Raw genomic sequence first — 52,123 nt, 5'->3', positions numbered from 1 at the left:
TGTGTACATACATTACATTACTGATCCTGAGTTACATCCTGTATTATACTCCAGAGCTGCACTCACTATTCTGCTGGTGCAGTCACTGTGTACATACATTACATTACTGATCCTGAGTTACCTCCTGTATTATACTCCAGAGCTGCACTCACTATTCTGCTGGTGCAGTTACTGTGTACATACATTACATTACTGATCCTGAGTTACATCCTGTATTATACCCCAGAGCTGCACTCACTATTCTGCAGGTGCAGTCACTGTGTACATACGTTACATTACTGATCCTGAGTTACATCCGGTATTATACTCCAGAGCTGCACTCACTATTCTGCTGGTGCAGTCACTGTGTACATACATTACATTACTGATCCTGAGTTACCTCCTGTATTATACTCCAGAGCTGCACTCACTATTCTGCTGGTGCAGTTACTGTGTACATACATTACATTACTGATCCTGAGTTACATCCTGTATTATACTCCAGAGCTGCACTCACTATTCTGCTGGTGCAGTCACTGTGTACATACATTACATTACTGATCCTGAGTTACCTCCTGTATTATACTCCAGAGCTGCACTCACTATTCTGCTGGTGCAGTTACTGTGTACATACATTACATTACTGATCCTGAGTTACATCCTGTATTATACCCCAGAGCTGCACTCACTATTCTGCAGGTGCAGTCACTGTGTACATACGTTACATTACTGATCCTGAGTTACATCCTGTATTATACTCCAGAGCTGCACTCACTATTCTGCTGGTGCAGTCACTGTGTACATACATTACATTACTGATCCTGAGTTACATCCTGTATTATACTCCAGAGCTGCACTCACTATTCTGCTGGTGCAGTCACTGTGTACATACATTACATTACTGATCCTGAGTTACATCCTGTATTATACCCCAGAGCTGCACTCACTATTCTGCTGGTGCAGTCACTGTGTACATACATTACATTACTGATCCTGAGTTACATCCTGTATTATACCCCAGAGCTGCACTCACTATTCTGCTGGTGCAGTCACTGTGTACATACATTACATTACTGATCCTGAGTTACATCCTGTATTATACCCCAGAGCTGCACTCACTATTCTGCTGGTGCAGTCACTGTGTACATACATTACATTACTGATCCTGAGTTACATCCTGTATTATACCCCAGAGCTGCACTCACTATTCTGCTGGTGCAGTTACTGTGTACATACATTACATTACTGATCCTGAGTTACATCCTGTATTATTCCCCAAAGCTGCACTCACTATTCTGCTGGTGCAGTCACTGTGTACATACATTACATTACTGATCCTGAGTTACCTCCTGTATTATACTCCAGAGCTGCACTCACTATTCTGCTGGTGCAGTCACTGTGTACATACATTACATTACTGATCCTGAGTTACATCCTGTATTATACTCCAGAGCTGCACTCACTATTCTGCTGGTGCAGTCACTGTGTATATACATTACATTACTGATCCTGAGTTACATCCTGTATTATACTCCAGAGCTGCACTCACTATTCTGCTGGTGCAGTCACTGTGTACATACATTACATTACTGATCCTGAGTTACATCCTGTATTATACTCCAGAGCTGCACTCACTATTCTGCTGGTGCAGTCACTGTGTACATACATTACATTACTGGTCCTGAGTTACATCCTGTATTATAGCCCAGAGCTGCACTCACTATTCTGCTGGTGCAGTCACTGTGTACATAAATTACATTACCGATCCTGAGTTACATCCTGTGTTATTCTCCAGAGCTGCACTCACTATTCTGCTGGTGCAGTCACTGTGTACATAAATTACATTACTGATCCTGAGTTACATCCTGTATTATACTCCAGAGCTGCACTCACTATTCTGCTGGTGCAGTCACTGTCTACATACTGTACATTACATTACTGATCCTGAGTTACATCCTGTATTATACCCCAGAGCTGCACTCACTATGTCACTGTGTACATATATTACATTACTGATCCTGAGTTACATCCTGTATTATACCCCAGAGCTGCACTCACTATTCTGCTGGTGCAGTCACTGAGTACATACATTACATTACTGATCCTGAGTTACATCCTGTATTATACTCCAGAGCTGCACTCACTATTCTGCTGGTGCAGTCACTGTGTACATACATTACTGATCCTAAGGTACATCCTGTAACTCACTTTCAGCTACAATGACCAAAACTAGATAGTGACTCCACCAGCAGAATTGTGAGTGCAGCTCTGGAGTGTAATACAGAAAGGATTGTAAATCATGCTCTTGAGTTATTTACAAATTGACTGTGAAAATTATATCTTTATAAAACACAATATTATCACGTCATCAGACTTATAAGTGCAGCTCTGGAGGTGACTGGAGAATGAGTCACACTGTAACTGTACGGGAGGGTCAGTCGGTCGTATGTCACCTTCCTCAGACTCACCACTTTATGATTTTCCTCATAGATCATCAGATAGAGATCCGTTGTCTTCCACTCAAGACGGTGTCATCAGGGAGACGGCCAGTATGGCCTCGCCCGGAGAGGGCAGCAAGTCAGCGGAGAAGAAACTCCTCCATGCCACATCTAAGTCGTCCATTGTGCCAGCCTCCCATCACCGCTCTTCTCACTGCTTGGACAGACCTGGGCATACCTCTTCTAGCAGCGGGGCACTAGACCTTCAGTCTCTGGTGTCGCGATCTTCATCCTCATCATCCATCTCGGGGATCACCGTTCCCATACGTTTGGATGCTTTGTCCTATTTGCTGAATAATGCTGTTTTGGGGGCCTGCAAAATGCCCTCTCAGATGCCATACTACCCACCTGCGTACCCAGCATGTCCGTACATGGGATATCCCTATGGTCCATACATGAGTTCGCCCTCTTGCAACATGGCGTATATGAATCAGTTTCCTGCGTATCAGCCGGGTCTGATGCCCTCTAGTACCCAACAAGGCGTCCCAGTATACCAAAACCCAATGCCAAATTTTAGCCAAGGTATCGATGGCACTACTCCCAGCCAAAATATGAGTGTGTTTCCAGGTTTTCAACCCCAAAGTGGAACACCCTTTAATACTAACGTAACAAACCTGGCACCACCGGGAGGAATTTTACAGCCAGACGGTAACTCACTGGCCCAAAAAGCAAACAACGGGGTGGAATATAATAAAGGTAACCCGTTCTCTTCGAATTATGAAAAACAAAGCTCAACACCTTCACATGGGTCCGTGAGGTTTGCAGATAACCAGGGTGAAGACAGCTGGTCTGGTAGACCTCAAATCAGTTTTGGCAGGGGGTCTGGACGGGGCAGAGGCGACTTTGGAGGTCGATCCTGGCAAAGTAACTACACTGGTCAAGAAAGGCGATTCGGGGACAGATCGTGGAATGCGGATTCTGGCGGCAGAAGAAGGTTTCAGGAGAGCCCTGACCGAGGCCAAGATAGAGGCAGCTCCTTTAAGCGTGGCCGCTGGCAGGATGGTAGAGGAAGAGATGGAGAAAACAGAGAGAGCTGGCAGCAAAGAAACAGGCAAAGTTTTTCTCCACCTTGGTCCAAGGCAGGGACTTCTTGGGACAGGTCAAAATCAAGCGAAGGAGAAAAAGTAATTGCCAAGACTAAAGAATCGAGTGCCCAAGATGATGACTGGGAGATGGAATATGCTGGAGAACCTGAAGCCTCCAAGAGTTGTGCCCAGAACTCAAGTTCTTCATTGTCTCCATCCAAAATCTTTGGTTCTCCTCAAACCATTAAGCCAGCGGACAAACTGGTAAATGATAACGAAGACGTGGGAGGAAAGGGGATAGCCACAAAGCTCATTCAGGAGAAGGAGGAAGGAGAATTGGATTCCTGTTCTGACAATGCAAATTCAGAGACAACGACAATCAAACCTAGGGTCAAAGATGGAGATTCTGCTCAGGTGGAAATTAGTGAGGAGGAAAAAATTGAAAATGTCCACACCTTCATTATATCTGCTGATGGAAATGAAAGCAATGGAATATTGGTGGAGGTGGATGCTGTAGACCAGTGAGCACACTGCCACATAACCTGGATTAGTTCGTTGTTTCTGAAAATGTTGACGTTTCATTTTTTGATTTCCACTATTGCGTTTTAGAATTTTTATACCCTTTTTGTTCTCTGAAAGACTTTTTTCCAAGCGCTGAAGACCAAGACATGATCCTTCAGTGTCATCCTGTATCGTACCTATACAGGTTCATATAGTGGATCTACGAGCTAAAAGTGTAGTCTATAAACCGTGGGAAGTGGACCCACCGTAAAAGATAGAGCCATGCCGGAATGCCAGGTTCGATTTTTCTACTTGTTCAGACCTATTTTGAAGAAGGCTTATATAAATAAAGCTTAGTTGGCTGTAATTGGACACTTTGCAATCCTTATTTGTATGGGTTTCCCGTTGTTCACTTGGATCTCACATATTCAACTTCTGGAGTGCCAGTTATAGACCACTCGACATAATAATACATGGCGGGTGAATAATACCTGTGCTATCAGATCCTCCTCTGATGGACACAAAGAAGAATTAAAAAACATTTAAGTGCACTTGTAGTTTTAGAAAACTTAAGTTTTTATCGCTGACGTTCCGGGTGCTGAGACCTCTCCGATCTTGAGCAGATGCTGTGTATGGATTTATGTACTTTCTGTGATCTTCTCCAAGAAATCAACAAAGATCAATCAGCGAAGCTGAGCGTTTTTGCTCCTTCGTTCTAGTTATCTTTGGTTTCTCAGCACCTGGTCCCTCAACTATCAAAACTTCCTTTTGACACTACAGCTACAGATAATTTCTTAAGATTATTGCATAGATCGTTAATATAAATGTCAATGTACACTCTTCATCTTTTTATACTGATTTGAAGGCCATATTTATCTTTATTGGATGACAAGACGGGTTTATTTCTTGTGTAATTATTCTTACTCTAGCCTCTTACGTTAGTCAACTCTCCTCTAAGAGAAAAATACTTGCTCGATAGTACATCTAAGTTTTAGAGATATCAGGTCTATTAGAGGCTGAACCCTAAATAACATTTATTACCTGTCTACAGAATAGATTATATATGTATGATCGCTGGGGGTCAAGATGTTGAGACCCTCACTAATCCTGAGAAGAAGGGGCAAAAGTCTCTGATGGGTTTCTCCAGTTGGGGATAGAGGTAGGAGGACACTGCTCCTGAAGAAGATCCAAGTTTTCTAAGTTGTGTGACCCAAGTTTCAAGACCATAGCTGTTCACAAATGTGTGTTTTTATAGACCAGGCGTCTCGTCTGCTGACTTTTTTGATCCTTTTGTAAGAAGGTTCACTTATTCCAATGTCTATAAAAATTATATGAGCCCTTATTCATTATTTTCCAAATGGAAACAGAAGAGTTGAAACTTCTTTATTTTATCGTTTTCTGGAGGGGCTCAATTTTACCCAACACTCATAAAGTTTTCTTTTATTCTACAAAAGAAGAAAACAAAATATTTTTTCTATAATTCTCATCCTCTCGACTACATCTTGAAGAAAAAAAAACATGTTGCTGTTGATAAATCTCTTTGGATTTAATGATCTGACTTCTGTTGAGACAATCTGATACCGGTTATTTGTGTGAATATATTTTTTTACATGATTTTTCAAGTTTTCTAGATTCGAAGTAGAATGAGGCCACCATCGGGAGGTGAACATATCCCGGCTTCCTAACATGTTGGTGAAGAGTTACCAAACTTCTGTTTTGTTAAAAGTCTAATGTGTCATGTTTTTTTTACTAAATCTTTGTAATTTTTGTTTTTTTATGGCATAAGTTGTTCAAAAGTTAAACAGAAAATATACTTCACATTGCATTTTCACAAAACACTTGTCATCAAAACAAAATAAGAATTTTGATCTCTGGGAATCCGGCTTTTCAGATTCCATCAATTGGTTAAATGAATGGGCTAAAGCGTTGCCCAAAACCGAGGCCGAAGAAAAATTCATAGACTGTCTATTGCGCCCGTCGTAAGGTCTGTAGTAAATCCATTCTCTGAATATTCCCCTTCTGATCAAAACGTCATGTCTGTATTACATGTCAAAGGTTTTGTGAATGTGCAGTTACACTTTATAGGGGCTTTCTACTACTATTTTAAACCCAGGGAGGTGAGAAAAAAATTATACTTCGCAGACCGGGTCTGGTCTTCTTTTCTATGTGCAGTACTGCTTCACCTGCCGATTTACTGGCATCAACAACCGGCAGTGGTATCACGTGATAGGCAGCAGTGTTCACATTTCTTTAGAGTGGCTGCAGCGCTCTAATTCTGCCATGCCGGTCTTTTGGCATCGATGTGTAACAGGCATCCCTTGATGAATGTTGATGCCGGTGGACCAACGGGACACAACGCTGAATATGGAGGAGCAGAGCTGGTCTGGGAGGGGAGTATCTTTATTTTCCTCACCTCCTCACCCCAGTAGGGGACAATCATTATTCACTTTCTAGATCCATTGAAAGGCACCTGTCACCTGTTTTACACCCTGTCCATCAGCTGTTAAAGAATATTAATGGGATTCTTCCAACCCCTTAATAGATGCCATGGATATCTCCTAAAAAAGTCTTATTCATGCCCCTTGCAAATTGTTCCGTCCAGTACAATGGTTGCCTTTGACCCATGCTTGGTTCCTCCTCAGTCCCTCTTTCTTGATAGACGCAGATTACGTCTTCTAATTCAACCTCGTAATGCTCGAAGGAGCGAGTTGTGCCTGTGCGGGTCTTTGATTCAGCTGTGCAGGCGCAAGACTCCTACCAGTAGGAGATGTCATCCATGTTCTTCAAGAAAGAAGAGGCGGTGTTTGACGGGACTGAGGAGGTGCCCACCGTAACGTGAATAAAATACTTCTTTGGAGGTTGGCGAGGCACCTCTAAAAGTGTAAAGGGGTTGTAGGAATCCCATTTACACGCTTTATCAACAGGGGTTATAAGGTGTAAAACTAGTGATAGGTTTCCTATAATAGGGGGCTGTTCAGTAGTAGACAACCCCTTTAAGTCTAGTTGCCTTGATACTGAATGGACATGGTCATTGCCATGTTATATTTTAAGATGGGTCATTAGATAAGGTAACATCTCGTAAAATGACGATGGGAGAGCCTAGCCCACCACATTGTATGACCTCTTGTTGGCTTGTATGAAGTTTTTTGTTCCAGAGTTTTTGTATAAAAATAAATCAAGATTGGTTAAAACATCTTGTGTCCTGACGTGTCCCATACACAGCATCTTTGCCCTCACTTACCTTGTGTCGATGGTGTCTATACCAGGATGGGGCACCAGTAATTTACTCCTGTAAAATTCCTTTAAATGAAGCTCAACAGTGATGTAGCCGCGGTAAAAAATTATCTTCTCGATACTTTGCCAGGAGGGAGCTTATGGTAGAAATTAAAAGTATATCAAATGGCTTAGATAAAGCTGAAGAGGCCTTCAACCTACGGAAAATTATTGATTGCCCAAACCACAGTAAGTGACTGCGACGCTGATGTTCCTTAGGCTTTGGCCACAAGGGGCTCAGAAGCCACCACCGATGTGCCGAGGATGTCGCCAAACCCCTGATATGATTGGCCATCTTTTTGGAGAGAAACTGATGTAGGGAAATTGATTGAATGGATCTAGAATATGAAGATGAAACAAAATGTGAGATAGATAAAAACGGATAGAGATGAGTATTGGCTGAGTGTTCATTTGTTTTTAACAGAGATGTGAGGAAGAACATCGGGTGGCCACTTATCTCCCCTGCCAACATATTGTTGAAATTTGAAGTGCACAATGTTAAGTCTATCTTATATCCCCTATACAACATCAGAAGGCCCAATACGCCAGATCAGTGGTGAACTCGACTGATATCCAGTCCTGAAATTTCGCAGGACTTTATTCTTATTTGAATGGGGGGGTTAATTAATATAGGACAGATGCGAGTTATGAACTAGATGTGAGATAAATGAAAGACCGTCGTATAACATTGATATATCTGGGATAGTTATGAGATATTTGATAAACACACAGTTGTCAGTACCTTCTGTTAAAGTAAGAAAAACCCCTCTGTGGTCACTGAAATAACTTGAAATGGACAAAAGTAATTTCAATTTACTGAATATCAACAAACGAAAATCAGACTTTGCTTTTCCATTTTGGTTCAAAAGCAAAATTTAAAAAAACAAATTAATGAAAATGGCCTAGAGAAAAACAATGGTACCTCTAGAAAAGATTGAAAATAATTTGACCATAGTGACATGTGACACTAAGGAGTCTCCTGTAATTAGCATCACAGGTGTCTATAGACTTGTAATTGGACAGACTGAAAATTTAAAGAGTGAAAAGTAGTCATTGTGCTGTTTGGTATCATGGTGTGTACCATACTGAACATGGAGCAAAGAAAGCTAAGGAGAGTTCTCATGAGGTTAGAAAGAATATTATAGACAAACATGTTAAAGGTAAAGGCTCCAAGACATTTCCAATCAATTTGATGCTCCTGTTACTACAGCTGCATGTATTCATAAGTTTAAGGTATAGGGGACTGTAGCTGACCTCCCTGGATGTGGAGGAAAAGTGATGACAAATTGAAGAGATGGATAATATGAATAGTAACAGCCCAGGACAACTTCCAAAGAGATTAGAGGTGAACTCCAAGGTCAAGAAAATTTGGACAGGGAAGAAGTCTCACCGAGAGTTACAGAAATGTGGACGGGGAATAAGTCTCATCGAGAGCTACAAAAATGTGGACGAGGGAGAAGTCACACTGAGGGTTACAGAAATGTGGACGGGGAAGAAGTCACACTGAGAGTTATAGAAATGGGGAAGAAGTCTCACCGAGAGTTACAGAAATGTGGACAGAGAAGTCTCACTGAGAGTTACAGAAATGTGGATGGGGAAGAAGTCTCACCGAGAGTTACAGAAATGTGGACGGGGAAGAGTGTCTCATCGAGAGTTACAAAAATGTGGACGAGGGAGAAGTCACAATGAGAGTTACAGAAATGTGGACGGGGAAGGAGTCACACTCAGAGTTTTAGAAATGTGGACTGAGAAGAATGTGGACAGGGGAAGAAGTCTCGCCGAGAGTTACAGAAATGAAGAGGAAGAAGTCTCACTGACAGTTACAGAAATGTGGACAGGGAAGAAGTCTCACTGAGAGTTACCGAAATGTTGACAGGGAAGAAGTCACACCGAGAGTTACAGAAATGTTGACAGGGAAGAAGTCACACCGAGAGTTACAGAAATGTGGACAGGGAAGAAGTCACACCGAGAGTTACAGAAATGTGGACAGGGAAGAAGTCTCACTGAGAGAGAAATGTGGATGGGAAGAAGTCACACCGAGAGTTAGAGAAATGTGGATGGGAAGAAGTCACACCGAGAGTTACAGAAATGTGGACAGGGAAGAAGTCTCACTGAGAGTTAGAGAAATGTGGATGGGAAGAAGTCACACCGAGAGTTACAGAAATGTGGATGGGAAGAAGTCTCACTGAGAGTTAGAGAAATGTGGATGGGGAAGAAGTCACACCGAGAGTTACAGAAATGTGGATGGGGAAGAAGTCTGGCTGAGAGTTACAGCAATTTGGACAGGGATGAAGTCACACCGAGAGTTACCGAAATGTTGACAGGGAAGAAGTCACACCGAGAGTTTCAGAAATGTGGATGGGAAGAAGTCACACCGAGAGTTACAGAAATGTGGACAGGGAAGAAGTCTCACTGAGAGTTACAGAAATGTGGATGGGAAGAAGTCTCACTGAGAGTTAGAGAAATGTGGATGGGAAGAAGTCTCACTGAGAGTTAGAGAAATGTGGATGGGAAGAAGTCACACTGAGAGTTACAGAAATGTGGATGGGAAGAAGTCTCACTGAGAGTTAGAGAAATGTGGATGGGAAGAAGTCACACCGAGAGTTACAGAAATGTGGACAGGGAAGAAGTCTCACTGAGAGTTAGAGAAATGTGGATGGGAAGAAGTCACACCGAGAGTTACAGAAATGTGGATGGGAAGAAGTCTCACTGAGAGTTAGAGAAATGTGGATGGGGAAGAAGTCACACCGAGAGTTACAGAAATGTGGATGGGGAAGAAGTCTGGCTGAGAGTTACAGCAATTTGGACAGGGATGAAGTCACACCGAGAGTTACCGAAATGTTGACAGGGAAGAAGTCACACCGAGAGTTTCAGAAATGTGGATGGGAAGAAGTCACACCGAGAGTTACAGAAATGTGGACAGGGAAGAAGTCTCACTGAGAGTTACAGAAATGTGGATGGGAAGAAGTCTCACCGAGAGTTAGAGAAATGTGGATGGGAAGAAGTCACACCGAGAGTTAGAGAAATGTGGATGGGAAGAAGTCTCACTGAGAGTTACAGAAATGTGGATGGGAAGAAGTCACACCGAGAGTTACAGAAATGTGGATGGGAAGAAGTCACACTGAGAGTTACAGAAATGTTGATGGGGAAGAAGTCACACCGAGAGTTAGAGAAATGTGGATGGGAAGAAGTCTCACTGAGAGTTAGAGAAATGTGGATGGGAAGAAGTCACACTGAGAGTTACAGAAATGTGGATGGGAAGAAGTCTCACTGAGAGTTAGAGAAATGTGGATGGGGAAGAAGTCACACTGAGAGTTACAGAAATGTGGATGGGGAAGAAGTCTGGCCGAGAGTTACAGAAATTTGGACAGGGAAGAAGTCACACCGAGAGTTTCAGAAATGTGGACAGGGAAGAAGTCTGGCTGAGAGATACAGAAATGTGGATGGGGAAGAAGTCACACTGAGAGTTACAGAAATGTTGATGGGGAAGAAGTTACTCTGAGAGTTACAGAAATGTGGATGGTGAAGTATTCTTATCGAGAGTTACAGAAAGGTGGACGGGGAAGAAGTCTCACTAGGAGTTACAGAAATGTGGAAGGGGGAAGAAGTCTTACTGAGAGTTACTGAAATGTGGAAGGGGGAAGAAGTCTTACTGAGAGTTACAGAAATGTGGACAGGGAAGAAGTCACACCGAGAGTTACAGAAATGTGGACAGGGAAGAAGTCTCACTGAGACTTAGAGAAATGTGGATGGGAAGAAGTCACACCGAGAGTTACAGAAATGTGGATGGGAAGAAGTCTCACTGAGAGTTAGAGAAATGTGGATGGGGAAGAAGTCACACCGAGAGTTACAGAAATGTGGATGGGGAAGAAGTCTGGCTGAGAGTTACAGAAATTTGGACAGGGATGAAGTCACACCGAGAGTTACCGAAATGTTGACAGGGAAGAAGTCACACCGAGAGTTTCAGAAATGTGGATGGGAAGAAGTCACACCGAGAGTTACAGAAATGTGGACAGGGAAGAAGTCTCACTGAGAGTTACAGAAATGTGGATGGGAAGAAGTCTCACCGAGAGTTAGAGAAATGTGGATGGGAAGAAGTCACACCGAGAGTTAGAGAAATGTGGATGGGAAGAAGTCACACCGAGAGTTAGAGAAATTTGGACAGGGAAGAAGTCACACCGAGAGTTTCAGAAATGTGGACAGGGAAGAAGTCTGGCTGAGAGATACAGAAATGTGGATGGGGAAGAAGTCACACTGAGAGTTACAGAAATGTTGATGGGGAAGAAGTTACTCTGAGAGTTACAGAAATGTGGATGGTGAAGTATTCTTATCGAGAGTTACAGAAAGGTGGACGGGGAAGAAGTCTCACTAGGAGTTACAGAAATGTGGAAGGGGGAAGAAGTCTTACTGAGAGTTACTGAAATGTGGAAGGGGGAAGAAGTCTTACTGAGAGTTACAGAAATGTGGACAGGGAAGAAGTCACACCGAGAGTTACAGAAATGTGGACAGGGAAGAAGTCACACTGAGAGTTACAGAAATGTGGACAGGGAATAAGTCACACCGAGAGTTACAGAAATGTGGACAGGGAAGAAGTCACACTGAGAGTTACAGAAATGTGGACAGGGAAGAAGTCACACCGAGAGTTACAGAAATGTGGATGGGAAGAAGTCTCACTGAGAGTTACTGAAATGTGGACAGGGAAGAAGTCTTACTGAGAGTTCTAGAAATCGTTGTAATGACTGCCTAAACAGTCCTCCGACAAAGTATTAAGCTAAGGGAACCATCATTTTTGCTCTGGCCATTTTTATTAGTTATTTCTATTTTTCTGTTGAACCACAATCCAAAAGCAAAGTCTGATTCTCATTGATATTCAGTAAATTAAAAATTACTTTTATCAATTACAAGTTATTTCAGTGACCATTGTGGAGTTTTCTTATTTACCAGAAGGTCCCAACATTTATGTTCACGACTTTAAGTCATAGTAGGGGTTTGCCTTTTCTTTACATTTGGAATATGGAATAGCTTCACCGAACGTGTCTTTAGACCCGAAGTAGCGCCGTAGTTTCAGCAGAGATGATTGGCGGAACGTAGGTAAATCTATGTGACGATTCAGGTCATCCTATGTGCCACCTTAATAAGCCATGACTAATTTATAGCATGATCATGTGCAGACCCTGACACACAAAAAAACCATCTGTCAGCCATAAAGGGGTTAACCCTGGCCGTCATTGTTCCGTGGGGCCTGTGTCTCTGGAAAAAACTGTCATCCTCATCACATCCATTCATGGTGCCAGAGTGCCAGCTAAGCACATACCTTTATCAGGAACCCAACGAGCTCTCGGACTGGAGGGAACAGGGGGGCGATCTATTGACCCCATTCTATCTGCCCGGAGAGAGGGTGGTCTCCTGAGCTAAAAAGATTTCACCTGCGTCGACAGAAACCACGCACAACAGTTGGGAGCATGATGGGTTTTTTTGGACTGCAGCCTAGTGTGATTCCTTTCAGCGTTGCTCGGCGTCGGAGTGAGAACTTGGTGTCTGCTCACCTCTTCTAAGGACACGTCAAACAGGTAAGGGGCTTGTCCAGGACCCCATACACCCGGAGAAATCTGTGGTCTCCTGACTTACGTCTGCATCACGAGACCCTCAGAGGTTCCCCAACGGCAGCGAAACGAGGAAGATTGACGTAGGAGCAGGCTGCAAACAATGTTACAAAAATTTAGGATTTTTTTTTACGATGTTTCCGATACAATGTATCTTTTTCAAATTTTGTTTTTCAAAATTATTAAAATATGTAACAGAAACGCCATCGTTAAATCTAAAGGCTGAACATATATTTGATACAATTGTGGCCCCTCAAAAAACGTTACGGAACCTTTTACCGAGACACTAAATGGTTTCTATACGTTTGTTTTTTGCACTTTTCTTCTGGGAAAGTTTTGATTTTTATTTGAACAAACAAATCGATGGTTTTTATCTATCATTTCACATCTTTTAGGAAACGTTTAATAAGCAAAAAATACCCAATAGCGTTTGTAAAATCGAAAAACAACTTCTATAAGACGCTGAAAGTTTACGGTTTGCTTTCGTTGTATTTAAAAATAAATAAAATTAATTATAACTTTTTTAATTAAGTGCTCTTTTTTATTGTTTATTATTTATTTTGCTATTGTTTTTTAAGAACAACGAAAATAAGAATATTTTAATATTTTTTTTAGCTCATCTCTCTATCTATGTATTCTATTTTTTCTTAGATTTACTTTTTAACACTTGCAATAGACTTAGAGTTACAGATATTCCTCACTTTTGCCAATTCTTAAATGTTTTTATTGCCAAATTAAAGCAGTTATCCTCCGATTTTTATAATGGTCATATGTCTCGTTGAGAGCTTTTGTGCTGGATTATTAAATATTCTGGATTATCAGACAGTCCTATAAAGGTTTCCATATATCTCACCTGTCCTCTTTTCAGACATCTTAAGCCGTCAGGATGTACAGTTTCATGGGTGGAGGCCTCTTCTGCGCCTGCGTGGGTAACATCCTCTTAGTCGTTTCCACCGCCACGGACTACTGGATGCAGTATCGATTGTCCGGGACGTTCGCGCATCAAGGACTGTGGAGATATTGTGTGACCGGAAAATGTTACTTGCAAACGGAGACCATCGGTAGGTAGCCATGACCGTACTTTCTAAAATGACACCTCCAGAAAACGTGTCGGATTCATTAAAATCCTAGTAAATGTCAACGTCCTGCCTAATCAGAAAATCAGGTTGCTGCTTTTACTCTCCGCCATGCTTTACACTGCATCTCTTCATTGGCAGAAGCAGAGAAGTTCAACTGTTCTGGCCGACATACAATACAGGGCTTGTGTTTCTCTTGTAGCGTATTGGAACGCCACGCGAGCCTTCATGATCCTCTCCACATTGTCCTGCTTTGCTGGGATCATCGCCGGGATCTTGTCCTTTGCCCATTTCTCTACGTTCCAGAGGTTTAACAGGTCATTTGCTGCAGGAATCCTGTTCTTCATCTCCAGTGAGTAAAATGTGAACATAAAAAGTAACTTTACTAGATAAGGGCAGTATTATAGCAGTTATATTCTTGTACATAGGAGCAGTATTATAGTAGTTATATTCTTGTACATAGGGGCAGTATTATAGTAGTTATATTCTTGTACATAGGGGCAGTATTATAGTAGTTATATTCTTGTACATAGGGGCAGTATTATAGTAGCTATATTCTTGTACATAGGGGCAGTATTATAGTAGTTATATTCTTGTACATAGGAGCAGTATTATAGTAGTTATATTCTTGTACATAGGGGCAGTATTATACTAGCTATATTCTTGTACATATTAGCAGTATTATACTAGCTATATTCTTGTACATATTAGCAGTATTATAGTAGTTATATTCTTGTACATAGGGGCAGTATTATACTAGCTATATTCTTGTACATAGGAGCAGTATTATAGTAGTTATATTCTTGTATATAGGGGGCAGTATTATACTAGTTATATTCTTGTACATAGGGGCAGTATTATAGTAGTTATATTCTTGTACATAGGAGCAGTATTATAGTAGTTATATTCTTGTACATAGGAGCAGTATTATAGTAGTTATATTCTTGTATATAGGGGCAGTATTATAGTAGTTATATTCTTGTATATAGGAGCAGTATTATAGTAGTTATATTCTTGTACATAGGAGCAGTATTATAGTAGTTATATTCTTGTATATAGGGGCAGTATTATAGTAGTTATATTCTTGTATATAGGGGGCAGTATTATACTAGTTATATTCTTGTACATAGGGGCAGTATTATAGTAGTTATATTCTTGTACATAGGAGCAGTATTATAGTAGTTATATTCTTGTACATAGGAGCAGTATTATAGTAGTTATATTCTTGTATATAGGGGCAGTATTATAGTAGTTATATTCTTGTATATAGGGGGCAGTATTATACTAGTTATATTCTTGTACATAGGGGCAGTATTATAGTAGTTATATTCTTGTACATAGGAGCAGTATTATAGTAGTTATATTCTTGTACATAGGGGCAGTATTATAGTAGCTATATTCTTGTACATAGGGGCAGTATTATAGTAGTTATATTCTTGTATATAGGGGCAGTATTATAGTAGTTATATTCTTGTATATAGGAGCAGTATTATAGTAGTTATATTCTTGTACATAGGAGCAGTATTATAGTAGTTATATTCTTGTATATAGGGGCAGTATTATAGTAGTTATATTCTTGTATATAGGGGGCAGTATTATACTAGTTATATTCTTGTACATAGGGGCAGTATTATAGTAGTTATATTCTTGTACATAGGAGCAGTATTATAGTAGTTATATTCTTGTACATAGGGGCAGTATTATAGTAGCTATATTCTTGTACATAGGGGCAGTATTATAGTAGTTATATTCTTGTACATAGGAGCAGTATTATAGTAGTTATATTCTTGTACATAGGGGCAGTATTATACTAGCTATATTCTTGTACATATTAGCAGTATTATACTAGCTATATTCTTGTACATATTAGCAGTATTATAGTAGTTATATTCTTGTACATAGGGGCAGTATTATACTAGCTATATTCTTGTACATAGGAGCAGTATTATAGTAGTTATATTCTTGTATATAGGGGGCAGTATTATACTAGTTATATTCTTGTACATAGGGGCAGTATTATAGTAGTTATATTCTTGTACATAGGAGCAGTATTATAGTAGTTATATTCTTGTACATAGGAGCAGTATTATAGTAGTTATATTCTTGTATATAGGGGCAGTATTATAGTAGTTATATTCTTGTACATAGGGGCAGTATTATAGTAGTAATATTCTTGTACATAGGGGCAGTATTATAGTAGTTATATTCTTGTACATAGGGGCAGTATTATAGTAGTTATATTCTTGTACATAGGGGCAGTATTATAGTAGTTATATTCTTGTACATAGGGGCAGTATTATAGTAGTTATATTCTTGTACATAGGGGCAGTATTATAGTAGTTATATTCTTGTACATAGGGGCAGTATTATAGTAGTTATATTCTTGTACATAGGGGCAGTATTATAGTAGCTATATTCTTGTACATAGGGGCAGTATTATAGTAGTTATATTCTTGTACATAGGGGCAGTATTATAGTAGCTATATTCTTGTACATAGGGGCAGTATTATAGTAGTTATATTCTTGTACATAGGGGCAGTATTATAGCAGCTATATTCTTGTACATAGGGGACAGTATTATAGTAGTTATATTCTTGTACATAGGGGCAGTATTATAGTAGTTATATTCTTATACATAGGAGCGGTATTATAGTAGTTATATTCTTGTATATAGGGGGCAGTATTATAGTAGTTATATTCTTGTACATAGAGGCAGTATTATAGTAGTTATATTCTTGTACATAGGGGCAGTATTATAGTAGTTATATTCTTGTACATAGGGGCAGTATTATAGTAGTTATATTCTTGTACATAGGGGCAGTATTATAGTAGTTATATTCTTGTACATAGGGGCAGTATTATAGTAGTTATATTCTTGTACATAGGGGCAGTATTATAGTAGTTATATTCTTGTACATAGGGGCAGTATTATAGTAGTTATATTCTTGTACATAGGGGCAGTATTATAGTAGCTATATTCTTGTACATAGGGGACAGTATTATAGTAGTTATATTCTTGTACATAGGAGCAGTATTATAGTAGTTATATTCTTGTACATAGGGGCAGTATTTTAGTAGTTATATTCTTGTACATAGGGGCAGTATTATAGTAGTTATATTCTTGTACATAGGGGCAGTATTATAGTAGTTATATTCTTGTACATAGGGGCAGTATTATAGTAGTTATATTCTTGTACATAGGGGCAGTATTATAGTAGTTATATTCTTGTACATAGAGGCAGTATTATAGTAGTTATATTCTTGTACATAGAGGCAGTATTATAGTAGTTATATTCTTGTACATAGGGGCAGTATTATAATAGTTATATTCTTGTACATAGGGGCAGTATTATAGTAGTTATATTCTTGTACATAGGGGCAGTATTATAGTAGTTATATTCTTGTACATAGGGGCAGTATTATAGTAGTTATATTCTTGTACATAGGGGCAGTATTATAGTAGCTATATTCTTGTACATAGGGGACAGTATTATAGTAGTTATATTCTTGTACATAGGAGCAGTATTATAGTAGTTATATTCTTGTACATAGGGGCAGTATTATAGTAGTTATATTCTTGTACATAGGGGCAGTATTATAGTAGTTATATTCTTATACATAGGAGCAGTATTATAGTAGTTATATTCTTGTATATAGGGGGCAGTATTATAGTAGTTATATTCTTATACATAGGAGCAGTATTATAGTAGTTATATTCTTGTACATAGGGGGCAGTATTATAGTAGTTATATTCCTGTACATAGGAGCAGTATTATAGTAGTTATATTCTTGTACATAGAGGCAGTATTATAGTAGTTATATTCTTGTACATAGGGGCAGTATTATAGTAGCTATATTCTTGTACATAGGGGACAGTATTATAGTAGTTATATTCTTGTACATAGGAGCAGTATTATAGTAGTTATATTCTTGTACATAGGGGCATTATTATAATAGTTATATTCTTGTACATAGGGGCAGTATTATAGTAGTTATATTCTTGTACATAGGGGCAGTATTATAGTAGTTATATTCTTGTATATAGGGGCAGTATTATAGTAGTTATATTCTTGTACATAGGGAGCAGTATTATAGTAGTTATATTCTTGTACATAGAGGCAGTATTATAGTAGTTATATTCTTGTACATAGGAGCAGTATTATAGTAATTATATTCTTGTACATAGGGGCAGTATTATAGTAGTTATATTCTTGTACATAGGGGCAGTATTATAGTAGTTATATTCTTGTACATAGGGGCAGTATTATAGTAGTTATATTCTTGTACATAGGGGCAGTATTATAGTAGTTATATTCTTGTACATAGGGGCAGTATTATAGTAGTTATATTCTTGTACATAGAGGCAGTATTATAGTAGTTATATTCTTGTACATAGAGGCAGTATTATAGTAGTTATATTCTTGTACATAGGGGCAGTATTATAATAGTTATATTCTTGTACATAGGGGCAGTATTATAGTAGTTATATTCTTGTACATAGGGGCAGTATTATAGTAGTTATATTCTTGTACATAGGGGCAGTATTATAGTAGCTATATTCTTGTACATAGGGGCAGTATTATAGTAGTTATATTCTTGTACATAGGGGCAGTATTATAGTAGCTATATTCTTGTACATAGGGGCAGTATTATAGTAGTTATATTCTTGTACATAGGGGCAGTATTATAGTAGCTATATTCTTGTACATAGGGGCAGTATTATAGTAGTTATATTCTTGTACATAGGGGCAGTATTATAGTAGCTATATTCTTTTACATAGGGGACAGTATTATAGTAGTTATATTCTTGTACATAGGAGCAGTATTATAGTAGTTTTATTCTTGTACATAGGGGCAGTATTATAGTAGTTATATTCTTATACATAGGGAGCAGTATTATAGTAGTTATATTCTTGCACATAGGGGCAGTATTATAGTAGTTATATTCTTGTACATAGGAGCAGTGTTATGCTAGTTATATTCTTGTACATAGGGGCAGTATTATAGTAGTTATATTCTTGTACATAGGAGCAGTATTATAGTAGTTATATTCTTGTACATAGGGGACAGTATTATAGTAGTTATATTCTTGTACATAGGAGCAGTATTATAGTAGTTATATTCTTGTACATAGGGGCAGTATTATAGTAGTTATATTCTTATACATAGGGAGCAGTATTATAGTAGTTATATTCTTGTACATAGGAGCAGTATTATAGTAGTTATATTCTTATACATAGGGAGCAGTATTATAGTAGTTATATTCTTGCACATAGGGGCAGTATTATAGTAGTTATATTCTTGTACATAGGGGCAGTATTATAGTAGTTATATTCTTATACATAGGGAGCAGTATTATAGTAGTTATATTCTTGCACATAGGGGCAGTATTATAGTAGTTATATTCTTGTACATAGGGGCAGTATTATAGTAGTTATATTCTTGTACATAGGAGCAGTATTATAGTAGTTATATTCTTGCACATAGGGGCAGTATTATAGTAGTTATATTCTTGTACATAGGAGCAGTGTTATGGTAGTTATATTCTTGTACATAGGGGCAGTATTATAGTAGTTATATTCTTGTACATAGGGACAGTATTATAGTAGTTATATTCTTGTACATAGGGGGCAGTATTATAGCAGTCATATTATTGCACATAGGGGTAGTATTATAGTAGTTATATTCTTGTACATAGGGGCAATATTATAGTAGCTATATTCTTGTACATAGGGGGCAGTATTATAGCAGTCATATTATTGCGCATAGGGGTAGTATTATAGTAATGTTCCTTATTGTTGAACTGATGCCTCCTTCATGTTCTCAGCCCTTTTTGTGTTACTGGCTATGGCAATTTACACTGGAGTAACGGTTAATTTCCTGGGCAAGCGGTTTGGCGACTGGCGTTTCTCCTGGTCCTATATCTTGGGCTGGGTCGCTTTGCTGATGACTTTCTTCGCAGGTAAGACGTGATTTCAGGGCAGTAGAATCACTATGTGAGTGCAGTTCTCCCTTGTGTCTCTTTCCCTACCGCTCTCCTCTGATTGCAGGGATCTTTTACATGTGCGCCTATCGAATGCACGAATGTCGGAGAGGCACCGGACCTCGCTAACGTGTCTGGATTGGTCATAAAGACAGTTGTATGGGATGGTGTTCGGAAATCGTTTCTCCGCGTCTTCTGGATCGGTGACAGGAAGGCGACAAGACTCGGCGCGCTCTGGACTTCATACAGGCACATACTTATATATACAGCCCCGATCCGCAGCATTCATTGATTATAACAAATGTAACCTGTCCGTTTTTGTTTCCTTTGGTTTCTGGGAAAGCTGGGTGACAAGAACTACAGACTTTACAGCTCTCATGTGCTTGTCACCCAGCTTTACTTGCCTCCTGAATGGTAAACGTGTGACACTTCCATATTTTTAGTTCTCTGCAGGATTCTGGGAAAGCTGGGTGTCATACCTGTCACTTTGTTGTATACTCTTTTTAGCTGTTTTCTTTCAGTTATCTATGTTCCTGGGAAAGCTGGGTGACAACCAACACAGCTTTTATTTACAGACAATGTAAACATGCCTTTCAGAGTTCTAGAAAAGTTGGGTGATGCTCCCAAGTTGAAACAATGTGTGAAAAATTGTTGTCAGAAGTCACAACCAATAAATGCTGTCTTTTCATCCAGCTTTCCCAGGTTCCTGAATTCTATTCTGTTCATATGTAGGTGTATTTTCTCAAGGTTTAATTGCCATGCAGGAATCTGGGAGAGCTAGGTGACATCTCCCAATGGGAACCAAAAAATGCGGTCATGTTGCTTTCCACCCAGCTTTCCCAGAAACAGATCTTAATTAGAACACTGCTAAATATAAATTTTAAAAGCCTTCCGATGGGGATTTTTTTCGTATTTTTGGGGGAATAATCCTGATTATGGAATTTGGAATGTACGGAACATATCTGGTGTGAATCTTTTCTGTGTGACAAAACAGATCTTCAGTATAAAAATAAAACATTTCGAACCCGCGGCTTATTCTGTGGCAAGTTGCGGAAATTCATTTATAATATGGCACCTTCTCCAACATTTGCCCAAACCTGTTACTGGCCGACAGTTCTAACACTACAATTCCCATCAAAGTTATCGCCATCTTATAGGAATAGAAAGAAAAAAAAAGACGTGAAGTTTATGATAGTTAATTCTGATTATTGTAGCCCCTCCCCTGAGGATCATAATGGGTGGAGCATAGAGCAGAGATTTGAAAAAGCGAAAATCTTCGTGTTATGCTCGGCCTCCGTACTAACTCGGCTTATCAATTTTGATGGCAGAAATTATTTGATTTTTGCTCTCTATAAAACTAAATTGTGGATGTAGTAGCCCCACCCAGGAAGATCATAAGTGAGAGGAGAGTGGCGTAAAGATTTAAAGAGGCGGAAATAGTTGTGTCGTCCTTCATCCCTCCGCATAACACAATGACTCATATTCACGGAAAGTAATTTCTCAGACTTTTTGCCCTTAATAAAAATTAATTTTTTGTTGTAGTAGACCCACCCCTGAGGATCATATGTGGAGTTGAAGCGTGAAATAGGGATTTAAAATATTAGAATTTTATGTTTTACGCCAGACCTTTGACATGACAATGTATCAGTTTCACTGACAGTAATTTCTCTGATTTTTACACTCTATAAAACACAATTTTGGTATATTAGCCCCGCCCCTGAGGATCATACAGGGGTGAAAAATGACACAGGAATTTAATGTATTGGACATATTTATGTCACACAAGTCAGCTATCATGATACAGTGTATCAGTTTTACTTAGAGCAATTGCTGATACAGTGTATCAGTTTTACTTAGAGCAATTGCTGCAATTTTTGCCCCCTATAAAACTCAATTGTGGTTGTAGTAGTCCCGCCCCTGAGGATTATATGAGGGCTGAGAATGACAAAGGAATATAATGAATTGGAAATCTTCATGTTACACTAGGCAACCAACATGACCCAGTATATTATTATTTATTATTATAGCCCAGTTTCACTTTGAGTAATCTAATTTTTGCCACCTATAAAAACTCAATTGTGGCTGTAGTAGTCCCGCCCCTGAGGATTATATGAGGGCTGAGAATGACACAGGAATATAATGAATTGGAAATATTCATGTTACACTAGGCAACCAACATGACCCAGTATATTATTATTTATTATTATAGCCCAGTTTCACTTTGAGTAATCTCTCTAATTTTTGCCACCTATAAAACTCAATTGTGGTTGTAGTAGTCCCGCCCCTGAGGATTATATGAGGGCTGAGAATGGCACAGGAATACCGTATAATGAATCGGAAATTTTCATGTTACACTAGGCAACTGACATGGCACAGTACATCAGTTTCACTTAGAGTAATCTCTCTAATTTTTGCCCTCTATAAAGCACAGTTGTTGTGGTTGTGGTAGTCCCGCCCCTGAAGATTATATGAGGGCTGAGAATGAAACAGGAATTTAAAGATTTTAAAATCTTCATGTCACACTTGGCAACTAACATTACTTGCATCAGTTTAACTGACATTAATTTCTCTGATTCCTACTCTCTATAAAACTCAATTGTGGTTGTACTGGCCCCACCCCTGAGGATCATATAAGGGTGAAGAATGACACAGGAATTTAAAGAATGAAAAATCTTCGTGTCACATTAGGCCACTGACATCACACAGTGTATCAGTTTCACTAACAGTAATTTATCTTATTTTTGCCCTCTATGAAACTTAATTGTGGTTGTTCTGGCCCCACCCCTGAGGATCATATGAGTGTAAAGAATGACACAGGAATTTAAAGAATGTAAAATCTTCATGTCACGATAGGCCACTGACATCACGCACAGTGTCATTTTCACTAACAGTAATTTATCTTATTTTTGCCCTCTTTAAAACTTATTTGTGGTTGTTATAGCCCCACCCCTGAGGATCATATGAAGGTGTAGCATAGCACAGGGATTTAAAGAAGCAGAGATCCTTGTAGCATGTACTGTCTCCTGCAGTTTGTTAGTCTTTCTGACAGTAATTGCGTTGATTTTTGTGATTTCTTCTCGTATGGGAATATAATTAGCATTAAAGCAAAGTCTCTTCTCACAGATTGGGTAAGTCTGTTTCCCTTTTGCTTCCTAAATAATAAACTGGAAAATAAACACTCAAATTAAAAAAACTGGTTTATTTAAAAAAAAAAAGATAAGATGGAGGTTTACAGGTTTTTTCTCTAAAAAAATTATATTTTTATACTGGTAATTAGCATATTAATTAAATAGTAAATACTTAATTGCTGACTCAACATATATTTATGCATTGTGGTCAACATTTTACTGATACAGAGCTCCAACTCCTCTGCTTAGACGTAGAACTGAGAAAGAGAGAATTCTGATTACCAGCTGTCACCACTAGAGGGAGCTTAGGAGTAAAATGTATACGGTAAGCTCCTCGGCTCCCTCTAGTGGTGACAGCAGGTGCAACAGAATGTTATCCTTTTAAGTTCAGTATCTAGGCAGGGGATTTGGAGCTCTGTGTCAGAAAATAAGCAGAGCATTATATACACAGTATAATGCTGAACTAACGAAGGTACTGAACAGACTCTGAAAAATTAACTCTTCACACTCTCTGGGGGGTGGGTCAAAGGAAATTTTTTTTTTCATCAAACTTTTAAAATATATTTTAGACACTAAAATAATTTAAAAACCTGGGAGAAGTTTCCCTTTAAATGAGTGACATCTGCCCCAGCTGTTAGGATTCTACAATTGGTATTCCCCTTTAAGACACAATGATGCTGGTTGGTGTAGCAGTGGTTGGCGCAGCGGTGGTTGGCCCAGCCTCGGTGCCCGGATATGGCGGTGGGTCTTTGTTGCCCCTTATCAAGTCTTCTATGGTGGTGGAGGACTTGTCCGGCTCCAGAGCAGCGTGCACTAAACTCACGATACCTGCAGAGGGGAAGGATGGCATCGGTCATGTGCAACGTGGCAGGAGGGTCCCGCCCCCGAGGATCTCGCCCTGAAAGTTCATACCAACCCGTCACCCAGTGGCACCGCCCCTGTCCTCCGTCCATTGGCCCTGGAGAAAGTGATGGGTAGTTTCCGGAGAGCAGCCACCACCATCATCTCACCAGTCCCATGCCACGTGCAGCCGGAGGGAGGTCCCACAGAAAAGGGCAAATATGAAACTCACCAGCCGCGACCACCAGCCCCGTGCTCAGCCAGCCCAGCGGGAGGCCGTATAGGATGTGTCTGCGGTCCACGGCCAGCGCGAAGAAGACTGTGGCGGAAATCATCCCGGCAATCCCCAAGAAGGCTGGAAGGAGAGAAACGTCCGGTCACTACATACAGCGCTCATGTTATAGCTGTATACACACAGCGCTCATGTTATAGCTGTATACACACAGCGCTCATGTTACAGCTCTATATACACACAGTGTTCATGTTATAGCTCTATATACACACAGCACTCATGTTATAGCTGTATACACACAGAGCTCATGTTATAGCTCTATATACACACAGCGCTCATGTTATAGCTGTATACACACAGCGCTCATGTTATAGCTGTATACACACAGCACTCATGTTATAGCTCTATATACACATAGCGCTCATGTTATAGCTGTATACACACAGCGCTCATGTTATAGCTGTATACACACAGCGCTCATGTTATAGCTCTATATACACACAGCGCTCATGTTATAGCTCTATATACAGGTCCTTCTCAAAAAATTAGCATATAGTGTTAAATTTCATTATTTACCATAATGTAATGATTACAATTAAACTTTCATATATTATAGATTCATTATCCACCAACTGAAATTTGTCAGGTCTTTTATTGTTTTAATACTGATGATTTTGGCATACAACTCCTGATAACCCAAAAAACCTGTCTCAATAAATTAGCATATCAAGAAAAGGTTCTCTAAACGACCTATTACCCTAATCTTCTGAATCAACTAATTAACTCTAAACACATGCAAAAGATACCTGAGGCTTTTATAAACTCCCTGCCTGGTTCATTACTCAAAACCCCCATCATGGGTAAGACTAGCGACCTGACAGCATAGAACCAATCGAGAGAAAGACATGTTGTATGGGAGATCAACAGGACTCAATAGTGACTAGATATAAAAGATATATATTTTATTTTAATTGTAATTAAGCAGTCTAATAAGCACAAAACACAATTAAAAACAATTAAAAGCACAAAAACATGCCCATAATGACAAGGAATACAAACATAGCCCACAGAAAGAAATATATAATATATGGCACCTGAGGAGGCTGAGACAACAGTAAGGACGTACCCCCCAAAAAAAGGGGAATCAAAGTGGTACATACATATATCTAGAGAATATAAATATATAATACTTCAACCATACTAAATATCCGTCCTAGTAACAAGATAGACTAGCACCACATACAAAGATATGGGAGACTAATGACTGATAAACAATAAGGGCAAAGACTGCCAACATACTGTCCCCCAGAGAAAAAATAATAATTATTGTGTGTATATATAAGGACCACTGTAGGTTAGGTAAGGTAGCCAAACCCAAGATAAGGATAATCTCATAGCAAGAAAAGCATGTGTATGCATACCAAAAATGAGAAATATCCAAGGCCCAACAGGACAATGGCAAAAAAAGTAATCAGTCCAAGTCACAGGTCCAGTCCATGCTGTCAGTCAGGATACCAGTCTGCATGTCGGAGCCAATCTGTGGGGCTATGATGCCCTACGCGTGTCGCTGCATAGAAGCAGCTTCATCAGGGGCGAGTGTGTCGGCTTAGACCAAACTATACCTTATATAGTATTCCCGTAATGTCAGGATTTCTCTCAGCTGAGAGCGGAGCTTCGGGTCCGGGACCGGAAGTAATGGCGGCGTTATTGTGAATACACTGCGCAGGCGCCAGGGCTTAAACATGTGGGCGGATTAAACATGCAAAGGTTACCGTGACCATGACAACCCGATACAACGAGTCCAGGGGACAGAGTAGAGGCGGCGGTATAGCCAGGAAACTGCGCAAGCGCTAGGAGACACAATGCGTCACTGGTGTAGGCGGGCCATGTAGCCGAAGGTTTCCATGGTGAACCGAAACCATTTTTACCGGGTGCCAATGCACCTGTAAAGAAAAGAGTGGCAACCTGAAGTTCCCTTACAAGTGGAGAACAGTGGTAATAGCCATGGTAACCTGGTACAAGTATATACACAATAGTAATACACAAATAAAATGCTGAAACCCAAAATTACAGTATTGCCAAAGCTCAGCGCACGCGCCAGACAAGTGACTAACGTCACAGCTGCAGGCGGACCACACACACACAGGTTCCTGAAATAAACAGGAACCATGACGACCCGATGCAATAGATCAAAAATAGTGGTAATACAATTACAGATAGGCTGCGCAGATACTAAGGGGCAACAGACGTGCCTGTCGTAAGTGGGCCATACAGCAGCACAAAAACATTGGAAAGAGGAAGCCATAGTTATCAGGCAAAAATATTTAAATATTTAAATAAATAGACCAATGAAATATAGCGACCATCGATAATCTTAGATGGACCCTACATAAGGTTCTAATACAGCCTCTGACCCCCATAGGTATAACAGAAAAGAGAACAAAAGGAAAGTCGCTACAAAGATACAAGGTCAAGTTGTATAGTGCTGACGCATGCACAAAGAAGGCAGGACAGTCTTAATCCGAAGGGTACTGCAAGTCAGGCAATAATATACACACTCGAAAAGGGATATTTGGAGCCAAGAAAAGGAGCAGTAATATTATACACTAATAGAAAATAGTGGCCAAAGGAGGGCTATTTAGCCGGCTCCCTGGATAAGCATATGATTAGATAAAGTCCATATTATTGATTATTAAACACTGCGCCCCCATAGGGCACAGAGTCCGACAATCAAGATACACACAGTAACCAAAAGACTGGCAGCCGCCTGCGTCCTCAACAAGATAAGGGAGCATAAAGAAAAACACATAATACTGTTATAAAGTGTTATTACATACAGGCAACGAAAGTCTAAAACCTGGGTACAACAACACTACAAACGGCTATGGCATCAAAAAACATAGTCGGTCGAAGAGCAAGAAATCCATAAATAAATAAATAAACAGACCATGATGGACTATACAATAAACATAGCTTACTACAACCTGAACTAATCAGGTACAAAGTACCAAGAGAAAACATAGGTATTATACCGAGTCAATAAGATCACAATTGTTTGTAGAAACCCGTAAATGACAAGTCCTCGTTTAAACCACTTGGGGTACAGCTCTGAAGTTTGTAGATCCATTTGGACTCGCAGCGAAGGAGGGCATTAGTGATGTTTCCGCCCCTGATGTTGGTGGATACAGTCTCCAAACCCATGACCTTGAAGCCAGCAGGACGCCCCTGATGTTTCTCCAAGAAGTGGGCCGCCACCGAGGACAATGTCTTATCCCTCCTTAGATCCCTTGAGGCAGTGGCAATATTGGACAGATGTTGCTGCATCCTTCTTCTAAGTTCTTGTGATGTTTGACCCACATATATCTTGGGGCATCCACAGAAGATGGCATAAACCAAATTTCGTGAGCGACAATTGAAGTATTCCCTAGGCTGTATCTGAAAAGGCAGGCAGGAGACAGAGTAACCATCACTGGCTATTAGGAATTGACATATATTACAATTGCCACAGGGGTAGGAACCAAAAACCCTGATGCCACGGTTCAGCCTAGTCGAGGGCCTATAGTAGTGGCTATGGCATAAGTCATCTTTTAGATTTTTTGCCCTCCTGGCCACCAGGTTAGGGGTCTCCGAGATGAAGGGGACAATCTTCTTATCACTCAGAAGAATGTCCCAATTTCTTGATAAGATTCTTCTAATATCAGACCACTGATTATTAAATGTGGTAATTAGGGGTACAGTACGTAGAGGTTCACGTACCTTTTTCTCCAAGAGATTCGATCTATCCTGGCCACGGGCATGTTGGAAGGCTTTGGAGATCACTCCCTGTGGGTAGCCCCTCTGTTGGAACCGCTTTGTCAAATCCTTTGCTTGTCCGAGAAAATCAGTATTGGTACTGCAATTCCTCCTAAGGCGAAGGAATTGTCCCTTAGGGATGCCATTTTTTAGATGTTGCGGGTGAAAACTCCCATAATGTAGTAAGCTGTTAGCTAGCGACCTGACAGATGTCAAGAAGGCCATCATTGACACCCTCAAGCAAGAGGGTAAGACCCAGAAAGAAATTTCTCAACAAATAGGCTGTTCCCAGAGTGCTGTATCAAGGCACCTCAATGGTAAGTCTGTTGGAAGGAAACAATGTGGCCGAAAACGCTGTACAACGAGAAGAGGAGACCGGACCCTGAGGAAGATTGTGGAGAAGGACCGATTCCAGACCTTGGGGAACCTGAGGAAGCAGTGGACTGAGTCTGGTGTGGAAACATCCAGAGCCACCGTGCACAGGCGTGTGCAGGAAATGGGCTACAGGTGCCGCATTCCCCAGGTAAAGCCACTTTTGAACCATAAACAGCGGCAGAGGCGCCTGACCTGGGCTACAGAGAAGCAGCACTGGACTGTTGCTAAGTGGTCCCAAGTACTTTTTTCTGATGAAAGCAAATTTTGCATGTCATTCGGAAATCAAGGTGCCAGAGTCTGGAGGAAGACTGCGGAGAAGGAAATGCCAAAATGCCTGAAGTCCAGTGTCAAGTACCCACAGTCAGTGATGGTGTGGGGTGCCATGTCAGCTGCTGGTGTTGGTCCACTGTGTTTCATCAAGGGCAGGGTCAATGCAGCTAGCTATCAGGAGATTTTGGAGCACTTCATGCTTCCATCGGCTGAAATGCTTTATGGAGATGAAGATTTCATTTTTCAGCACGACCTGGCACCTGCTCACAGTGCCAAAACCACTGGTAAATGGTTTACTGACCATGGTATTACTGTGCTCAATTGGCCTGCCAACTCTCCTGACCTGAACCCCATAGAGAATCTGTGGGATATTGTGAAGAGAAAGTTGAGAGACGCAAGACCCAACACTCTGGATGAGCTTAAGGCCGCTATTGAAGCATCCTGGGCCTCCATAACATCTCAGCAGTGTCACAGGCTGATTGCCTCCATGCCACGCCGCATTGAAGCAGTCATTTCTGCCAAAGGATTCCCGACCAAATATTGAGTGCATAACTGAACATTATTATTTGATGGTTTTTTTGTTTGTTATTAAAAAACACTTTTATTTGATTGGATGGGTGAAATATGCTAATTTATTGAGACAGGTTTTTTGGGTTATCAGGAGTTGTATGCCAAAATCATCAGTATTAAAACAATAACAGACCTGACAAATTTCAGTTGGTGGATAATGAATCTATAATATATGAAAGTTTAATTGTAATCATTACATTATGGTAAATAATGAAATTTAACACTATATGCTAATTTTTTGAGAAGGACCTGTACACATAGCTCTCATGTTACAGCTCTATATACACACAGCACTCATGTTATAGCTCTATACACACAGCACTCATGTTATAGCTCTATATACACATAGCGCTCATGTTATAGCTGTATACACACAGCGCTCATGTTATAGCTGTATACACACAGCGCTCATGTTATAGCTCTATATACACACAGCGCTCATGTTATAGCTCTATATACACATAGCGCTCATGTTATAGCTCTATATACACACAGCGCTCATGTTACAGCTCTATATACACACAGCACTCATGTTATAGCTGTATACACGCAGCGCTCATGTTATAGCTGTATACACACAGCACTCATGTTACAGCTCTATATACACACAGCACTCATGTTATAGCTGTATACACACAGCACTCATGTTATAGCTCTATATACACACAGCGCTCATGTTATAGCTCTATACACACACAGCGCTCATGTTACAGCTCTATATACACACAGCGCTCATGTTATAGCTGTATACACAGAGCACTCAAGTTACAGCTCTATATACACACAGCGCTCATGTTATAGCTCTATATACACACAGCGCTCATGTTATAGCTCTATATACATACAGCGCTCATGTTATAGCTCTGTATACACACAGCTCTCATGTTATAGCTGTATACACACAGCGCTCATGTTATAGCTCTATATACACACAGCGCTCATGTTATAGCTCTGTATACACACAGCTCTCATGTTACAGATCTATATACACACAGCGCTCATGTTATAGCTGTATACACAGAGCACTCAAGTTACAGCTCTATATACACACAGCGCTCATGTTATAGCTCTATATACACACAGCGCTCATGTTATAGCTCTATATACACACAGCGCTCATGTTACAGCTCTATATACACACAGCGCTCATGTTATACCTCTATATACACAGCGCTCATGTTATAGCTCTATACACACAGCGCTCGTGTTATACCTCTATATACACACAGCGCTCATGTTATAGCTCTATATACATACAGCGTTCATGTAATAGCTCTATATACACACAGCACTCATGTTATAGCTCTATATACACACAGCGCCCCAAGTACCCTCACTTGTCTTCCCTTCCTTTGAGGTCCATGTGGTCAGACTCTACGTCCCCTTCTCCATGCGAGTGGCGGTGGTGTATCGTCCTCCCGACCCCTCTCATCAGTTCCTGGATCATTTTGCCACCTGGCTTCCACACTTTCTCTCCTGTGACACCCCCACCCTTATCATGGGTGATTTCAACATCCCCATTGCCTCTCCCCTCTCCCCATCTGCTTCTCACCTTTTATCTCTATCCTCCTCTTTCGGCCTCTCGCAGCATACTAACTCTCCAACACATGAAGATGGAAACTCCCTTGACTTGGTCTTCTCCCGACTTTGCTCAGTGGATGATTTCACAAACTCCCCTCTCCCGCTCTCTGACCACAACCTTCTTTCATTCTCTATCAAGAACTGCCATCCCGCTCAGGTCACCCCCACTTTCCACACTTATAGAAACATACAGGCCATTAACACCCAGAAACTTATGAAGAACTTGCAGTCCTCATTGGCCCCTATTTCCTCCATCTCATGTCCTGATTCTGCATTGAAGCATTACAATGAAACCCTGCAAAGTGCTCTGGATGAAGCTGCTCCTCCTATACATAAAACAACTCGGCACAGACGGCGACAACCGTGGCACACGCTGCAAACACGTTTCCTGCAGCGGTGCTCCAGGTGCGCAGAACGTCTGTGGAGAAAATCTAATCTACCCGAAGATTTCATCCATTATAAGTTCATGCTAAAGACATACAATTCTGCCCTTCACCTCTCCAAACAAACCTACTTCAACACCCTCATCACCTCCCTGTCCAATAACCCTAAACGTCTCTTTGACACGTTCCAGTCCCTACTCAACCCAAGAAAGCAGGCCCCAACCACGGATCTCCGTGCTGACGATCTGGCCAATTACTTCAAAGAAAAAATTGACCACATTCGACAGGAAATCATCTCCCAATCTCTTCATACCATGCACTGTCCTCCCTCCCCCACTGCATCTAGTTCACTCTCTGACTTTGAAGCAGTTACAGAAGAAGAAGTGATCAGGCTCCTTGCATCTTCTCGCCCGACCACTTGCACCAGTGACCCCATTCCGTCACATCTCCTCCAGTCCCTTTCCCCGGCTGTCACCTCTCACCTAACAAAAATATTCAACCTTTCCCTCACTTCCGGTATTTTTCCTTCCTCATTTAAGCATGCCATCATACATCCATTACTTAAAAAACCATCCCTCGATCAAAACTGTGCCGCTAATTATAGACCTGTCTCTAATCTTCCCTTCATCTCTAAACTCCTCGAACGCCTGGTCCACTCCCGTCTTACCCGCTATCTCTCAGATAACTCTCTTCTCGACCCTCTTCAATCTGGCTTCCGCTCTTTACACTCTACTGAAACTGCCCTCACTAAAGTCTCTAATGACCTACTAACAGCTAAATCTAATGGTCACTACTCCATGCCAATTCTCTTGGATCTCTCTGCAGCATTCGACACTGTGGATCATCAGCTCCTCCTCACTATGCTCCGCTCCATCGGCCTCAAGGACACCGTTCTCTCCTGGTTCTCCTCCTATCTCTCTGACCGATCCTTCACTGTATGTTTTGCTGGTTCCTCCTCCTCTCACCTTCCCCTTACTGTTGGGGTTCCTCAAGGATCAGTCCTAGGCCCCCTACTCTTCTCGTTGTATACTGCCCCTATTGGACAAACAATCAGTAGATTTGGTTTCCAGTACCATCTCTATGCTGACGACACCCAATTATATACTTCTTCTCCTGATATCACACCGACCTTTTTAGAAAACACCAGTGATTGTCTTACCGCTGTCTCTAACATCATGTCCTCCCTCTATCTGAAACTAAACCTGTCAAAAACTGAACTCCTCGTGTTCTCTCCCTCTACTAACCTACCTTTGCCTGACATTGCCATCTCCGTGTGCGGTTCCACCATTACTCCAAAGCAACATGCCCGCTGCCTTGGGGTCATCCTTGATTCTGACCTTTCATTCACCCCCTACATCCGATCACTGGCTCGCTCTTCTTACCTGCATCTCAAAAACATTTCTAGAATTCGCCCTTTTCTTACTTTCGACTCTGCAAAAACTCTGACTGTTTCACTTATTCATTCTCGTCTGGACTATTGTAACTCTCTGCTAATCGGCCTCCCTCTTACCAAACTTTCCCCGCTCCAATCTGTCCTGAATGCTGCTGCCAGGATCATATTCCTCACCAACCGTTACACCGATGCCTCTACCTTGTGCCAGTCATTACACTGGCTACCCATCCACTCCAGAATCCAGTACAAAACTACTACCCTCATCCACAAAGCACTCCATGGCTCAGCACCACCCTACATCTCCTCTCTGGTCTCAGTCTACCACCCTACCCGTGCCCTCCGCTCCGCTAATGACCTCAGGTTAGCATCCTCAATAATCAGAACCTCCCACTCCCGTCTCCAAGACTTTACACGTGCTGCGCCGATTCTTTGGAATTTACTACCCAGGTTAATACGATTAATCCCCAATCCCCACAGTTTTAAGTGTACCCTAAAAACTCATTTGTTCAGATTAGCCTACCGCCTCAACGCATTAACCTAACGATCCCTGTGTGGCCTATTTATAATAAAAAAAAAAAAAAAAGGTTCCTCGCATCATGTTCTCATACACTTTATGCAGTATTAGCCCTCTGTGTCTGTACTGCTACATACTTAGGCAGGTAACTGGTTCATGCAGCTTTACATGAACACCTGAGCCTTACACTATGGCTGGTCCGAATAACTAAAGCAATTGTTACCATCCACCTCTCGTGTCTCCCCTTTTCCTCATAGTTTGTAAGCTTGCGAGCAGCAGGGTCCTCACTCCTCCTGGTATCTGTATTGAACTGTATTTCTGTTATGCTGCAATGTCTATTGTCTGTACAAGTCCCCTCTATAATTTGTAAAGCGCTGCGGAATATGTTGGCGCTATATAAATAAAAATTATTATTATTATTATGTTATAGCTGTATATACACACAGCGCTCATGTTATAGCTCTATATACACACAGCGCTCATGTTATAGCTCTGTATATACACAGCGCTCATGTTATAGCTCTATATACACACAGCGCTCATGTTATAGCTCTATATACACACAGCGCTCATGTTATAGCTCTATATACACACAGCGCTCATGTTATAGCTCTATATACACACAGCGCTCATGTTATAGCTCTATATACACACAGCGCTCATGTTATAGCTCTATATACACACAGCGCTCATGTTATAGCTCTATATACACACAGCGCTCATGTTATAGCTCTATATACACACAGCGCTCATGTTATAGCTCTGTATACACAGCACTCATGTTATACCTCTATATACACAGCTCTCATGTTACAGATCTATATACACAGAGCACTCAAGTTACAGCTCTATATACACACAGCGCTCATGTTATAGCTCTATATACACACAGCGCTCATGTTACAGCTCTATATACACACAGCGCTCATGTTATACCTCTATATACACAGCGCTCATGTTATAGCTCTATATACACACAGCGCTCATGTTATAGCTCTATACACACAGCGCTCGTGTTATACCTCTATATACACACAGCGCTCATGTTATAGCTCTATATACACACAGCGCTCATGTTATAGCTCTATATACACACAGCGCTCATGTTATAGCTCTGTATACACACAGCGCTCATGTTATAGCTCTATATACACACAGCGCTCATGTTACAGCTCCATATACACACAGCACTCATGTTAGAGCTGTATACACACAGCGCTCATGTTATAGCTGTATACACACAGCGCTCATGTTATAGCTCTATATACACACAGCGCTCATGCTATAGCTCTATATACACATAGCGCTCATGTTATAGCTCTGTATACACACAGCGCTCATGTTACAGCTCTATATACACACAGCGCTCATGTTATAGCTATATACACACACAGCGCTCATGTTATAGCTCTGTATACACACAGCGCTCATGTTATAGCTCTATATACACACAGCACTCATGTTATAGCTCTATATACACACAGCGCTCATGTTATAGCTCTGTATACACACAGCGCTCATGTTATAGCTCTATATACACACAGCGCTCATGTTATAGCTCTATACACACACAGCGCTCATGTTACAGCTCTATATACACACAGCGCTCGTGTTATAGCTCTATATACACACAGCGCTCAAGTTACAGCTCTATATACACACAGCGCTCATGTTATAGATCTATACACACACAGCGCTCATATTACAGCTCTATATACACACAGCGCTCGTGTTATAGCTCTATATACACACAGCGCTCATGTTACAGCTCTATATACACAGCGCTCATGTTATAGATCTATACACACACAGCGCTCATATTACAGCTCTATATACACACAGCGCTCGTGTTATAGCTCTATATACACACAGCGCTCATGTTACAGCTCTATATACACAGCGCTCATGTTATAGCTCTATACACACACAGCGCTCATGTTATAGCTCTATACACACACAGCGCTCATGTTACAACTCTATATACACACAGCGCTCGTGTTATAGCTCTATATACACACAGCGCTCATGTTACAGCTCTATATACACAGCGCTCATGTTACAGCTCTATATACACAGCGCTCATGTTATAGCTCTATACACACACAGCGCTCATGTTACAGCTCTATATACACACAGCGCTCATGTTATAGCTCTATACACACAGCGCTCGTGTTATAGCTCTATATACACACAGCGCTCATGTTACAGCTCTATATACACAGCGCTAATGTTATAGCTTTATACACACACAGCGCTCATGTTATAGCCCTATATACACACAGCGCTCATGTTATAGCTCTATACACACACAGCGCTCATGTTACAGCTCTATATACACAGCGCTCATGTTATAGCTCTATACACACAGCGCTCATGTTATAGCTCTATATACACACAGCGCTCATGTTATAGCTCTATATACACACAGCGCTCATGTTATAGCTCTGTATATACACAGCGCTCATGTTATAGCTCTATATACACACAGCGCTCATGTTATAGCTCTATACACACAGCGCTCATGTTATAGCTCTATATACACACAGCGCTCATGTTATAGCTCTATATACACACAGCGCTCATGTTATAGCTCTATACACACAGCGCTCATGTTATAGCTCTATATACACACAGCGCTCATGTTATAGCTCTATATACACACAGCGCTCATGTTATAGCTCTATACACACAGCGCTCATGTTATAGCTCTATATAGACACAGCGCTCATGTTATAGCTCTATATACACACAGCGCTCATGTTATAGCTCTATATACACACAGCGCTCATGTTATAGCTCTATACACACAGCGCTCATGTTATAGCTCTATATAGACACAGCGCTCATGTTATAGCTCTATATACACACATTGCTCGTGTTACAGCTCTATATACACACAGCGCTCATATTACAGCTCTATATACACACAGCGCTCATGTTACAGCTCTATATACACACAGCGCTCATGTTATAGCTCTATATAGACACAGCGCTCATGTTATAGCTCTATATACACACATTGCTCGTGTTACAGCTCTATATACACACAGCGCTCATGTTATTATTATTATTATTATTATTATACATTTTTATAGCGCCATTTATTCCATTTATTTATACACACAGTGTTCATGTTATAGCTCTATATACACACAGCGCTCATGTTATAGCTGTATATACACAGCGCTCATGTTATAGCTCTATATACACACAGCGCTCATGTTATAGCTCTATATACACACAGCGCTCATGTTATAGCTGTGTATGTAGATAGATACGGATATGTTACTGCTTTTTCTACCATTAAACAGACAGGTTTTTCCGATGATTTTCTTTCTGTCCACTTCTCCCGCCCAGAGTGCGAGTATAACGGCGATGTTGGTTAAGATGTTAAATATGAGGAAGAAGATCAGGAAGATTTTGGCGTGAACTGAGTGAGAAAGAGAAAAAGGAGAAATTATTACATAAAGACGAGACCACGAAGAGGACGGCGAGATGTGTCCAGACCAGTGTGAGGCAGACAACCACTGCACTTGTATGGACGCCAATACGTGAACCTGGCCGATCACTGCGGAACGTAGGCGACAAAGGTGACAACCCCTGCTGGAGCAGGACAACGGCGAAACTACATGTGGCTCAGATTTACAGCCGCTCCTGATGATGACTTACTAGGTGACAGCCCCTGCTGGAGCAGGACAACAGCGAAACTGCTTGTGGCTCAGATTTATAGCCGCTCCTGATGATGACTTACTAGGTGACAGCCCCTGCTGGAGCAGGACAACAGCGAAACTGCTTGTGGCTCAGATTTATAGCCGCTCCTGATGATGACTTACGAGGTGACATCCCCTGCTGGAGCAGGACAACAGCAAAACTGCTTGTGGCTTAGATTTATAGCCGCTCCTGATGATGACTTACTAGGTGATAACCCCTGCTGGAGCAAGACAACAGCGAAACTGCTGGTGGCTCAGATTTATAGCCGCTCCTGATGATGACTTACGCGGTGACAGCCCCTGCTGGAGCAGGACAACAGCGAAACTGCTGGTGGCTCAGATTTATAGCCGCTCCTGATGATGACTTACGAGGTGACAACCCCTGCTGGAGCAGGACAACGGCGAAACTACATGTGGCTCAGATTTACAGCCGCTCCTGATGATGACTTACGAGGTGACAGCCCCTGCTGGAGCTGGACAACGGCGAAACTACATGTGGCTCAGATTTACAGTCGCTCCTGATGATGACTTACTAATTTCCACGTGGGATTGGCAGAATTCTCGGTTGCACCGTTTCCAGATGCCGGCATATACCTCATCTGCAGTGTCGGCCCAACGATTTGTGGATATGGCGATGAGGAGGAAGACATTGCTGACCGTCAGTATCACACCGACTGACAGTCTCAGCCCATAGGACATCGAAGGGCTGCGAAAGAGCAAAGAACATAAAACTGTCAACAAGAATGTTATCTGGGGACAGGGTACCACCTAACTGGTGTATCTAAGACCATCACTTGTGAAACTTCCTACTGAGCTGGTGTATCTAATCTTCTCCTGTGTGATACTGTCTGCTGAGCTGTGTATCTAATCTTCTCCTGTGTGATACTGTCTGCTGAGCCGTGTATCTAATCCTCTCCTGTGTGATACTGACTGCTGAGCCGTGTATCTAATCCTCTCCTGTGTGATACTGTCTGCTGAGCCGTGTATCTAATCCTCTCCTGTGTGATACTGTCTGCTGAGCCGTGTATCTAATCCTCTCCTGTGTGATACTGACTGCTGAGCCGTGTATCTAATCCTATCCTGTGTGATACTGACTGCTGAGCTGTGTATCTAATCCTATCTTGTGTGATACTGCTTAGCCGTGTATCTAATCCTCTCCTGTGTAATACTGTCTGCTAAGCCGTGTATCTAATCCTATCCTGTGTGATACTGACTGCTGAGCTGTGTATCTAATCCTATCTTGTGTGATACTGTCTGCTTAGCCGTGTATCTAATCCTCTCCTGTGTGATACTGTCTGCTAAGCTGTGTATCTAATCCTCTCCTGTGTGATACTGTCTGCTAAGCTGTGTATCTAATCCTATCCTGTGTGATACTGTCTGCTGAGCCGTGTATCTAATCCTATCTTGTGTGATACTGCTTAGCCGTGTATCTAATCCTCTCCTGTGTGATACTGTCTGCTGAGCTGTGTATCTAATCCTCTCCTGTGTAATACTGTCTGCTAAGCCGTGTATCTAATCCTATCCTGTGTGATACTGACTGCTGAGCCGTGTATCTAATCCTATCCTGTGTGATACTGTCTGCTGAGCCGTGTATCTAATCCTATCCTGTGTGATACTGTCTGCTCAGCTGTGTATCTAATCCTCTCCAGTATGATACTGACTGCTGAGCTGTGTATCTAATCCTCTCCTGTGTGATACTGTCTGCTGAGCTGTGTATCTAATCCTATCCTGTGTGATACTGACTGCTGAGCCGTGTATCTAATCCTATCCTGAGTGATACTGACTGCTGAGCCGTGTATCTAATCCTCTCCTGTGTGATACTGTCTGCTGAGCCGTGTATCTAATCCCATCTCCTGTGATACTGACTGCTGAGCTGTGTATCTAATCCTATCCTGTGTGATACTGACTGCTGAGCCGTGTATCTAATCCTCTCCTGTGTGATACTGTCTGCTGAGCCGTGTATCTAATCCCATCTCCTGTGATACTGACTGCTGAGCTGTGTATCTAATCCTATCCTGTGTGATACTGACTGCTGAGCCGTGTATCTAATCCCATCTCCTGTGATACTGACTGCTGAGCTGTGTATCTAATCCTCTCCTGTGTGATACTGTCTGCTGAGCAGTGTATCTAATCCTCTCCTGTGTGATACTGACTGCTGAGCTGTGTATCTAATCCTCTCCTGTGTGATACTGACTGCTGAGCCGTGTATCTAATCCCATCTCCTGTGATACTGACTGCTGAGTCGTGTATCTCATCCCATCCTGCGTGATACTGTCTGCTGAGCCATGTATCTAATCCTATCCTGCGTGATACTGTCTGCTGAGCAGTGTATCTAATCCTCTCCTGTGTGATACTGTCTGCTGAGCCGTGTATCTAATCCTCTCCTGTGTGATACTGACTGCTGAGCTGTGTATCTAATCCTATCCTGTGTGATACTGACTGCTGAGCTGTGTATCTAATCCTCTCCTGTGTGATACTGACTGCTGAGCCGTGTATCTAATCATATCCTGTGTGATACTGACTGCTGAGCCGTGTATCTAATCCTATCCTGTGTGATACTGTCTGCTCAGCTGTGTATCTAATCCTCTCCAGTATGATACTGACTGCTGAGCTGTGTATCTAATCCTCTCCTGTGTGATACTGTCTGCTGAGCTGTGTATCTAATCCTATCCTGTGTGATACTGACTGCTGAGCCGTGTATCTAATCCTATCCTGAGTGATACTGACTGCTGAGCCGTGTATCTAATCCTCTCCTGTGTGATACTGTCTGCTGAGCCGTGTATCTAATCCCATCTCCTGTGATACTGACTGCTGAGCTGTGTATCTAATCCTATCCTGTGTGATACTGACTGCTGAGCCGTGTATCTAATCCTCTCCTGTGTGATACTGTCTGCTGAGCCGTGTATCTAATCCCATCTCCTGTGATACTGACTGCTGAGCTGTGTATCTAATCCTATCCTGTGTGATACTGACTGCTGAGCCGTGTATCTAATCCCATCTCCTGTGATACTGACTGCTGAGCTGTGTATCTAATCCTCTCCTGTGTGATACTGTCTGCTGAGCAGTGTATCTAATCCTCTCCTGTGTGATACTGACTGCTGAGCCGTGTATCTAATCCCATCTCCTGTGATACTGACTGCTGAGTCGTGTATCTCATCCCATTCTGCGTGATACTGTCTGCTGAGCCATGTATCTAATCCTATCCTGCGTGATACTGTCTGCTGAGCAGTGTATCTAATCCTCTCCTGTGTGATACTGTCTGCTGAGCCGTGTATCTAATCCTCTCCTGTGTGATACTGACTGCTGAGCTGTGTATCTAATCCTATCCTGTGTGATACTGACTGCTGAGCTGTGTATCTAATCCTCTCCTGTGTGATACTGACTGCTGAGCCGTGTATCTAATCATATCCTGTGTGATACTGACTGCTGAGCCGTGTATCTAATCCTCTCCTGTGTGATACTGTCTGCTGAGCTGTGTATCTAATCCTCTCCTGTGTGATACTGACTGCTGAGCCGTGTATCTAATCCTCTCCTGTGTGATACTGACTACTGAGCTGTGTATCTAATCCTGTCCTGTGTGATACTGTCTGCTGAGCCGTGTATCTAATCCTCTGCTGTGTGATACTGACTGCTGAGCCGTGTATCTAATCCTCTCCTGTGTGATACTGACTGCTGAGCTATGTACCTAGTCCTATCCTGTGTGATACTGACTGCTGAGCTGTGTATCTAATCCTCTCCTGTGTGATACTGACTGCTGAGCTGTGTATCCAATCCTCTCCTGTGTGATACTGACTGCTGAGCCGTGTATCTAATCCTCTCCTGTGTGATACTGTCTGTTGAGCCGTGTATCTAATCCTCTCCTGTGTGATACTGTCTGCTGAGCCGTGTATCTAATCCTCTCCTGTGTGATACTGACTGCTGAGCTATGTACCTAGTCCTATCCTGTGTGATACTGACTGCTGAGCTGTGTATCTAATCCTCTCCTGTGTGATACTGACTGCTGAGCTGTGTATCCAATCCTCTCCTGTGTGATACTGACTGCTGAGCCGTGTATCTAATCCTCTCCTGTGTGATACTGACTGCTGAGCCGTGTATCTAATCATATCCTGTGTGATACTGACTGCTGAGCCGTGTATCTAATCCTCTCCTGTGTGATACTGTCTGCTGAGCTGTGTATCTAATCCTCTCCTGTGTGATACTGACTGCTGAGCCGTGTATCTAATCCTCTCCTGTGTGATACTGACTACTGAGCTGTGTATCTAATCCTGTCCTGTGTGATACTGTCTGCTGAGCCGTGTATCTAATCCTCTGCTGTGTGATACTGACTGCTGAGCCGTGTATCTAATCCTCTCCTGTGTGATACTGACTGCTGAGCTATGTACCTAGTCCTATCCTGTGTGATACTGACTGCTGAGCTGTGTATCTAATCCTCTCCTGTGTGATACTGACTGCTGAGCCGTGTATCTAATCCTCTCCTGTGTGATACTGTCTGTTGAGCCGTGTATCTAATCCTCTCCTGTGTGATACTGTCTGCTGAGCCGTGTATCTAATCCTCTCCTGTGTGATACTGACTGCTGAGCTATGTACCTAGTCCTATCCTGTGTGATACTGACTGCTGAGCTGTGTATCTAATCCTCTCCTGTGTGATACTGACTGCTGAGCTGTGTATCCAATCCTCTCCTGTGTGATACTGTCTGTTGAGCCGTGTATCTAATCCTCTCCTGTGTGATACTGTCTGCTGAGCTGTGTATCTAATCCTCTCCTGTGTGATACTGGCTGCTGAGCTGTGTATCTAATCCTATCCCTGTGTGATACTAACTGCTGAGCCGTGTACCTAATCCTCTCCTGTGTGATACCGTCTGCTGAGCCGTGTATCTAATCCTGTTATGTGTGATACTGTATGATGTGCTGTATCTCATCCTATCATGTGTGGTACTCTCTGAGCTGTGTATCTAATCCTATCCTTTGTGATACTGACTGCAGCTCAATGTACTGTATATAAAGCTATCATGTCAGATGCAGTTTGCTCGCTCGGTGTATCTAAGCTCCTCATGCGTGATACTGTCGGCTGAGCTGCTGTATCCAATCCTCCTTTTTTCATATTATTTCCGTAGTTGCGATGTCAGTGATTTCCCCCCTAGAAATATCCGCTGACCTAGTTGAGTCCGGCACGATGTAACGTTATTGGCCGGGGAGGATTGGGGGCTAATACCCCTCTACCCCTATGTAGGACCCTGGAGTTGCCCCTTGCACAGGTCAGCGCGCCCCCAGTGGCTGACATACACATTACAGCATAGCCCGGTGGGATAATTAATGCCCCCAGCGCTCCTACACTGAGGCTCCAGGGCAGCACCATCCCTCATCACCGCCCATTGTGACCCTGACCGTGGGGCCCTATGCTAAGCTCAGTTTAGGGGCCCCTGGTCATTTGTTATACCCCTTGGGAAACCTTAGAAAAGGCACAAATACCTTAATGTGGTCATGATGTCTATGGCCGCCCAGGTCCCTGAAATCAGGACTGTACGTGAGATCCGACTATATGTACCCCACCATCCCCCCCGAGACGTTGCAGGCTTGTGCAAGAGTTGCGCCATTGCGGGCAGCATCGGCGGCGAGCAGCGAATAACCGTCCAGGCTCCCATCCGGGCGAAAAATCACCAGTGTAGAAACAAGAAGTTCACTGCAACAATGTCCGAAAAGGAAACAAAGTAACAGCACCAGGGATCAGCGTCTCTGCAGCTTTTTTAAGACTTTTTAAGACGTTGCCCTGCGTTACGTCCACTTTTATACCGTGACGAACACCCAACGATAAGATATTGATGACCTAGGCTTAATTAAAGTGGCGACCAGTACCTTCACCTAAAAGCTGAAAACAACTCCAGTGAGCACAGCTCCATTCAATGTATTAAGTCATGAATATTTTCCATCCAGACAACCCCTTTAAGGATCAGTCATAATTTTTTTCTGCCCAGACAACCCCTTTAAGGATAGATCATCAATATTTTATGTCCAGACAACCCATTTAAGGATAGGTCATGAATATTTTCTGCCGAGACAACCCCTTTAAGGATAAGTCATCAATATTTTCTGCCCAGACAGCCCCTTTAAGGATAGATCATCAATATTTTCTGTCCAGGCAACCTCTTTAAGGTTCGGTCATGAATATTTTGTACTCAGACAACCCTTTAAGGATAGGTTATTGATATTTTTCTATCTAGACAACCCCTTTAAGGATAGGTCATCAATATTTTTTATCCAACCTGTTTATGGATAGGTCATCAATATATTTTGCCCAGAAAACCCCTTTAAGGATCGGTCATGAAAATTTTCCGGCCAGATAAGTCCTTTAAGGATAGATCATCAATATTTTCTGTCCAGACAGCCCCTTTAAGGATAGAGATCATCAATATTTTCTGTCCAGACAGCCCCTTTAAGGATAGAGATCATCAATATTTTCTGTCCAGACAACCCCTTTAAGGATAGGTAATTAATATTTTCTGCCCAGGCAACCCCTTTAAGGATAAGTCATCAATATTTTCCATACAGACATCCCCTTTAAGGATAGGTCATGAATAATTTCTGCCCAGACATCCCCTTTAAGGATAGGTCATTGATATTTTCTGGCCAGACAGCCCCTTTCTATATGGAGATCATGTGACATTTTCGTGACGCCACATGGTGGGACCCCAGGAATGATATCGTTAGTGGCGACGCCGTGAACGTCTCGTGTCTCCATGGTTACTGCTGTAATTAAAAGAAGTAGCGGAGCACAAGCTGCTCCTCTGTACGACGCCACGCACCGCTACAGCCACAATCACTTCCTCATTTCTGATTGGCCGTAAAAGTGATTTTACCACCGGAATGTGTAAATAAATAAATAGAATCAGAACTTGTTACATTGTATCACACACGGCGGGTTCTATGTGGTTTATTAAAGAGACAACGCGTTTTATTAAAGCAGAAGAACGCCGGGCCACCGGGTCAGAAAAAGATCTGCAGCTTTCTGATAAAGCTGATTTAATCCATCGCTGATGTCAGATAATGGGGGCACTAAACGCTTCCATCCAAGACCCCCCCCCCCCCACCCAGAGCTATCATGATGATGTAAGAATATGGGCGGCACAGTTTGTTACAGTGTATCAGCGACCGACAGCCCCTGTTAGTGGCTAAAGTTCCATCCCGCTTTCTCTCATTTGTGTCAGTATATACTGCTGCTGCCGGAGTTCTGTTCATGAACTGCACACGTCCTCTGTATGCGGCACGTGCGGAGTTTAGGAAGTTGCACATGTATGAACTCTGGGTGTTTCCAAACATCCCAATTACACAGTTCCTGTAAGTTACAAAAGATTCCGCTCCTCTGACTTTTCATAACTAGATTTTATTACAGGAGGGAACAGAACTAATTTCCACAGCAGAAATGTAAATAATGAGAACAGATCTTATATGCAGTGACTTGAAAAAAGTATTCATACCCCGTGAACTTTTCCCCACTTTTTCACATTACTCCCAGATTTTGACGCCAACACAAAGTAGCGAGTATTTGTGACGTATCAAGGAAATGATACATTGTTTCCTAAATATTCCAAAAATATAAATTGAGACTTGCATTTGTATTCAGCCCCCCTGAGTCAATACTTTGTAGGACCACCTTTCTTTGCACACTCTCTCAGTGAGATTGGATGGAGATGACTGTGAGCTGCTATTATCACGATTTGTCACAGATTCTCTAGGATTTGGGTCTGGATTGTGACTGCGCCGTTCACACACGTGAATATGCTCTGATCTAAGCCAGGGCTGGACAACATGTTTTGGTCCATGAGCCGCAATGCCGTACTGAACCAATCCCAAGGGAAGCAAAAAATTAAGGGGTACTCACAAGAATACATCACCAAAACTACGTTTTGAGGATTTGATGAGGATTTAGAGAGATTCTGCTCCAAAAATTATGTTTGAACATACTCTTAACTTACACTGAGTTTTTGGAACAGAAACTGAGCACAATTTGGCCCATTTCTCCATATAATCTCAAAATTCTAAATTATGAGGATTTTTAAGTTTTAACAGGGCAGCACGGTGCCTCAGTGGTTAGCCTTGCAGCGCTGAGGTCCTGGGTTCAAAGCCCATCAAGTTTTGGATTGCTACATGTGTATAAAACCAGAACCACCATCAGCACATGAATGCAGCACCAGAACCACCATCAGCACATGAATGCAGCACCAGAACCACCATCAGCACATGAATGCAGCACCAGACCCACCATCAGCGCATGAATGCAGCACCAGAACCACCATCAGCACATGAATGCAGCACCAGAACCACCATCAGCACATGAATGCAGCACCAGAACCACCACAGCACATGAATGCAGCACCAGAACCACCATCAGCGCATGAATGCAGCACCAGAACCACCATTAGCACATGAATGCAGCACCAGAACCACCACAGCACATGAATGCAGCACCAGACCCACCATCAGCGCATGAATGCAGCACCAGAACCACCATCAGCACATGAATGCAGCACCAGAACCACCACAGCACATGAATGAAGCACCAGAACCACCACCAGCACATGAATGCAGCACCAGAACCGATGTCGGTACATAAATAAATCTCCAAGCTTAGTACAGCGATCAACTGCAATGTCATGTCCGGCCCATGTACAATTGTATCGCATGAACCTACAACTCCTAGTATGCCTTTAACAATGATAAGGAGATGCTGGGAGTTGTTGTTGTTACCAGGCATTATCAGACAGGAATTACAGTACTGAGGAGACGTAGTCAGCATCACAAATAAACAATTACATCCAGGTACCTTGCAGATGACATCTTCTCTGATTGAAGTTGTTCCCATCGCTTTTTGTCTCCATGTACTACAGACGCCATGACGAGATTTCATGTCCAGAGCTCGTCTCTATTGATTCACTTCTTCTCCGTCATCAGCAGCGATTCCCGTCACTGTGCCCTTAAAAATGTAAGCATCATTATACTGCCCCATAAAGATATCTCCCATGCTGCACCCCTGAATAAATTGCCTGTGCATCCTGCATAAAGAACCCCTCCCCACTCTGCCCTTCTCCAAACTATCCACCCTCGTACTGCCCTTCTCCAAAATATCCCCCTCACACTGCCCTTCTCCAAAATATCCCCCTCACACTGCCCTTCTCCAACATATCCCCCTCACACTGCCCTTCTCCAAAATATCCCCCTCACACTGCCCTTCTCCAAAATATCCCCCTCACACTGCCCTTCTCCAAAATATCCCCCCTCACTGCCCTTCTCCAAAATATCTCCCACACTGCCCTTCTCCAAAATATCCCCCTCACACTGCCCTTCTCCAAAATATCCCACCCCATACTGCCCTTCTCCAAAATATCCCTCACACTGCCCTTCTCCAAAATATCCCACCCCGTACAGCCCTTCTCCAAAATATCCCCCCACACTGCCCTTCTCCAAAATTTCCCCCTCACGCTACCCTTCTCCAAAATATCCCCCCTCACACTGCCCTTCTCCAAAATATCTCCCTCACACTGCTCATCTCCAAAATATCCCCTCACACTACCCTTCTCCAAAATATCCCACCCCGTACAGCCCTTCTCCAAAATATCCCCCCACACTGACCTTCTCCAAAATTTCCCCCTCACGCTACCCTTCTCCAAAATATCCCCCCTCACACTGCCCTTCTCCAAAATATCTCCCTCACACTGCCCATCTCCAAAATATCCCCTCTCTCACTGCCCTTCTCCAAAATATCCCCTCACACTGCCCTTCTCCAAAATATCCCCTCACACTGCCCTTCTCCAAAATATCTCCTTCACACTGCCCATCTCCAAAATATCCCCCCTCACACTGCCCTTCTCCAAAATATCCCACCCCGTACAGCCCTTCTCCAAAATATCCCCCCACACTGCCCTTCTCCAAAATTTCCCCCTCACGCTACCCTTCTCCAAAATATCCCCTCACACTGCCCTTCTCCAAAATATCTCCCTCACACTGCCCATCTCCAAAATATCCCCTCACACTGCCCTTCTCCAAAATATCCCCCCTCACACTGCCCTTCTCCAAAATATCTCCACACTGCCCTTCTCCAAAATATCCCCTCACACTGCCCTTCTCCAAAATATCCCCACACTGCCCTTCTCCAAAATATCCCCCCTCACACTGTCCTTCTCCAAAATATCCCCCTCACACTGCCCTTCTCCAAAATATCCCCTCACACTGCCCTTCTCCAAAATATCCCCCTCACACTGCCCTTCTCCAAAATATCCCCCTCACACTGCCCTTCTCCAAAAAATCCCCCTCACACTGCCCTTCTCCAAAATATCCCCCTCACACTGCCCTTCTCCAAAATATCCCACCCAGTACTGCTCTTCTCCAAAATATCCCCTCACACTGCCCTTCTCCAAAAAATCCCCCTCACACTGCCCTTCTCCAAAATATCCCACCCAGTACTGCCCTTCTCCAAAATATCCCTCACACTGCCCTTCTCCAAAATATCCTCCCTCACACTGCACATGTCCAAAATATTCTCCTCAAACTGCCCTTCTCCAAAATATCCCCCCTCACGCTACCCTCCTCCAAAATATCCCACACCGTACTGCCCTTCTCCAAAATATCCCACCCCGTACTGCCCTTCTCCAAAATATCCCCCTCACACTGCCTTTTCCAAAATATCCCACCACTTACAGCAGTTCTCCAAAATATCCCCCTCCCACTGCCCTTCTCCAAAATATCCCACCACGTACTGCCCTTCTCCAAAATATCCCCCTCACACTACCCTTCTCCAAAATATCCCACCCTGTACTGCCCTTCTCGAAAATATCCCACCCTGTACTAACCTTCTCCAAAATATCCCCCTCATGCTGCCTTCTCCAAAATATCCCACCGCTTATTGCAGTTCTCCAAAATATCCCCCTCCCACTGCCCTTCTCCAAAATATCCCACCCCATACTGCCCATCTCCAAAATATCCCCTCTCACACTGCCGCTCTGCAAAATATCCCCCAACACACAGACACTGAGCCTCTGTAAAACATGCCCAGCACCTCTGAATAAAGTACCCCCCACCCCTTGCGAAATTATGGCCCATTTCAAAATGGTCACCCTCATGTATTTGCATCTGAGAAACGTGAATTTGGTGGGCTGTATGTTGTTCAAGCCATGTGCAGGCCTCATCTCATCCGTCCATTGTAGTTATGGAAGTATGTTTAGGGTTGCTGTCCTGCTGGAAGGTGAACCTACACCCCAGTCTCAAGTTTTTTTCCAGCCTCTAACAGGTTTTCCTCCAGGATTGCCCTGTATTTATCTCCATCCATCTTCCCATCAACTCTGACGAGCTTTCCTGCCCCTGCTGAAGAAAAGCCTCCCCACAGCAGGATGCAGCCTCCACCACGTGTAACTGTGGGGATGATGTTTTCACAGTGATGAGCAGTGTTATTTTTTCACCACACATACCGTTTTGCATTTGGCCTAAAAAGTTTTCCTTTGGTCTCATCTGATCAGAGCCCCTTATTTCAGATGCTCGCTGTGTCCCCTACATGGCTTTTTGCGAACTGGAAACGGGACTTCTTATGGCTTTCAAAAATGGTTTTCTTCTTTCCACTGTTCTATAAAAGCCAGATTTCTGGAGTATATTAATAGTTGTCCTATGGGCAGATTCTCCCACCTGAGCTGTGGATCTCTGCAGCTTCTCGAGAGTGACCATGAACCTCTTGGTTGCTCCGTTACGTAACGTTTTCCTTCCTTGAGTTGTCAGTTTAGGTGGACGGCCATGTCTTGGTGGGTTTGCAATTGTGACACTTTTGGATGATGGATTGAACACTGCTCCGAGACATGTTAGGAGCTTGGGCTATATTTTTATGACCTAACCCGGTTTACTCTTTTACACAACTTTATCCTTGACCTGTCTGGTGGGCTCCTTGGATTTTATGTTGCTATTTGATCCCTTATGTCCTCACACAAACCTCTTAGGCCTTCACAGAACATCTGTAGTTATACTGAGCAGAAATCACACCCAGGGGGACACAATGAACTAATTATGTGACTTCTCCAGATGATTGGTCCCTCAGGATTTTATTTAGGGGCATCAGAATACAGAGGGCTGAATACAAATGGAAACCTTGTATCATTTGCCTAACACGTCACAGATACTGGCGTCTTAGTGTCACAGAAAATACATTTAAGTTTTTGGGTGTAACTTGGAAAAACAATGTGAAAAAGGTCACAGGGTGTAAATACTTTCTCAATAAAAGGGTCAATAAAACACAATGATTTATTGATTTCATTTGGAATCAGTTCGGGGGGCATCACTGTACAATATATTGGGGTGGGGGGACGATCCCTTCTTTGGTCGCTGGAGGATTCTGAGTGTTCCCAGTGACGGTCACGATGGCGGTTGGGGCGGAGGATGATGATGATTCATCCGATGTCGTCTTTGGTGCCGTCCGAAATAAGAAGAAACTGAGAGCAGCTGAGAAGCAGCAGAAGAAACATGAGAATAGATACATGTATCTAAGCCTATCATACTGTCTGCTGAGCTGTGTATCTAATCCTATCCTGTGTGATACTGTCTGCTGAGCTGTGTATCTAATCCTATCCTGTGTGATACTGACTGCTGAGCCGTGTATCTAATCTTCTCCTGTGTGATACTGTCTCCTGAACCATGCATCTAATCCTATCTTGTGTGATACTGTCTGCTGAGCTGTGTATCTAATCCTATCCTGTGTGATACTGACTGCTGAGCTATGTATCTAATCCTATCCTGTGTGATACTGTCTGCTGAGCCGTGTATCTAATCCTATCCTGTGTGATACTGACTGCTGGGCTGTGTATCTAATCCTATCCTGTGTGATACCATCTGCTGAGCTATGTTTCTAATCCTTTCCTGTGTGATACTGTCTGCTGAGCTGTGTATCTAATCCTATCCTGTGTGATACCATCTGCTGAGCTATGTATCTAATCCTGTCCTGTGTGCTACTGTCTGCTGAGCCATGTATCTAATTCTATCCTGTGTGATACCATCTGCTGAGCTGTGTATCTAATCCTATCCCGTGTGATACTGACTGCTGAGCTGTGTATCTAATCCTATCCTGTGTGATACTGACTGCTGAGCCGTGTATCTAATCCTATCCTGTATGATACTGTCTGCTGAGCTATGTATCTAATCCTTTCCTGTGTGATACTGACTGCTGAGCTGTGTATCTAATCTTCTCCTGTGTGATACTGTATGCTGAGCTGTGTATCTAATCCTCTCCTGTGTGATACTGCTGAGCTGTGTATCTAATCCTATCATGTGTGACACCATCTGCTGAGCTGTGCATCTAAGCCTATACCGTACCTGACATGGCCGCGGTCAGCACAGACAGCCATCCCACAGCGAAGGACCAGGAGAAAGTGTAGAATGACCCGAATAATGAGTTGAACACAACGACTGAATGAACCATCGCGGCGAAGCCCAAGAGCGCTGCGGAGACAAATGAGAGCTTGGAGGTCAGCACCGGGGGAGCGCGGAGGTCAGCGCCAGGGGAACGCGGAGGTCAGCGCTAGGGAATATCGGAGTTCAGCGCCGGGGAAGCGCAGAGGTCAACGCCGGGGCAGCTCGGAGGTCAGCGATGTGGGAGTGCAGAGGTCAGCGCTGGGGAAGCTCGGAGGACAGCAACGTGGGAGTGCGTAGGTCAGCGCCAGGGGAGCGTGGAGGTCAGTGCTGGGGAAGCTCGGAGGTCAGCACCTGGGGAGCGCAGAGGTCAGCACCGGGGGAGCGCAGAGGTTAGCACCGATGGAGCTCGGAGGTCAGCGCCGGAGGAGCGCGGAGGTCAGTGATGGGGGAGCTCGGAGTTCAGCACCGGGGGAGCGCAGAGGTCAGCACCGCGGGAGCTCAAAGGTCAGCGATGAGGAAGTGCAGAGGTCAGCGCCAGGGGAGCGCAGAGGTCAGTGCTGGGGGAGCTCGAAGGTCAGCACCCGGGGAGCGCAGAGGTCAGCGAAAGGGGAGCGCGGAAGTCAGCGCTGGGGAAGCTCGGACGTCAGCACCGGGGGAGCGCAAAGGTCAGCGCCAGGGGAGCTTGGAGGTCAGCGATAGGGGGGGCAGAGGTCAGTGCCAGGGGAGCGCGGAGGTCAGCGCTGGGGAAGCTTGGAGGTCAGCGCCGTGGAAGTGCAGAGATCAGCGCCAGGGGAGCGCGGAGGTCAGCGCTGGAGAAGCTCAGAGGTCAGCACCGGGGGAGCGCAGAGGTCAGCGCCGGGGGAGCTCGGAGGTCAGCGCCGGGGGAGCGCGGAGGTCAGTGCTGGGGGAGCTCGAAGGTCAGCACCAGGGGAACGCAGAGGTCAGCGCTGTGGGAGTGCAGAGGTCAGTGCTGGGGGAGCTCGAAGGTCAGCACCAGGGGAACGCAGAGGTCAGCGCTGGGGAAGCTCGGAGGTCAGCACCGGGGGAGCGCAGAGGTTAGCACCGAGGGAGCTCGGAGGTCAGCGCCGGAGAAGCTCGGAGGTCAGCACCAGGGGAGCGCAGAGGTTAGCACCGATGGCGCTCGGAGGTCAGCGCCGGAGGAGCGTGGAGGTCAGTGATGGGGGAGCTCGGAGTTCAGCACCGGGGGAGTGCAGAGGTCAGCACCGGGGGAGCTCAAAGGTCAGCGATGAGGAAGTGTAGAGGTCAGCGCCAGGGGAGCGCAGAGGTCAGTGCTGGGGGAGCTCGAAGGTCAGCACCGGGGGAGCGCAGAGGTCAGCGCCAGGGGAGCGCGGAGGTCAGCGCTGGGGAAGCTCGGATGTCAGCACCGGGGGAGCGCAAAGGTCAGCGCCAGGGGAGCTCGGAGGTCAGCGATAGGGGGGGCAGAGGTCAGTGCCAGGGGAGCGCAGAGGTCAGCGCTGGGGAAGCTTGGAGGTCAGCGCCGTGGAAGTGCAGAGGTCAGTGCCAGGGGAGCGCGGAGGTCAGCGCTGGGGAAGCTCAGAGGTCAGCACCGGGGGAGCGCAGAGGTCAGCGCCGGGGGAGCTTGGAAGTCAGCGCCGGGGGAGCGCGGAGGTCAGCGCCAGGGGAGAGCGGAGGTCAGCGCTGGGGAAGTTCGGAGGTCAGCGCCGGGGGAGCGCGGAGGTCAGTGCTGGGGGAGCTCGAAGGTCAGCACCAGGGGAACGCAGAGGTCAGCGCTGGGGAAGCTCAGAGGTCAGCGCTGTGGGAGTGAAGAGGTCAGCGCCAGGGGAGCGTGGAGGTCAGCGCTGGGGAAGCTCGGACGTCAGCACCAGGGGAGCGCTAAGGTCAGCGCCGGGGGAGCTCGGGGGTCAGCGATAGGGGGGCAGAGGTCAGTGCCAGGGGAGCGCGGAGGTCAGCGCTGGGGAAGCTCGGAGGTCAGCGCCGTGGGAGTGCGGAGGTCAGCACCAGGGGAGCGCGGAGGTCAGCGCTGGGGGAGCTCGTAGGT

General features: G+C 43.3%; 3 protein-coding genes across 4 annotated transcripts in view; 1 reads left to right on the top strand and 2 right to left on the bottom strand.

Annotated features, from left to right (window-relative positions):
- The first annotated feature begins 12,596 nt into the window (after positions 1-12,596).
- On the top strand, positions 12,597-20,970 carry LOC138651994 (lens fiber membrane intrinsic protein-like). Its single transcript, XM_069742663.1, has 5 exons — positions 12,597-12,846; positions 13,748-13,940; positions 14,158-14,307; positions 19,783-19,917; positions 20,006-20,970. The coding sequence occupies exons 2-5, from the start codon at positions 13,766-13,768 to the stop codon at positions 20,065-20,067; spliced, it is 522 nt and encodes a 173-aa protein (XP_069598764.1). The 5' UTR covers positions 12,597-12,846; positions 13,748-13,765; the 3' UTR covers positions 20,068-20,970.
- Positions 20,971-23,122: 2,152 nt separating this feature from the next.
- LOC138651194 (transmembrane protein 202-like) lies at positions 23,123-42,249 on the bottom strand. The gene is made up of 5 exons (XM_069741228.1): positions 42,196-42,249; positions 37,260-37,432; positions 36,318-36,446; positions 24,139-24,261; positions 23,123-23,894 (listed from the first exon to the last, which is right to left on the bottom strand). The coding sequence occupies exons 1-5, from the start codon at positions 42,207-42,209 to the stop codon at positions 23,728-23,730; spliced, it is 606 nt and encodes a 201-aa protein (XP_069597329.1). The 5' UTR covers positions 42,210-42,249; the 3' UTR covers positions 23,123-23,727.
- A 6,530-nt stretch (positions 42,250-48,779) lies between these two features.
- The window catches only part of LOC138650984 (uncharacterized), a 15,937-nt gene continuing 12,593 nt past the window's right edge, over positions 48,780-52,123 (bottom strand). For both annotated transcript variants that reach the window (XM_069740877.1, XM_069740878.1), the window contains exons 4-5: positions 50,065-50,190; positions 48,780-49,197 (exon numbers count right to left, since the gene is read on the bottom strand). In XM_069740877.1, coding sequence (XP_069596978.1) covers positions 49,034-49,197; positions 50,065-50,190 — 290 coding nt within the window. In that variant the 3' untranslated portion in view covers positions 48,780-49,033. The remainder of the gene's footprint in view (positions 49,198-50,064; positions 50,191-52,123) is intronic.

Source organism: Ranitomeya imitator, chromosome 10, assembly GCF_032444005.1.
Source record: "Ranitomeya imitator isolate aRanImi1 chromosome 10, aRanImi1.pri, whole genome shotgun sequence".
NCBI classification, from domain to species: domain Eukaryota; kingdom Metazoa; phylum Chordata; class Amphibia; order Anura; family Dendrobatidae; genus Ranitomeya; species Ranitomeya imitator.
The sequence above is the reverse complement of the archived record's forward strand: the minus strand, read 5'-3'. Positions and strand labels throughout refer to the sequence as shown.

Bases quoted from the DNA above. Each gene is read 5' to 3' on its own strand.
- LOC138651994 (XM_069742663.1), top strand. From the start codon at position 13,766: ATGTACAGTTTCATGGGTGGAGGCCTCTTCTGCGCCTGCGTGGGTAAC. The intron at 14,308-19,782 runs GTGAGTAAAATG...TCATGTTCTCAG, and splicing joins AATCCTGTTCTTCATCTCCA to CCCTTTTTGTGTTACTGGCT. The intron at 19,918-20,005 runs GTAAGACGTGAT...CTCTGATTGCAG, and splicing joins GCTGATGACTTTCTTCGCAG to GGATCTTTTACATGTGCGCC.
- LOC138651194 (XM_069741228.1), bottom strand. The intron at 24,262-36,317 runs GTAGAAAAAGCA...CTCTCCTTCCAG, and splicing joins AAAAACCTGTCTGTTTAATG to CCTTCTTGGGGATTGCCGGG. The intron at 23,895-24,138 runs GTGAGTTTCATA...TCCCCTCTGCAG, and splicing joins GGGGCTGGTGGTCGCGGCTG to GTATCGTGAGTTTAGTGCAC.